Here is a 72,089-nt window from a genome sequence, read left to right on the forward strand (position 1 = left end):
TGAAATTAACTCTCCTGGGAGTACATGTGAGACCACACTCAAGAGTGTGAAAGCGTTAAATTCTGAGTGTTAAATTAACACTGAAGCAGAGTTAAAGTTATTGAGGTAATTAAGTAATTAATTGAGTGATGATTGATCATTATTGGAGACACCTGATGTTAATGAGCAGAATCACCAAAGACGAAAATCACAATCTTTATGTCACCATTATAGTGGCCAGCGTTTACTTTAGTTGGGCTCTTGACTCTTACCTTTTTAAATGTTATATTTTGCTTGGCTGATGTAACTGGGTTATATTATATTATATATAAGAACAAAATAGATCTATATCTGAAACTCAAGACTTACTTGAGTTGGATCTATGTTGTTGATTATAGCTGCTTTATAATATTTAAGCATACTATTTCAATACGAAGATATTTACTAAAAGTTGTTTGATTTAAAAAGAAAAAAAAAAAAAAGCCGAAATATTGTCATTTCATTTGAGAAGCCCCTGTCTGCAGCCTGCTGAATCTGAAACGTGTCGCCCCGCCCACACGCCTTCTCATTGGTTGTAGGTAAATTAATAATGTCGAGATAACATAACTCCCACAACTCATCTCATTGGTGGCAAAGTAATGACGTTGAAAACATTATGGAGTTAAGGGAAATGAAATAGCAGATAAAATATCATATACAAACACATTGGCTGCATCCGAAATCGCATACTTCATGAGTAGGTACTTAATTTCAATAAGTAGGTACTTAACAAGCGCTAAAAGAGTACCTACTCTACAGCCAAATCTCGTTGAGTATGAATGCGATCCGCCATGATGACGTTATCATGTGATCTACGACGTTAAGACAAGAGCAACAATTTAAAAGATATGAGCGACAGGTTTAATTAATCTATTTGTATATATTATCTATTTGTATATATTATGATGTTGATCAAATTTCTCATTTTGTGGTCTTCCAGAAGAAACAGATACCTTTATGTTTTTAGTACGTTTTTAGGCTATAACCCAGTTTAATCCTTAAAGATGTTATTTTTTATTACGAAAACCTAAAATCGTAACTTTAATATGTTTTTAATTTATTTATGTGCAAAATTGTTTATCCACACCTAAAACTGGCTTAAAATCTCCTTTGTTTTCCTCTTTTTATTGTGGGACTTCTCTTATTTCATCCCCGAGGATTATAAATAACAAAAAACAACACATGCAATTTTAATGCATTATGATTAAATGAATATTACGATAATTTAAAGATATTTAATCTTTTTTTTTCACGTGTAGAGAATCACATGTACGCAAACCCTTTACAGTTTTTTTCTGTCATTATTTTTTACTGATAAAACAGCCTTTTCCTGCGGTTGTATGTACTTATAAGTTCTGCAGTGATAATAAAATAAAATAAAGGCGACGGATGCACAGAACACCCAATGGCATCACGACAACCCTACCTAGTACGTTGCCCTCCTTGTTTGCAATGTTTGTAATATCTGCACAAAGGAGACGTCAATCAGCTGCTGGAAGATCACGTCTTTGGAGAAGACTTTTGATTTTACACTCGAAAGAATTAAGTATTACTTAGAAATTAAAGATGACCTCGGAATGCATTGCTAGACAACACCAACCCTTATGAACAATAATACTGATAAATGCTAACCACTAATTAATTATATTTTTAGTAAAATTAACTACATGCATTTTTTAATACGCCATATGCATGACATATTCATGACTATGCAGTCAATGTGAATACCTCTCAATTCTCAGTCAAGTAATGAATTAATGCTATATTTTATTAACTGACAACAAGAAACACAAATAAATTTGTAAAAGAATAAATAAAAGTAACCTTGATGTTAAATAAGTACAAGTCAAAGACACATAAAACAAAGCTTTATTCAAAGTAATTGTTCTAACAATCATGTATTCACAGCCTGTAAATAACAACTGCCATCAACAGCTGTGCCAATTCTGCAGCTTTATTCTGATGAAGCAGCTGACCAGCGTGTCCACCTTCACCTGTCTCTGTCGTCCATCACGTCCCTGTCCCTGTAACATCCAGAAAAGTTTCAAGTCACCTCTGTGATTCATGTGCTCAACACTGCATTTACACTCGCATTTTATCCAACACAAATGCTCCTCTATTTATTTATATTAATAAAAAAGATCAGTTATGTTTAGTTACTATGTAAATGCGTTTATTTACATTCCATATAAAGTAAACAGTGTTGACAACAGTGAATTCTACTGTAACAGCACACAACACTCAGATGTCTATTACGTGCTCATATGCAATTGTTTGCGAACTTTTTCCTGTCACATATTAAATACTGTAGACATTTAACAATGGTCTTTAAGATGTATATGGTTTATGTACATTCACTTTGGAGATATACGTGTGTTTACTGGATCTCCCCTGTTTGCTATACATAAAACATGTTTTTTACAGAACAGTCACAAATATACTATACTGTTACACCTTAAGCGATTTAACAGTTTGTTCTGCGCGATTGTGACACAAGGAACAGCGTAAGGTTACTCACTTTTGAAAACACCCTTGTTGCTGTTCTCCATCACGTTCGATGATGACGTAGGCTATTGATCTCCCGTGGGCTTCTGGGATAGAAAAGTAGAAAAGTATCCCTCGATCGGCACTTCGAAATCTGGGCGGGACGCAGTAGGCATCCGGGGATCTCTCGCTTACTCTTTTGTGGTTACTCTTCTCACGTACCCATTTCGCCTACTAAATAGTAGATAAGTAGGCATATTGAACGATACTTAGGTATACGTACACCTGAATCTCGCGAGAAATAGTGCTTCATCCTGGTAAATCTCGCCTACTCTTTTGTGGTGTTTGAGATTTCATGCATACTTTTTCTTCGCCTACTGCTTTTTGCCTACTAAATAGTATGGAAGTATGCGATTTCGGATGCAGCCAATTTTTCTCCCCATAGACAGATAATATGGAATAATAAATATGTTAAATGTAAGAACAAAACGATTTTTTATAATAATTGGATTGAAAATGGTATTATGTTGGTTTCACAGCTGATTAATAATGAAGGATATCTTCTTACATATAGCGAATTTTAAAAGAAATTTGGTATTCCACTTCCTCCTTGTGAATATATTATTGTAATTGATGCAATACCAGCGGGATTTGTGAGACTTTTACAAGGCCTTAATGAATCCAAGCAATCAACATTTAAAAAAAGAGATTTTACTAAATGGTATTAATATAAAAGATAAAAAAAAATGCAATAATACTCTTTTAAGATATTTGATTTATTGTCCTGCAACATTTCGATTTAAGTTCTTTTGGAATAACCATTTTGAGAATATCAATTGGAAATTGATTTGGACCTATCATAACAAATTTTGCGTCACCAACAAAGTCAATGGAACCTACTTTAAAATTATACACATGATTTATCCAACTAACCTGTTTCTCAAGAGATACAAAAATGATTTAGATGAATTTTGTGTTTTTGTGGAATGATTGCTGAGTGTATTTTGCACCTTTTTTAATGGGATATCCCCTTGATGTTCTTATTACTGTTAATTTTTTTCACATTTATGTTTATTTTATTATTTTTGTTAAAATGAGTAATTGTTTATGATTGTAATGCATCGTGAATTGAATGTTAATTGTTCAAATAATGCCAAAAAAAAAAAATGAAATGGCAGATAAAATAGCAAAGGAAGTTACTAAAAATAATCAAATTGATTTTACAGTTAGTATTAGTAGAACAGAAATTAAGAGTATTTTTTAAAATAAATTAAAGAAACAATGGCAACAACAATGGGAAGAAAATAGGAAAGGACGATGGTTTCATAAGATTCAAAGCAGAGTGGGAGAAATAAGGTGTACAGGGAGGAATAGGCGAGAAGAGACAATAATATCAAGGCTTCGGTTTGGACACACGGGATTAAATGGAACATTACTGAAAATAGGTAAACATGGTACAGGGAAATGTGAATATTGCGGGCATGAAGAAACAGTGGAATACGTCAAATTAAAGTGCAGGAAACATGAAACTGAAAGAAGACAATAGCGAAATTAGAAGAAATGAAAATATGTTTCAATTTAGTAGATATACTTCGGGAAGGGTCAATAGATTGTTATAGGGTGTTATTTCAATTTCTTAGAGAAATTAATGTATTTCAAATATAAAATATTCTCGAAATTACTGCATTATTAGTATTATTAATTTTATGTATCTTATTAACAATTAAGGCAATAATCAAAAAAACTGTAATAAACACCACTGGTTAACATTTTTTATTAAAGTCACGGATTGCCAGAAATGGGATAACTAAACAGCGGAAAGATGTCTTGCTTGTAAATGTATGTAACCTTGGACCACAAACCAGTCATAAGCGCACGTTTTTAAAAAACTTAATTGAGATTTGTACATATCGAAAAGCTGAATAAACAAGCAAAGGATTCAGCGTTTATATTAAATGTATAATTCATAAGTATAGCTTCCAACTGCATTACCTGTTTATCGTGGCAGAGACGTCAATCCATTTCACTAACCAATGAGATGAGTTGTGGGAGGGATCATTTTAGATAGTTTTATTTAGATACAGACATCAAGAATCAAGCTGTGAATCTCAACAACAGTGACAATCAAAAAAGCATGTTGCAGTGCATTCTGGGTGCCAGCAATCAAAATCTGTTTTCTAAATATATGCTGTTTGTCACCGTTGCTGAGATTCCTACACTGATTCTTGATATATGTGTGTCCCTCAAAAAAGTAGCTTATGTTATTTTAATTATCCCAACAACTTTTAAGAAAAATTTCAATTAGTGATCAAATACTTCAGAATCACTGGGCTGTCATGACCAACACACACACACAAATTTATCTCGATTAGGTTTAGGCTGTAAATGATAATTTTGCATGTCTGTCTGTTGTAACTTAGTTACAACATCCAAACAAAATCTAGCTTTAAAAATGTAAGGATCAAGAGCCCAACTAAAGCAAATGCTGGCCACTATAATGGTGACATACAAATTGTGATTTTTTTCTTTGGTAATTCTGTTTGTTAACATCAGGTGTCTTCAATAATGATCAATCATCACTCAATTAATTACTTAATTACCTCAATAACTTTAACTCTGCTTCAGTGTTAATTTAACACTCAGATTTTAACACTTTCACATTCTTGAGTGTGGTCTCACATGTACTTCCAGGAGAGTTCATTTCATACTGTTTTTTTTGCTGTGCAGAAAACAACTGCTAAAGAAAAATAACAAGCTCATCCGAGTCACTGCCTGCATTTGGTGCTGTTCACTTGCTGGGAACATATTTTCTGTGTGGAAACTTTGGCTGGCTAATGAAATATTAACTTAATAAAAAAAATATTAAAAACTAAATATTATGAGTACAATTATTTAATTAATTATGTCATACTGGTGTCTCTTTTCATACAAACCCAGCTGCTGCCATTTTGCGACGACTGTTTTGTACACTTTAATGGATTATAAGATAACTAACGAACTGGTACGATTTGGAAACCTTTTCATCTTAAATCAATATCTTTTATTGCCATAATTATTTTATGTGGTGAAATTATGTGTCTCCCTTAAATACCTGTCTAGTTTGGACAACACTTCCTTGTAATGATTTTTTTTTCACAGCTCAGATCAATGTTTTATGTCTATTTATTTACGTTTGTGGCAAGAAGCCATGTACTGTAATAAGTGGGTTAATGTACATCCAGCCTGCTGCTATCGCAGAATAAAGCCCTTCAGTCTTATACAACAGCCCGACGCAAATAAACCTGCCGAGCTTTAAGCGGAGGACTCTTGTACTGCAGTTTGATTATAACAGTTATAAATATGTTCAACATGATCTATGCTAACTACATGAAAGTTTCAGTCATTTCAGTAGAAAAAAGCTTCTTTTATTCATAATGTTGGTCCCTTCTTATAGTGGCCACCATCTTGAGATCACATGACCAGATGAAAACTACTCACTTTATCTTGGTAACGTTCTTTAACTTAATAAATAAATGCATCATGCATGACTGTGAATAGGTTGTTTCTACAGATAATGCTGCATCTACATTGATAAATGTTAATATAAAATCATATCATATCAGCCAGCAAAATATAAACAAAAATATATTTTACAATGAATCAACATGTAATTATCACTAAATGGTTCAAAACATTATTCTGAAAGTAAAATATTATATATGAAGAATGTATGAGTTTGTTTGCATATCCTGCCCACTTGTTCCTGCTCGTGTCAGTGCTCTGAGAGTGTTTATAGTGCTGTGAGTTTAACACTTCATGACTGACAGCAGAACAGAACAGACTCTTCATCATCACACAAGACAAAACAACAATGAACAACATCATCATCCTCATCTGGACCACTGCAGCTTTTATTCAAGGTTGGATGTTTATTTTTTATATTGCTAATATGTATTGTTTTTATCATTTAAATATTCTGCTTTAAGAAGATTTACAAACTAATTTATTTTATGTTCTCTTCTTCAGAATCCAGAGGATACACTGTGACTCAGCCTAAACTTAAAACTGTCCAACAGGGTCAACGAGTTACAATAGAGTGTAGTACAGATGAGGGAATAGACTATGACAACTTAGCCTGGTATCAGCAGAAACCTGGAGAAACTCCTAAACTTCTGATTCATGACATAAACAGCCTTTACTCAGGAACTCCATCTAGATTCAGTGGCAGTGGATCAAACTATGGAAAAGATTTCACTCTGGCCATCAGTGCTGTCCAGACTGAAGATACAGGAGATTATTACTGTCAGAGTTTACACTATCCAAACAGTAAATATGTGTTCACACAGTGATAAAGAGTCGTACAAAAACCTCCATCAGTCAGAGTCACAGTGACTGCACTGATACAGCTGAGAGATACTGCAGCTGCTGATGAATATTGCAATGCATAAAACTTGGCATATATAAAAATTAAAAAGACTTTAAATTTCCAAATTGATTGATTAACATAATAAAGTATACAATTAAATTAAAATAAAAAAATATATATACAATTAAAATAATATTAATGATTTTTACATTGTTTAATCATTAATGTTATTCATTATTACAGAAGTCTTTTTTTTAGCTGCACTAAGTGTAAATAGCGATAGATGCTATTTACATTAAGTGAAAGTAGCAGTATTTTCTTAGCAATGTGCTATTCACACTAAGTGCAAATAGCTATAGACTCTATTTACACTATGTACAAATAGCAGGATATAACATTATACAATAAATAATGGTATACAATAATAACACATTGAGTGTAGATTATAATTTTAGTTCAAATTATTAAATGGATGCCACCTTATTGGAACAATATAAGTCTCCCCTACACCTGCCCTAACCCGACCTGATCCTTTATTTTCAACTTTTTTATTATTTTCCTTCATTATTATTGAAAATAAATGCCTTTCCAATGTGATGTGGTATTTAAAAAAGTAGAAAAAAAAGTTCTACTTTGTGTTCAAGCTGTGATCATAGATTTTTGTGATTTTATTGACATGTTTATATGCATTATTCTTTTGAAATGAAGTGGGTTTGTCTGCGTGCTTCCAGGTGGAAAAAAAACATACTATTAAATGTATTTATGTATTTAATTATATATTCAAACATGGATGCATAACATGTTCAAACATGGATTTTTTTTCTCTCTCTCTTTCACAGGCCCTGTGTTAAAGCAGTATTTAAATACTACAGTGTCTGAATTGCAAGCCTTCATTTCTTGAAAATACAAGTCATACACAATGAAGTGACAAGCGTTTGTGGCAATAAACTCTTCTGTTTCTTTGTTTTGTTCAGCCATTTACAAGATTAAGTTTGCAAAAAAAAGTGCTATTCACTTTTGCAATTAGTTTTTTAGTAATCAAATCAACGTATTTAAATATTATTTTATATGTATTGTAAAGTAAATACACTTAAATTGCACTAAATGTACTTGAAGTTGTTCCAATTTAACACAATTTAATATTTTTAAATATAGTCCAAATATCTAAGTCCATAACTTTATCTTAAGCATATCTTGAAATATGCTTATAGTTACTGTTTCAAAATAATACATTTCATAAGCATTTATTATGGTATAATTTAAATATATGTATGTCCAAAAAGCACTATTTAAATACATTTCCTTTTCACCTGGGCTTCTTGATTATAGCAGAAGTGAAACTGGTCTGTTTCAGTCCAGATCATGTAACCAATCAAACAGTGACACTGGGAGTGTGGACTGAAAATCCCATTTGCATTGTCAGGGTGGAGTGACTCTGATCCTCTCAGAATAGAGCAGCTCTGTCTCCAGAGACCATGTTCAAACCCCAAGAGCTTTATTTGACTAGATTTACTGCTACTGATCAAGCTTCTGGAAAACACCTGAACAAACACTACATGCATCTTCATCTGTTAGTTGAATGATGTTGTCAGACACAAATGGAGCTTGTTGAGAAGCTTTATTGAATGTTACAGCAAACACAGCAGATTGAAAGATCAGCCAGTGCTTTGACACTAGAGCTCTCTTTCAGTATTGAGTTGTAAATGACTACAGTTGCAGCACTAGACTCATGTGAATCCTGCCTGACACAGGACACTCAGATACGGCTCATCTTCAGGACACAAACATCAGCCTCTGAGCGACTAACAGTGACTCTTGGTGAACGAGACCTCTTGAGAAGATCCATCATGTGTTACTCTGCAGACGTACAGCTCTCCCGCTTCCCAGCTTGCTTTGCTGAGGGTCAGGACGCTACTGCGGCTGAAGCTGCCGTCCTGCTCGCTCTCTGCGCTGGTCACGACCCCCTCTCTGACCTCTGAGCCGTCCAGTGTCCAGCTCACCTGCGCCCCCTGTGGAGAGTAAGAGCTGAGCAGGCAGAGCAGTGCGGCTGAGTTTCCAGAGATCTGCAGAGAAGAGGGCGGCAGCAGAGACAACGAGGGCTTCACTGTGGGACCAGCTGCAGGAGACAAACACAACACTTTCACAAACACTAAGAAAAAACACAAACACTACATACATTTTAATGAAAGTTCCTAAATTAAACCATATTAAGATAAGTATAACCACAGTAATTTTTTGGCAGAGGCTATTTACACTAACTCCACCCAGCAATGTGTGATTGGAATAGTCAACATTACAAAAGATGGCTATAAATAGTCAGCTCCTGTGGTGCAGGGGCTAAAGTGTGTATGTCACTCTTTTCAATGCGAACGATGCGTGTTCAAATCCCCCTTTTGATGAACTTTTTTTTTCTCCCTTTTCAAATCTCATATCATATCAGAAAGGCATTTATTATCAGTAAAAATGAAGGACATTATTGAAAAGTTGAGAATAAAGTATCAATTAGGTTTAGGGAGGGCTTTTTGTCGCAATAAGGCAGTACCATTTAATACACTGAATTCAAACTATAATTTACACTCAGTACGTAAATACTGCATACTGTTTTAATTTACTACAATACTTTGCAGATAATTGCATCTGTTTAAGTATTATAAATATCAGAAAATCCTGCTATATCAACATCGTGTAAATATAATCTATAGTTATTTGCACTTAGTGTAAATAGCCGCTGTGAATTTTTATATCCCTAAATATTGTCTTTGCATTTTAGTTAGGTGAGATATTTAACTTAAAACTCAATTTTTAAATACTGAACTTTTAGCAAAACATGAGCAAAAGAGATTCAAAATTATTGATCTACAGAAAGTACCACCATTTACATTTTAACATGTATTTTACCATTTTTCATTTCATGTCTTTTTTCCATGTGTAATATGCATGTGATAAACTAATAAATATTGATGAAATATCAATCAGATTAAATATTTACTGTGAAACCATATTTAAAAAGTGTCTCCTTGGAATTATAAGGTTCTATCTGACATCTTATGACAGTTATTCACATATTTACAATAAGGTTAATTAATTAATGTTAATTTATGCGTTAACTAATATTAACTGACAATGAGCAATACATTACAGTATGTATTAATTTTTGTTAACATTCATTAATAAAGGTACAACTGGTTATTTTTTTCTTCATTTTAACTCAGGTCCATTAATTAATATTAACAGAAGAAACTTTGGATTTTAATACTGTATTAGTAAATGCTGCAGTCAAAATGAACTGAGATTAATAACTGCTTTGCAATAATTTTTCACTGTTAGTTCATGTTATTTAATGCAGTGAACTAATATTAACAAATTAAACATTACTGTAAAGTGTTACTAAAAATATTATTGTTAGAATAATAAAAATTTCCTGTTTCAAATTAAAAATAATATTGTACACAATCTAAATTGTATGTTTGCAGTGGAGAATTAAAATAGACAGACTTACCGAGCACCAGTTTAGTTCCTCCACCGAATGTGTACCACAGTGATACAATCTAATGAAACGCTCGTACAAAAACCTCTATTCCACTCGAGTGAACACAAACTCCAGCAGAGAGAGAGCAAACAACACTTCAACACACTGATAGTAACACCTCAGTTGTTGTCGGTCATGTAGATTTGGTTAAATATTCCTTAAAAAGTATGAACACAAGTTCTTGTTATTTGTTCAAATAAAAAATGTTTGTTATGTCTTGAAGAACAATGTAATTATTTTAATTTACGTTGAAGTTGAAGAGTACATTCATCTCATTGACAGTAGACATGATTCAGTTCGACTTTATAATACGCTACATTTCTCATTCAGTCTTTTGTTATGTGCTGACTAACACTTTTTTGAGGAAATGTATTGAATAAGATTTGATGTGACCTTTGACCTCTTTTATCATTGGTCATCAGGACTCATGATGAATGATGCTTCTGTTCTTTATATGCAGCTCAATCATCATGATTCACAGAAAAGCCTGCAGCTTCAGACAAAGTAATCAGCTATTCTGAAGTTCTCCGATTGACTTTCTTCAGTCTAGACTCTTTTGAAAAAATTATGAGTCCTGATGACCTTTACACAAGTGGGAAAATAGGCTACATGAAAAGACTTCCCATATAGCCACATTTCAACATTGATTCAACATTAAAGGACTGCCTGAAATTAGTTCCCAGCTGGGTAAATTCCAACTAAGGAACGCTCCCTGTGCATGCAGTTGGTCACGTTGTGCTGTGTGATATTACTGCGCCTGCTGTGTCCATATTACAGCAGAAAACTTCCTTGACTATTACGCCGTAATGGGAGTGTAGTTTCTTATCAGCCTAGAAAATCACAGCTTTACATCTTCCGCCGTCTTAGTACACGATATAACTACAGAAGAGTCAAGTTTTAAATAGGACAAATATCGAAACTCGTTGGTCATTTTTGAACGTAATGCTATTGGTCTAATAGGATTCAATGATCTATGCTAAGCTATGCTAAAAGTGATATCGCCAGAACAGGAGAACGGCTGAATGGATTTCAAAACGGTAAAACTCAACTTATTAACTCGGGGGGAGTTGGAGAATGAGCTTATTTCCAAAAAAAAGTGGAGTGTTCCTTTAAAAAGACCATAATGGGCATAAAATCAATATTTTGATTTTATTTTACATTAATCAATATGCAATTATCACTAAATGGTTTAAAACTATTGCTCTACAAGTAAAATTTTCTTCATACAGACAGTTGATTAGTTGGTTAGTAGCTCAAGTTGTAAATCCTGCCCACTTGTTTGCATTGTCAGCACATGCGTCAGTGCTCTGAGAGTGTTTATAGTGCTGTGAGTTTAACACTTCATGACTGACAGCAGAACAGAACAGACTCTTCATCATCACACAAGACAAAACAACAACAATGAACAACATCATCATCCTCATCTGGACACTCACACTGTTTGCTCAAGGTTTGTGTAGTAAAATCGAATTACAATTGTTTATTTCTTGAAGTGTAAAATATGAATCATTTACAGTTTTCATAATTTTATTCTAATTGTTTCTTTCAGAGTGTAGAGGACAGTACACTGTAACTCAGAGTCCATCATTAATAACAGCAGCTCCAGGACAAGAAGTCAGAATAAACTGTAAAACCAGCAGCAGCGTGTGTGGTAGTAATTACTTACACTGGTACTTACAGAAACCTGCAGAAGCTCCTAAACTCCTCATATATGCTGCAACAACCCGTTACACTGGAGCTTCATCTAGATTCAGTGGCAGTGGATCTGACAGTGATTTCACTCTGACCATCAGTGGAGTCCAGACTGAAGATACAGGAGATTATTACTGTCAGAGTGTACACTGTCCTAGTAGTGCTGTGTTCACACAGTGATAAAGAGTCGTACAAAAACCTCCGTCAGTCAAGAGTCACAGTGACTGCACTGATACAGCTGAGAGATACTGCAGCTGCTGATAGATGACAGACAACACAAAGATTATAGCAAAATTTAGATTGAGACATTAATACTATAAGTATTTATTTATTTATTCATTCATTTACTTACTTACTATTCTTATTTATTAGACATATACAGTACATCATATCATTCATTCACTCTGTGATCATTGTAAAGTGTAGCTAGTATTTCTTTGTCCTGTGTATCTAAATCAACAAATGCAAGAACTATCAAATAAAGCACACACCGAGGCCTGATATGTGACTCACATGACACTTTGCACTTCAAAAACTATTAATAATTTCTAAAAAACTAAAATAATAATAATTTGTGCAGGTTACCGTATGTGCATAACCTGTTTCTGCATTTGTTGGTTTGATTGATGTGTGTCTATAAAATTTTAGCTGAAGCTCTGATCATTTCAATCAACAAAATCTTCATGTTGCATGATGGGTGCAGGTGGAAAATCCATGTTCCATGAGTAAAAGTCCTCCCCAGTATTTTGTTCCAATCACCTGGATTTGCTAATTAGCACAGTTTTTCAGCCAGTAGGTCAGAGATCATTCCTTTTGAGTCACAAGCAACTCTTGAGTCAAATCTCAAGTCCCCAAAGATTTAAAGTTAATGAGATAACTAATTCACTAATTAAAGGATGTTTGTGCCTTAGTGATGAAGACATGCTGTTAACAAGCAGCATCACTGAAGAAAAGAGAAACACAAAAACTACAACTGACTTGAATCAGCTGAAAAGGTCAGATTAAACATCTCCACAAACAAGCATCACCAGCTTCACCCATTACTAATTAGATTGATGTTATTTCATGTCTGCAGAATCTCTTATTGAGCATTAACAGAGGTTTAGATGTTGATGTTTTATTGGTCAAGAAAAGAAAAGAAAGAAAAAAAAACACAATGCCACCATAATTGTGGGCAAGGTTTGCTTTAGATTGTCTCTTGGAGTAATTAAAAGTAATTTGTTTTTGAGAAATTGCAATACTGTTTTACGGAAAACATTTGTGCATTGCTGAATCAAAAGCTTGCAACAACAGATGAGTTTAGAATGCCTGCGTGTGACTAATGTGGATGAGCATCATGAAGTTGTCACCATTGTTGAGATTCATATGGTTTTTCTTTATGTCTGTGAGTGACCAAGTATAACAGAATATTATAATAAGAATAATAATAAGAATAGTAAAATATTCATATGCATTGTACAAGCCTTAAATTAATTTACTGTAACTAATTGAAGAACTCCATGCTTGCATGCTGTAGTTCTGCAGATTTAAACATGCAACAAGAAAATAAAGTTAGTTTGGGTGCATTCAGGTAAACTCATATTGAATGTTCCTCAATATAAAAAGAGCTATTAACTTACTGCACAAATCCGATCTCACTGCTTTACAACAACATATGCATCTTAACAAAGAGATAGTCAACCCAAGGGTCAAGAGCCCAACTAAAGCAAATACTGATCTCCACGATGGTGGCACCATTTTAACCAATAAACCATCAACATCTGATTCTCTGTAATTCTCAATAACAGCAGGTGTTCATCACTAATGCACAATCATCATTCAATTAATCACTTAATTATTTTACTAACTTGAACCTCCTAACCTCCTGGTTAAAAAAACAAATCCAGGTGATTGGAACAAAATACTGGGGAGGACTTTTACTCACGGAACATGGATTTTCCCCCTCTGGACATCAGTGAGAATCCAGAAGAGAGAATGGATGCATTTGAAATTGCATACTTCCATACTATTTAGCAGGCAAAAAGCAGTAGGGCAAAGAAAAAGTATTCATGAGATCTCAAAATCCACAAAAGAGTAGGTGAGATTTACCTGGATGAAGCACTATTTCTTGCGAGATTCAGGTGTACGTATACCTAAGTATTGTTAGAATATGCCTACTTACCTACTATATAGTAGGCGAAATGGGTAGGTGAGAAGAGTAATCACAAAAGAGTACACAGAGAGATCCCTGGATGCCTACTGCGTCCCACCCAGATTTCGAAGTACCTATCGAGGGATACTTTTCTATCCCAGAAGCCCATGGGAGATCAATACGTCATCATCGAACGTGATGGAGAACAGCAACGAGGGTGTTTTCAAATGTGAGTAACGTTGCACTGTTCCTTGTGTTACAATCGTGTAGTGCAAACCGTTAAATCATATTTGTGATTGTTCTGTAAAAACATGTTTTATTGTGTATAGCAAACAGGGGAGATCCAGTAAACACATATCTCCAAAGGGAATGTACATAAACCATATACATCTTAAAGACGATTGCTGCATAGCAATGCATTCTGAGGTAATCTTAATTTCTAAGTAATACTTAAATTTTTCAGATCTTCCAGCAACTGATTGTCGTCTCCTTTGTGCAGATATTGCAAACATTGCAAACAAGGAGGGCAACTGCTGGGTAGGGTTATAATGATGCCATTATGTGTTCTATGCACCTGTCGCCTTTATTTTATTTTTTTATTATTACTGCAGAACTTATAAGTACATACAACAGCAGGAAAGGGTAGTAGGTTATTCTATCAGTGAACAATCATAATGACTGTGGGTTTGCGTACATGAGATTATCTACACGTGAAAAAAAAAAATATCTATAACTTTAAATTATCATAATATTCATATAATCATAATGCATCAAAATTGCATGTGTTATTTTTTGTTATTTATAAGACTCTGGGATAAAACAAGAGAAATCCAACAAGAAAAAGAGGAAAACAAAAGAGATTTACGTTTTGCGTGTGGATAAACAATTTTGCACATAAAATAAATAAATTAAAAACATATTCAAGAGGTTGCGATTTTATGTTTTCGTAATAAAAATATCTGTAAGGATTAAACTGTGGGTTATAGCCTAAAAACCTAAAACAATCATGAAGGCATCTGTTTCTTATAGAAGACCACAAAATGAGAAATTTTATCAACATCAAAATATATGCAGATAGATGAATTAAACCTGTTGCTCATATCTTTTAAATTGTTGCTCTTGTTTTAACGTCGTAGATACTGTAGCATGATAACGTCATCATGGCGGATGAAGTCCGGATCACATTCATACTCAACGAGATTTGGCTGTTGAGTACTCTTTTAGCGCTCGTTATGTACGTACTTATTGAAATTAAGTACCTACTCATTAAGTATGCGATTTTGAATGCAGCCAGTGAGTGGATCTCTAAACACTGATCTCTCCTCACTTCTCCTCACAGTTTACTGAGAGCCTCATGAGAGAGTCAGGCTGCTGCTCCAGATGTTCAGACCGTCCTTCTGCTGGACTCCAGCACTGCTGTCCTGAGACCTGATGCTCCTGAACACCTTCAGCTCCGGCTTCGGTCTGAGTCAATGCTGCTGATCTTTGTGGACATCTCTTTACACTGACTGTAGGAGAGATGATGCCATTTATGGAGTAATTTTTATTAACACAGAAAACAGTATGAACAGTATGAATAAAATATGAGGAAAAAATAAAATAAGTGAATAAAACAAATATGAATACAAACCTAATGGAATAGTTTTGGGTTCATTTATTTGTTAAAGCAACAACAAACACTCATTATTGTCTGTCTGTTTTCTATAGTTTATATTTATATTATTACTATTGAACCTTATTTTGTAGAACATGAACATGCATGAAATAATTAATCTGAGACTGACGGCTGTCTGTTCTGTGTGTGAAGAGCATTTACATAGAGAGACACTTTGCATGAGAGTGTTTATAGTGCTGTGAGTTTAACACTTCATGACTGACAGCAGAACAGAACAGACTCTTCATCATCACACAAGACAAAACAACAACAATGAACAACATCCTCATCCTCATCTGGACACTCACACTGTTTGCTCAAGGTTTGTAGTAAAACTTTCATGACAACAATTACAGAATAAGTTTTAAAATGTGAAATATACATCATTTTAATTCTTGTCCTTTTTTCTTTCAGAGTGTAGAGGACAGTACACTGTAACTCAGAGTCCATTAATAACAGTAGCTCAAGGACAAGACGTCAGAATAAACTGTAAAATCAGCAGTAGTGTGTGGAGTGGTAATTGTTTAGCCTGGTACTTACAGAAACCTGGAGAAGCTCCTAAACTCCTCATATATTATGCATCAAGCCGTTACACTGGAACTCCATCTAGATTCAGTGGCAGCGGATCTAATAGTGATTTCACTCTGACCATCAGTGGAGTCCAGACTGAAGATACAGGAGATTATTACTGTCAGAGTGCACACAGTGGTGCTGTGTTCACACAGTGATAATGAGTCGTACAAAAACCTCCGTCAGTCAGAGTCACAGTGACTGCACTGATACAGCTGAGAGATACTGCAGCTGCTGATGAGAGAATGACAAACAACATAAAGATTATAGCAAAATTTAGACTGAGACATTAATACAGTATTTATTTATTCATTCATTAATTTACTTACTTACTATACTTATTTATTAGGCATATACAGTACATCATATCATTCATTCACTCTGTGATCATTGTAAAGTGTAGCTAGTATTTCTTTGTCCTGTGTATCTAAATCAACAAATGCACGAACTATCAAATAAAGCACACACTGAGGCCTGATATGTGACTCACATGTGACACTTTGCACTTCAAAAACTATTAATAATATGAAACATTTCTCCAGGTCACCATATGTTCATAATCTGACTACAGTCATGTTTCTGCATTTGTTGGCTTGGTTAATGTGTATCTATAAAATATTAGTTGAAGCTCTGATCATTTCAATCAACAAAAAGCTTCATGTTGCAGTGCATGATGGGTGCCACCATAGTACAAAACTCATCCATGTTTGGGGCATGAATAAATTATGCAGCTAAAGTGTTTTTAAGTAAAGTCTTTAAAGTGTGTTTTTTTTTTTTTTTTTTTACTTTTCAGTAGCTTGTTATGTGATGTTTACAGTTGAAAAAAAGAAAAGAAAAATAAGATTAAAGCTGCAAGCAGCGATGAACGGGCCCTCGCACCTGGGCTCACCGCCGACCGGTGGCTTTAGGAAAACAGCAAACGGTGGGCAGTATGCTTTTAATACAGTAAATATACGAGAAATATGTCATAAGTCATTTAAATGTGCCAAACTTCCCGCTGGCAGCTGGTGGTGCTATGCCTATAACTGATTATTGGCATGTTGATGTGTTCAGGCCAGCACTATTATCAAACATATGAAGTTTGGTGCAGATTGACCTTGGTATGTTTGAGTTAGTGAAAGATATGATATATCCTGGTGTCAACAGGTGGCGCTATGATAATATCTGAATATTGGCCTTTAGGTGTCTTCAGGCCAGGACTCTTACCAAACCTCTGAAGTTTGAGGCAGATCAGACATTTTATGGCTGAGTTATAACACCTATGTCCATGGCAAAACAACAAACTTTGTCAGGCCGCCACGGACACACCCTTTAATGAAAACTCAAGATCTTCACAATTTAACATCTCTAAGGCCTCTAGATCAGACTGACCAAATATAATGTTGATTTCATTAAATCTCTAGAAGGAGTTTGCTATAAACCTAACCACCTGCAAGGACTTCAGATAATGCCAACTGTGAACCAATATGCTACATTTTCCCTATATTCTGATGATGATGATAAGAACATGTAATTCATGATGATAACAAAATGTTATTATTGCTTGCATTACATCCACCACTTCTGCTTAAATGTCATCGTTACCTATCTGTACAATTTGTATGTGGATATTGCTTTGCTGGTGACTCCTGTTATAAGACATCACTTTTAAGCGCTACATAACTAAGAATCAATAAGGAAAACGGTGCCCAGTTGGCACATGCATTCACAGTAACCCTCAGCCAGTTTGGATTTTAAGTTTACTGAATTGTCTGTTACACTTTAAAATCAACACACAGACGCATACACACAATATATAAAATGTTGCCAACCAGTTTCATTTGTTAACATTAACTATATAAGTTAACATGAACATTAATTAAATAGCATTTATTAATGTTAATTAATATTAAGCTAAAAAAAGTATTCATATATTGTTTAAAGGTAAATTAGTATCTTTTAACATTAGTTTATGTACTGTGAATTAACATGAACATGAACACAGTTCATGTGGGTGTACAGCAATACACAATAAAGTGCTCTATAAACGCTTCATTCTTTGAAAATATCTTTAAAAAATCAAGTTGAGTATTGTAATGGGGCGATATAAATATAACTGATCTTAAAATGGTAAAATTTTCAGAATATTTTGAACAGATAACAGCAAAGTTTGTTTTGTTGACAAAGTTTTTCTTGAAACTGTTAATTAAAATTGTTATATTCAATAAATAACACTATGAAAATAAATGTCTATCAATGAAGATAAACCGCTCATGCTAAAAAGTTGTATTTTTCTTAATCTTTTTCTATGTGACTGAATAGGACAAGTTCATGGTACAGTTCAGTAAAAAATAAATAAAAAACAACAACTGCAAAATACAAACAATGAAAGACTTAGTGATCCTTTATATTTTCTCAAAATATCAGACTCTCAAAGATCAGACATATTTATGTAGATTAAACATCATTGTGCATTTTTTCCTCAAAGATGGTCTTAAGCAAAACAGCATGTTTCACCCTCTCTCCCTCTCTCCCTTTCACCCCTCCCCCCTTCAGTCTCTCTTCAGACACTCAATGGTGACTGGCAGAGTGACTCAGGCAGACTCAGGCAGAGTGACACCAGGTTTCTGATTTCTTTTTTTAATTTTCTTTAATTCATAGAAGCTTGTATAAAATTTATATTTACAGCACTTGCTCAGAATGATAAGATCTCTGTGTGAAAAAAGTTTTAAATAGTTTAGATGCTGCACTTTAAAGATATAAATAAATTACGGTTATCTTTTTTACTATATCTTTAAAAAATCACCACGTCAACACTGTTCAAGATATCCCAAATCCGCTCGCAATTTAAAATCTTCAGAATCTTCTCTTCATGTTAAAAAAGTTTGGTGTGAACAGCTTGTTGTTTTTAGAAGAAGTGTGAATTTGTTTACAGCCTGATTTTTCCAAAAATCCACATTCAAATCAAAATAGCCGGCTTCCTGTTGGTCTTAGCTAATGAGTTTGATTTAGAAAGTTGTCCAGATTGATGAGAACAATATATGTACAGAGTTTGGTGACTGTAGGAAAAACTAACCCCCCAACTTTTGTCAAAAGATGGCGCTATAGAGTGCCTGCTCCACGCCCATTTATGACCTTTTGCCAGTGTCTAACTATCATTAATATTGATGTGTGTGTTGAGTTTCATGAAATTCTAAGCATGTTATCTGCCTCGAAAAGACAGGAATCTAATTTTAAAGTTTGACATGTTGCCATGGCAACAGCATTTGATTTATCATCGACCCCTTTACATATTCTCATCGGCCGTGTTTTGACATTATTTTGATGAAGTTTGAAGATAATCAAGTAAAATTAAGAGGCTGATTTCAAAGGATTTTGAAAATGACACGCTTCCTGCCGCCAGTTGGTGGCGCTATAACTTTGACTCATAATAGTCATATTTATGGAATCGGCATCATACAACGAACAAACTGGTGAAGTTTCATAAGAATCAGGCAATGTGTGCAACAGTAATTAGACACTTCCTGTTTCTCATTTCTCGCCATAACTTTGTCGCCTTGCCACGGCCAAACCGTTCGAGATATCAAAAATCCCCTCGCAATTTAGCGTCCCCAATGTCTTGAGATCATGCTGACCGAGTTTGGTGACAATCCTATGGAAACCCTGGGAGGAGTACGTTAAATTCCAGAGCATGCGCTTTTTAAACAGCCCTAAATATCTCACTTCCTGTTGCGTGGAGCCTATGACATAGAGTACAAAAGTTGTTTGGCTCAGTGAGATCTATATGTGTACCGAGTTTCATATCAGTACGTGCAAGTATGTGTGCGCAGTACATCAAGTTTTCAAACTGTGTTCCAGGGGGCGCTGTAGAGGCCCTGAACCACGCCCGGGTCCCAGCCTCTGTGGCGTCCTGATGGCCGCAGATTCCGACGTGTGTGCAAATTTTCAAGAGTTTTTGAGTATGTTAAGGCCCCCAAAAGTGCCCGGAAGGTGTAAAAAAAAAAAAAATAAAAAATAAAGCTGCGAGCAGCGATGAACGGGCCCTCGCACCCGGGCTCACCGCCGACCGGTGGCTTCAGGAAAACAGCAAACGGTGGGCAGTATGCTTTTAATACAGTAAATGTAGGAGAAATATGTCAAAGTCACTTAAATGTGCCAAACTTGCCGCTGCCAGCTGGTGGCGCTATGCCTATAACTGATTATTGGCATGTAGATGTGTTCAGGCCAGCACTATTATCAAACATATGAAGTTTGGTGCAGATTGACCTTGGTATGTTTGAGTTAGTGAAATATATGAGATATCCTGCTGCCAACAGGTGGCGCTATGATAATATCTGAATATTGGTCTTTAGGTGTCTTCAGGCCAGGACTCTTACCAAACCTGTGAATTTTGTGGCAGATCAGACATTTTCAGGCTAAGTTATAACCACTTCTATGTCTATGCAGAAACATCAAACTTTGTCAGGCCACCACGGACATGCCCTTTAATGAAAACTCAAGATCTTCACAATTTAACATCTCTAAGGCCTCAAGATCAGACTGACCAAATATAATGTTGATTTAACTAAATGCAATCAATGCAAGGACTTCAGATAATGCCAACTGTGAACCAGTATGCTACAAATTCCCTATTTTCTGATGAAGATGATAAGAACATGATTCATGATGATAGCAAAATGTTATTATTGCTTCCTTTACATCCACCACTTCTGCTTAAATGTCATTGTTACCTATCTGTACAATTTTTGTGTGGATATTGCTTTGCTGGTGACTCCTGTTATAAGACATCACTCTTAAGTGCTACATAACTAAGAATCAATAAGGAAGACGGTGCCCAGTTGGCACATGCATTCACAGTAACCCTCTGCTAGTTTGGATTTTAAGTTTACAGAATTGAAAGGGTTACACTTTAAAATCAACACACAGACACATACACACAAAATATAAAATGTTGGCATCCAGTTTCATTTGTTAAAATTAACTATATTAGTTAACATGACCAATAAATAAATAGCATTTATTAATGTTAATTAATATTAAGCTAAAAAAAAGTATTCATATAAAGTTTATGTACTGTGAATTAACATGAACATGAACACAGTTCATGTGGGTGTACAGCAATACACAATAAAGTGCTCTATAAACGCTTCATTCTTTCAAAATATCTTTAAAAATCAAGTTGAGTATTTTAACGGGGTGATACATATATATAACTGATCTTAAAATTATGGTTTTCAGATGTTTTGAAGAGATAACAGTAACGTTTGTTTTGTTGTCAAAGTTTGTCTTAATTTTTTATTATTATTATTTTATATTCAATAAATAACACTATGTAAATATTGTCTATCAATGAAGATAAATTGATCATGCTAAAAAGTTGTATTTTTTTTAAATCTTTTGCTATGTGACTGAATAGGACAAGTTCATGGTACAGTTAAGTAAAAAATAAATAAAAAACAACAACTGCAAAATACGAACAATGAAAGACTTAGTGACCCTTTATATTTTCTCAAAATATCAGACTCTCAAAGATCAGACATATTTATGTAATTACACTACATACAGTAGTACTACATACGTGCATTTTTTGTTCAAAGATGGTCTGTAGGATGGATCTCTACTCTGTCACCCTCTCTGCCTCTCACCCCTCCCCCCTGCAATAATGAGCTTCTCTGTGCCTGACTGAACGCACACACATACTGTAGAGACATTCACCAGAGTGACAGCAGGTTTCTGAGTTATTTTTTTAATTTTCTTTAATTCATTGAAGCTTGTATAAAATTTATATTTGCAGCACTTGCTCAGAATTATTAGATCTCTGTGTGAAAAAAAGTTTTAAAGAGTTTGGATGCTGCACTTTAAAGATATAAAAAATTAGGGTTATGTTTTTTACTACATCTTTAAAAAATCACCACGTCAACACCTTTCGAGATATCCAAAATCCGCTCGCAATTTAACATCTTCAGAATCTTCTCTTCATGTTAAAAAAGTTTGGTGTGAACAGCTGGTTGTTCTTAGGAGTAGTGTGAATTTGTTTACTACCTGATTTTTCAAAAAATCCACCTTCAAATCAAAACAGCCGGCTTTCTGTTGGTCTTAGCTAATGAGTTTGATTTAGAAAGTTGTCCAAATTGATGAGATTAATATATGTACAGAGTTTGGTGACTGTAGGAAAAACTAACCCCCCAACTTTTGTCAAAAGATGGCGCTATAGAGTGCCTGCTCCACGCCCATTTATGACCTTTTGCCAGTGTCTAACTATCATTAATATTGATGTGTGTGTTGAGTTTCATGAAATTCTAAGCATGTTAACTGCCTCGAAAAGACAGGAATCTAATTTTAAAGTTTGACATGTTGCCATGGCAACAGCATTCGATTTATCATCGACCCCTTTACATATTCTTATCGGCCGTGTTTTGACATGATTTTGATGAAGTTTAAAGAAAATCGAGTAAAATTAAGAGGCTGATTTCAAAGCATTTTGAAAATGACACACTTCCTGCTGCCAGTTGGTGGCGCTATAACTTTGACTCATAATAGTCACATTTATGGAATCGGCATCATACAACAAACAAACTGGTGAAGTTTCATCAGAATCAGGCAATGTGGTCAACAGTTATTAGACACTTCCTGTTTCTCATTTCTCGCCATAACTTTGTCGCCTTGCCACGGCCAAACCGTTCGAGATATCAAAAATCTCCTCGCAATTTAGCGTCCCCAATGTCTTGAGATCATGCTGACCGAGTTTGGTGACAATCCCATGGAATTCCTGGGAGGAGTACGTTAAATTCCAGAGCATGCGCTTTTTAAACAGCCCTAAATATCTCACTTCCTGTCAGGTGGAGCCTATGACATAGAGTACAAAAGTTGTTTGGCTCAGTGAGATCTATATGTGTACCGAGTTTCATATCAATACATGCAAGTATGTGTGCGCAGTACATCAAGTTTTCAAACTGTGTTCCAGGGGGCGCTGTAGAGGCCCTGAACCACGCCCGGGTCCCAGCCTCTTTGGCGTCCTGATGGCCACAGATTCCGACGTGTGTGCAAATTTTCAAGAGTTTTTGAGTATGTTAAGGCCCCCAAAAGTGCCCGGAAGGTTGAAAAAAAATAAAATAAAAAAATAAAAAAAAATAATAACCCTTAGAAGAACAATAGGGCCTTCGCCCTTTTGGGCTCGGGCCCTAAAAATAAGAACCCTTAGAAGAACAATAGGGCCTTCGCCCTTTTGGGCTCGGGCCCTAATAAGTAAAACACATAAGTAAGTAAATAAACAAGCAACATACAAAGCTCTGATTTTTTGCAACATCGTTATATATTTGTGAGACAATTTCTGTTTATCTGGTCACAGTATAAAGCATTGCAAATAATTGCAGCTGCTGTTGTTTAAAAAAATACTATTGTAGTTTTGTGATGTCTCAATCTCTTCATTGTTTACTTTGAGTCACTCATCAAACTTCTGTAGGATATCAAAGTGAATCAGACAATTCAAGATTCGATCAGAACAGTTTTGAAACAACACATACAGACAAATTCCACAAAGAGGCAGAACAACGATGTGGATGACGATAAATCAGAGGTCCAGCAAGCCTGGGGTTATAATGAGTCTGAAGCAAGTCTAGCTAACACTTCTTTAACTCTATAACAGAGGATGCATTTGACTTGAGTAAATCAGGTCTGTTTTCAGTCATAGAAAAACAATCTGTATTACTGTGTTTTGTAAGCAAGTATAGATCAGCTTTTTTTCATAATGTTTACACATTCATCAATATGTCAGTCCATGTTTAACCCTCTGGGGTCTGAGGGTGTTTTGGGGCCCTGAAGAAGTTTTGACATGCCCTGACATTTGTGCTTTTTTCAGTATCTTAAAAACATATGAATGGTTAAAGTCAGATTACATTGTAATCAGCAGTTTCTATTGTAGTGTATTACTAATACGTTGTTTAAGGAATAAGAAAGGAATCTGTTTTTTTTTATTTTTTAATAACAAAAAGATTGACAGCCAGACATTAAGGCTGCAATATATTTACCCAAGGGTACTGCACACAAAATAATTTATTATAAAATAGGAATACTACTTCAGATTTTAGTATTGTGTCAAACTGGTTTATATGTATTACTCTATATCATTTTAGAAAACATATGCTCTTTAATATTATTAGATTTATTAGTAGTACACTGTAAAAAACAACCTATAGAATCTACTCAATAAAATGAGGTAAACTGATGTAACAATTTGCACTCAGTTTGTTTGGGTAGATTCTATCCTATATATCTGAGTAAAGAATACCTGAATTTAAGAATCTACTCAATAAAATGGGGTAAACTGAGGAAACAATTTACACAGTTTGTTTGGGTAGATTCTATCCTATATATCTGAGTAAAGAATACCTGAATTTATCAGCTAAGAAAAACAAAAAAAATAGTAGGTAAAGTCTACACAGCAAAAAGTGCAGTATTAAATGAACTCTCCCGGGAGTTTATTTGAGTCCATACTCAGAGTGTTAAAATCAACACTGAAGCAGTGTCAAAGCTAATCAGGTAATTAAGTGATTCATTGAGTGGTGATTGAAAATGATTGAAGACACCAACATTTTTATGTCACCATTATAGTGGTCAGTGTTAGCATTAGTTGGGCTCTTGACCTGTAACTTTTTAGCATTAAGTTTTGTTTAGCTGTTTAGCTAAACCAGCCAGACAAGCTAAAGAGCAAAAGTCATGCAGTGGTGATAATTCTGGTTTAAAATAAGCTTAATTTGAGCCACTGGTATCGTTTAGAGTGTATTCTTTCAGTTCTATATTCTTTATTTATTACAACTGCATTGGGGTTTCACAGCAGGAAAAAATAATAAAGCTTTTTTTTTTTTTATTGGCCTTTTTACAAGCTCCACTGATCAAATTTTTTTAAAAGTAGCTCTTTTAGGCACACACAGACATCAGGAATCAGCATATGAATCTCAACAATGGTGACAAACAGCATATTCAAAAACAGATCAACTCTAAACATCACGGAAATAATCAGCTCATAATTTATTCATGCCGCAATGCATGATGGGAGACACGGATGAGTTTTGATTGGCTACAACATACGTTTTTGATGGTCACCATTGTTGTGATTCTCATGCTGATTGTTGATGTCTGTGTGTCTATATCTAAAATATGTGTATATTTTTGTCAAAATAAGCTTCAAAATTAATACTCTGATTAATCCAGCGTAATTAACATAAAATATAACTCAGTTATTCTGGTCATTACAGTATGACTTTGTCAAAGTATGTTCAACACCACATAATCTAATTTCTCCTGGTTTGGCTGACCGTTATAACTCAATTAGAGCACCCAAACAAAACCTAATGTTAAGAAGTTAATGGTAAAGAGCTAAACTAATGCTAACACTGACCACTATAATGGTGACTTACAAAATTAGATTTTCTCCATTTGGCGATTCTGCTTTTTAACATCACACAGGTCTTTAATAATGGTCAATCACCACTCAATGAATAACTTAATTACCTCAATAACTCTAACACTGCTTCAGTGTTCATTTTAATACTCTTGAGTATGGACTCAAACTATTGGGAGAGTTCATTTAATACTGGGCTTTTTGCTGTGTAGACTTTACCTACTTTTTTTAGTTTGTCTTAGCTGATCAATTCAGGTATTCTTTACTCAGATATATAGGATAGAATCTACCCAAACAAACTGTGCAAATTGTTACATCAGTTTACCCCATTTTATTGAGTAGATTCTATAGGTTGTTTTTTACAGTGTAGTAGTAGTAGTATCAACCCAGTAAAACAAACACTCAGTGTTGATATTATGTATCTGTTTCACATTCATCACTAATTAAAGCTTCTAATATTTTCTAAAACATGAACAAAATGAAAAAAATTATCTGCAGTATGACAGAGGTGGGACTTTCAAGTCACAAGCAAGTCTCCCAAGTCATCAAAACCCAAGTCATCAAAGAGTTAAATTTAATGAGATTAATGACTAATTAAATGATGACTGAGCATTAGTAATGAACACCTGCTGTTATTGAGAATTACAGAGGATCAGATGTTTATGTTTTATTGGTTAAAATTATGCCACCATCATGAAGATCAGTGTTGCATTTGGTTGGGCTCTTGCCCTTTGATTGCTTTGTTTGATTGCTGACTGTAACAATACATGTGCTGTTGTGAAGCAATAAGCTGAATACTTTGCAGTGAGGAGATATTAGCTGTGATTGTTTGATGAAATAGTCTTGAGTTGGATTGGTTAGAATCTAAATAAATAACTGTTTTTTGTTGTTTGTATGTTTAAATTTAGTAAAATTAAATGTGAGACTATTGCACATAAAGTGATATTTTTTAATGTATTTACAATGCAAATAAAAAGAAAGTAACCCCCCTAAATCTTTAGACAAATGGGAACATCAATAACCAGCATATGAATCTCAACAATGGTCACAATCAACAAAACGCTTAATTCTGCAATGCATGCTGGGTAAAAAACATTACTCATTAAAAACTCCTACCATACACTGTAGTATGAGTAATTATTGTCACCACTGTTGAGGATCATATGACAAGTGTTCATGTCTAAAAGCCTGAACAATAGTGAGTTTTTTTTTTAATTTAAAGCATTACAGTGGCAGTTGCTCAATAGAATTTTTTTTTTTTAAATAGCAGTTCAGTAATGGCTAAACATCAGTCAATAAACCATAAAAATAGACAACTTCATGAATTACAAACAAAAAGCGTGAAAAAAATTGTTATGCAAAGATTTGATTCAGCAGAGCATAAATGCGTGCTATCAAACAATATCACAATTGCTTAAAAGCGAATTATTTTGAACCAGCAAAAGGGTCAAGAGACCAACTAAAGCAAACCTTGACCACAATTATGGTGACATTGTTTGTGTGTTTTTTCAGTTGATTCCATCTAAGGCTGTGGCTTTACTCAGTTGTAGATCTCCTGTTTCTCTTTTCCTCACTGATGCTGATTGTTAACAACAGATGTTCATCACTAATGCCCAATCAGCACTTGATTAGTCAATTATCCCATTAAATTTAACTCTTTGATGACTTGGGATTTATGACTTGGGAGACTTGCTTGTGACTTGAAAGTCCCACCTCTGCTGAAAGATTAAGTGTGACAAACATGCAAAAAAAAAAAAAAAAAAAAATCAGGAAGGGGTCCAACACTTTTTCTCACCACTGTAGAACAATACATTTCATCTGAATTTAATGAGTAAGTAAATTAATATAGTATTTCTAGAACAATGTTGAGTTGTTTCCTGTCTATACACACAGTAAGGGACGCCACTAGAATGAACACTTATCTGAGCTTCAGCAGACATGAGCATTTGGTGAATATCTGATGATTAATTATCTTTAACGCGTCACTTTGGATTGCATTCATACCAATAATAAAGAACTAAGCACAATATTTATACAATGATACAGCAAATCTTAAGATTGCTGAAGTTTCACGAATGTTTATATTTGTGGAATCTAAATTAGAATCTTGATGAAACAGTGACAGAAAGACAGTAATTGGATGGAGGAATATAGCTTACTGTTTTGTCCATACTGGGTCAAGCTGTTGTAAGGATCATTTGTGAAGATTTATTGACTCATCAGTAAGATTGTAAGATGGTGACATTGTCAGCCGTCTGCAGTGCATTAACATTAAAACAGTCCCGTCAGTAACTCAGTAACCGTCAGTAACAGTTGATTATGGAACTGATTTCAGTTTGACTATCAGTGGAGTCCAGACTGAAGATCTGCAGTGTCTCAGTAAAATGAAATGATGAAACATTGTGGGAGATTGAGCTGCAGTCTTCAGATAAATGCTTTAAATAGCAAGAGTCACTTTGCATTGTCAGCACATGCGTCAGTGCTCTGAGAGTGTTTATAGTGCTGTGAGTTTAACACTTCATGACTGACACTGTTTATCATCATAACAGACACAACATCTACAATGACATTCATCATCTTCTTGATCATAGGAGTGTGTTTTCAAGGTAAGGCATTCTTTTAACTAGATTCTTTGAGGGTTTTTTTTTGTAAAAACAAAAATAAACAAATAAAACAAACATCTTTTTTCGGAAGCTTAAAATCTTTTAATTGTTCTTCAGATTCTACAGGACAGGTGACTGTAACTCAGACTCCAACAGAGAAACATGTTCAGAACGGACAAACAGTCACTCTGACCTGTAAAACCAGCAGCTCCATTGGACGCCAATCAGACGGTGTCTGTAAGAATTGTGTCTCCTGGTTCCTACTAAAACCTGGAGAAACTCCTAAACTTTTAGTGCGCAGCATCAAAACACTTCATACTGGAACTCCATCTAGATTCAGTGGAAATGGAGCCGATTATGGAACTGATTTCACTCTGAGCATCAGTGAAGTCCAGACTGACGATACAGGAGATTATTACTGTCAGAGTGAACACTATATCAGTGGTAGCTGGGTGTTCACACAGTGATAAAGAGTTGTACAAAAACCTCCGTCAGTCAGAGTCACAGTGACTGCACTGATACAGCTGAGAGATACTGCAGCTGCTCTACAACACAATCACACACAACACTGATCAATACAACACAACATCATTGCTATTAACAGAAATATTGTATTTCTGTAAAGAATGAGTAAATGTTTTAATATGATCATCACACAGCAAAATCCCCAGTGTTAATTTAACACTGAGTGTGGACACATATAAACACTGAAGCAGTGTTAAAGTTAACGAGATTATTAGGTGATTAACGAAGACACCTGATGTTAATAAGCTGAACCAACAAAGGAGAAAACCACATTATAGTGGTCAGTATTTGTACTAGTTGGGCTCTTGACCCTTAAATAAAGTATCGATATATCGATACTGATGCCAGTATCGAAAGTATCGATACTCAAATTAAAAATGTCGATACTATAGGTGTTTTATTTACCAGTGATTTTGTTTATTTAACAAAAAGCAAGGCGTACATTGTGCATTGAATTGGACGTGTTAGGGAATAACTGTTTACGATATAACAATTTTCTTATACTCATCTAAATGCACGCAAATGTTGCAAGACAGAACCAATCAATCACAGAGAGCATTCACTCACTCCAGACAGTGCATTCAAACAGGGCTGCGTTTACCAAAAGTCTCATAAGCATTGATGCTTTTGGTAACGGCAGCCCAGAACAATGCTTATCAGAAAACAGAAAATAAAAACATGTTTGAGCTATTTTAAAATAAACAAACTGAAATTATAGCCTACATAATTTGAGCAATTACATTTCCTTAAATTAACACTTAAAGTTCATTGATCATGTTTTGTAGTAATGTTAATATAAATTACACACTGTCAGAATAAAAAAGTTGTATTTTATGTGTCCAACAGCCTGTCACTGGCAGCCACTTATGAAACTTTGTATTTTATAGGTTTTGTAGTTACCAATACAGTAAACATATTTTAACCACGTGAAAAAAATAAATGTTAATTAGTTGCAATTAGAGCATATTAAATATTAAAATGCATTACAAATGTAAAGTTAAGGGTATAATTACGTTTACTCTAATACATTTAATAAATGTAAAAATTTAATAGCTAAGTTTGGAAGTAGCGTATCGATGAAACTGGCCTTAAATGTAATGCATCATATCGAAAAAATATAATAAGTAGTTTCACCCATCACTATCAAGCGCGCATAGACATCAAGAACCAGCCAACAGATCAACTCTGAACATTTTTTTACTATTTACATTTACAAAGACAATTCAGATCATCATTTATTCATGCTGCAATGCATGATGGGAGTCATGGATGAGTTCTGATTGGCTACAACACGCTTTTTGATGGTCACCGTTGTTGTGATTCTCACGCTAATTCTTCATGTCTGTGTATCTATGTTAAAAGACAGTTTTATAACAGTTTTATTGTAATCTATAAAGAAAACTCAAGTCACTATATAATGATTATGTCAAACACAGTCAATGCCACCTGATGACTCTTGGTTTAGATATAACTCAGTAATAACAGCCAAACAAAATGTTAATATTAAAGATTTAAGGGTCAAGAGCCCAACTAATGCAAACACTGCCCACTATAATGGTTTTCTCTTTTGGTGATTCTGCTTATTAACATCAGGTGTCTTCAATAATGATCAATCATCAATTTATTAATCACCTAATTATCTCATTAACTTTAACACTGCTTCAGTGTTTATATGTGTCCACACTCAGAGCGTTAAATTAACATTGGGGATTTTGCTGTTTAGGTATAATTTTTGATCTCTGTCAATCAAACTGAACAGACTGCATTCAATCCCTTCTGCAGCTGGATGTGATGCTTTCATTTGACCCACAGAAAGATTTACATATATTTTCACCCTCTCCTACATATGTAATGATTAGTTTGTGTGCTGCTTGACTACAGCAGAAGTGAAACTGGTCTGTTTCAGTCCAGATCATGTAACCAATCAAACAGTGACACTGGGAGTGTGGGCTGAAAATCCCATTTGCATTGTCAGGGTGGAGTGACTCTGATCCTCTCAGAATAGAGCAGCTCTGTCTCCAGAGACCATGTTCAAACCCCAAGAGCTTTATTTGACTAGATTTACTGCTACTGATCAAGCTTCTGGAAAACACCTGAACAAACACTACATGCATCTTCATCTGTTAGTTGAATGATGTTGTCAGACACAAATGGAGCTTGTTGAGAAGCTTTATTGAATGTTACAGCAAACACAGCAGATTGAAAGATCAGCCAGTGCTTTGACACTAGAGCTCTCTTTCAGTATTGAGTTGTAAATGACTACAGCTGCAGCACTAGACTCATGTGAATCCTGCCTGACACAGGACACTCAGATACGGCTCATCTTCAGGACTCTGAGCGACTAACAGTGACTCTTGGTGAACGAGATCTCATGAGGAGATCCATCATGTGTTACTCTGCAGACGTACAGCTCTCCCGCTTCCCAGCTTGCTTTGCTGAGGGTCAGGACACTACTGCGGCTGAAGCTGCCGTCCTGCTCGCTCTCTGCGCTGGTCACGACCCCCTCTCTGACCTCTGCGCCGTCCAGTGTCCAGCTCACCTGCGCCCCCTGTGGAGAGTAAGAGCTGAGCAGGCAGAGCAGTGCGGCTGAGTTTCCAGAGATCTGCAGAGAAGAGGGCGGCAGCAGAGACAACGAGGGCTTCACTGTGGGACCAGCTGCAGGAGACAAACACAACACATGTTCCTGTTATTATATAATCTAAAACTGCACATAGTTTGTATATTATATAATATACAATGTACACATACAGTAACAAAGTTCTTACATTTTTTAAATATGAAATATAGAACTTTTTTATAACTATATATATATATATATATTAATTATTATGATCATTTTTCAATTATCATACTAATTTAAAAGACAGGAAATAACACAACATAGCAAACTGTAGCCATAAAATAACTGCTATTTTGTGACTACAGCTCAGACCACATGGAAATTACATCATAATTCAAAAACAACAAAATCATTGTTTCTAAAATTTATATCGATTTTGCACTTTTTTTTCTGATATTATAAAACAGAATTATACGCACAAAATTAGCAAAAAAGATTGAAAATCATTCCTTTTATCTGTCTCACTTTACATTAGGTGGCCTACACTACTATGCACTTACATTTTAATTGATCATTTGGTACAAGGTACTTATTGTGTACATACATGTTTTTACATTGTACTTATATATTTTTTAAAACATATATGTAATTACATTTGTAATTAATTTCTGTAATTACCACTGTTGACATACACTCCAACCCACCCTTAAACCCATACCCATACCACCAAACCTGTCTCTAACGTTACCCATATCCCGCCTTAATAGAAGCAAAAGTGTTTTGCAATGGAAAATGACCACATTAATACATTGTACTTATTTTTTGATGTAAGTACATAATAGTTAAGGCCACCTAATATAAAGTGTGACCCTTTTTTCTATGAAAATGAACTATGGACTCTATAATATGAACTATAATATAATATGAACAACATATAATGAATAAAGGAAAAATAAATACACCTGTGATAACTCATAAAACTCAAAGTGGTCCACATTATGGAAATTCGTCGTAATAATTGTTTGTTCAGAATGAATAATTCAGTTCTTCTGAAGGTCTTATTTAGACAATAACAATTTTAATTACATTTTTTATTATAGAGCTGTAGCTATTTTAACATTTTCTAAAACCAATAAATATCAATATATATATACAAGGGAAATAAATAAACTTACCGAGCACCAGTTTAGTTCCTCCACCGAAAGTCCACCACAGTGATACAATCTCATGAAACGCTCGTACAAAAACCTCTATTCCACTCGAGTGAACACAAACTCCAGCAGAGAGAGAGAGTATTTCTCATTCTTTCTCTTGTCGTTTGCTGATTTAACACATTTGAAAGAAATATATTTCATGAGCTGTGTCCTCTGAGGTGACCTTTGACCTCTTTTATCATGGATGATGTTGTGGAGTTTTTCATAATGATGCTTCTGTTCTTCATCTTGATTCAGAGAAAAACCTGCAGTTTTAGAGAAATTAATCAAAATTGCTCACATTGTTCAGTCTAGACTCAAATGAGTTGGTAAAAAAATTTAATTGAACAATCATAACATAAAATAACTTTTTTTTTTTTTGTTAAATTCTTAACACTGTAATACTATTTCTGGGTTTTCTCACCTCTCTCACACACACAAACGCACTCATGATATAAGACACAATTCAGTTCAGTTAGAAGAGTTGATCTTTTTACAGATGTATTCAAAATTATTGTTAACTATATTAAGTTATGTATTCTTATTCTTATAATTTACATGACAGTGACATACATTAATGATATCTATACGACAGTCAAGTAAAAATTTCAGAAACAGCTGTTTGATTAGCCCTTCCTCATTTGGGTTGCCATGCTAAAATCACATGACTAGTGGAATACTGTTAATTTTTATCTATGTATTATCATATTAGACACTGCTGATTATAGAATAAATAAATCACTGGTGAAATATGGCCGTGTGGAGGATATTTACACAACAGCTTTTGAGTGATGCTTCATTCAAGACTATATGCATCAGTATAGAGTCCAAAAACACTCATATCAGTCAACAAAAATGATAAATATCTCACAAAACTACTGTTTTTACTAAACAGATATATCAGGCATGGTAAAATTATATACTGTATTCTATATTGTTATTGTATATGATTTTGTTACCAACTCAAGCTGTTGTAAATCCTGCCCACTTGTTTGCATTGTCAGCACATGCGTCAGTGCTCTGAGAGTGTTTATAGTGCTGTGAGTTTAACACTGTAGGTATGTAGGTGCACAATCCTGACTGCAATCTGAGCCAAGTACCTCCTCTCCTAAATTGGTTTTTCTTCCTTTTGTTATTGTCAGTCCCATTCATTGAACAATGGAGAACAAAATCACCCAAACCACTCACACTGGTCCTCGTCCAACAACAACAGGCAGTCTGCAGAGAAACTTGGGCACCAGTGGACATTTCAGCACGACAACGACCCAAAACACACAGCAAAAGTGGTGAAGAAATGGTCAGAAGACAAAAGCATTAACGTTTTGCAGTGGCCCAGCCAGAGTCCTGACTTAAATCCAATTGAGAATTTGTGGAGGGAGCTAAAGATCAGGGTGATGGCAAGGAGACCCTCCAACCTGAAAGAGTTGGAGCTCATCGCTAAAGATGAATGAGCAAAAATACCAGTGGAGACATGCACAAAGCTGGTCAGCAATAAAAGGAAGCATTTGATTGCTGTAATAGCCAATAAAGGCTTTTCTATTGATTATTGAGAAGGGCATGAATAATTTTGGACATGCCACTTTTTGTTCAAATGTAAGTAAAAGATAAGTAATATTTTTTTTCCCACAATGATGCCTCTTGAACATACAGAAATTGCTAGGTGTATGAATAATTCGGGCTTGACTGTAAATTTGGGATGTATAAGTTTGGAAATTCTTTCTTGAAACGTTTCTACTGATCAATTGTTTTTCAAATGTATCAGGTTCTTGTTATAGAAACCATTGTATAAATTTTACTCTGCAAGAGTGGGAAAATCCAGACCATTTAACTAATAAGATAGCATGTTGAGTTATGATTGTGAGGAGAAATGTAGTCCAACAGCCGAGTTTAAAAACTTGCTTTTGCCACTGCTTTTTGCCTGTAAGTTTTTGTGTTTTTCTAGCACTCTTTTTCTTTTCTGTTTTGTGATCTGAGTTCATTTTTGCCACAAAGCCATGTCTCTGAGTGCGATCTCATCTGTACTCACTGCCAAAACAGACTCCACACTTCAGCCAACAACCAACGTTTGGCTCCCCAAGACATAACTCCAGACTACTACTAGACCTCCAACAACATGGGAAACCCACTTCAAGTCGACGACGCTTTCTGTGAGTCTTAACACAGGCAGCACGAGTAAACCTTCAGATTCTGTCTGAAGTAGTACATTTAATAGATGTATGTTTAATAGCCCCACTAAAAAACGTAATTAATCACTGATGGTTGTTCAGGTCTAAGTAATTGCATATATTGCTAAAAACGGGGGATTCCACATTTCCACTCTCTTAAAATCATTTATTTCACTTTCTGCAACTTATATGAATGTGTGAGTGCATGTGTTTATGTGCTAGATTAGTTTATATGTCTTGGATTTGTCCAATAAAGTTTTTTTTTTTTTTTTTTTTGTATCATTTTGTACTATTGTTGTCTCGTTTCAAATGTTTTTCTACAGGACTCCCACAGAGAAACATGTTTGACCATAAGACAACAATGGTACATTATACATGTAGTACAAAGGAGTTTAAATGTTCATGTCATATTTGTAATTGTTTTAGAAATTTATTTGTGATTGATCTACAGTTTTCAGCTAGATGTTTTTAATAGCGAAAGCCACTTTGCATTGTCAGCACATGCTTCAGTGCTCTGGGAGTGTTTATAGTGCTGTGAGTTTAACACTTCATGACTGACACTGTTTATCATAATAACATAAACATGACTACAATGACATTCATCATCTTCTTCTTGATCTTAGTGATGTATTTTGAAGGTAAGACCAAGTTCTTTAACACACAGATTTTTTTGCAGTTAAAATATCAAGATTTTTGAAAAAAGTTTAAAGTCTTCAAATTGTTCTTCAGGCTCTACAGGACAGGTGACTGTTACTCAGACTCCAACAGAGAAACATGTTCAGAACGGACAAACAGTCACTCTGACCTGTAAAACCAGCAGCTCCATTGGACGCCAATCAGATGGTGACTGTAAGTCTTGTGTCTCCTGGTTCCTACAAAAACCTGGAGAACCTCCTAAACTTGTAGTGCGCAGCATCAAAACACTTCATACTGGAACTCCACCTAGATTCAGTGGAAATGGAGCAGATTATGGAACTGATTTCTCTTTGACCATCAGTGGAGTCCAGACTGAAGATTCGGGAGATTATTACTGTCAGAGTTACCACTGGATCAACAGTAAAGCTGTGTTCACACAGTGTTAAAGAGTTGTACAAAAACCTCTGTTAGTTAGAGTCACAATGCACTGACACAGCTGAGAGCTACCGCAGCAGCTGCACAACACAATCACACACAACACTGATCTCATTACTAACACGCATAACACAACATTATTAAAATAAACAGAAATCGTACTTAAGCTCACCAGTTTGAATGTCTACATGTTTAACTCATTCAAGTTTTAGCTCAAAATATAACCAGCTCATAACCAAAAAAGGAGCAGCTTAAAACAACTCAAACAATCTACCATGCAAGCATACCTAACCAGCATATGTTGGTTTTTTAACAAGGATATTGTTGATCCACTTGTTGAAATGATGTAGATTCTGTACACAGTCGACCGTGTTTTGGGAAACGCTTATGATATTTTGGTTAGTTTCTCCAATTATGCATCATATTATGATACTCCCTTTGCCTGGCCTCAACTAAAGAATTGTTCCAGGACATATTGACAGAACACTCCTTTTGTGATAAAATCTACTCCTAGGGATGACCTGGCGGACACAGAAATGGTAGAGGAAGGAGCCTGGATGTAGTGCAGTCAGGACAGGTTTGCACAGAGCATTGAACCTCTTTGGAAAAGCGTCCCTTATCCAGCAGCTCTTGTAAGAAGGACAAGATCAACAATGTGTCACAGGAGGTTGGGTCTTTGCTGAGGGCTGAGCACCAGGTGGAGAAAACAGGCCACTTAAGCCTGAAGAGATGTCTTGTAGACAGGGCTCTAGCCTGAGAGATCGTATTCAGACTGCTCTCGGGAAGGTCTGTCGGCTCCAATGGAGACTCATCTTTTGAGGTGAAGAGATTGATCTCTGTCTTGCTATAGATCTCCCAGGTTCTCTGAATCGTTCATCTGAGGTAACGTTGCTCCAGGACGGCATGTTCACTCTTTGGTTCAATCTGACAGGTGACACACTCTCTGCCCCTCTGCATTGTACAGTCTTCTCACTTCTGCTGATTCTACGGTGGCGAGCTGCGCTTGTTTTTTCTTCGGCTTTTTGATCGTAGAGTAAGCGAAGACATGATACTTTTCACTGAAGGAGAAGAAATCTGAGGATCTTATGGTGAGATGCCTGTTTATATAGCAAATTGGCCCCGCCCATTATAGCAGGCTTCAGTCAGATCTGCTGCCGAGCCATTGTTTCATTTTTATTTCACTGCACGAACAAACGGCTGTGCAGTTACACTGTTATTGAAAATGGTTTCAGTAATTGGAAAGATTTTTTTTTTTCATAGCATCTTAGCAGATGCAATACGAGTGAAGTATTGGTTGGAAACTAGTGCCTTTTACAAATATTTTTAAAATGGTCGACACTCATGATATGAAAAATCCAGTAATTTTAGTGGCCAAGGGAAAAAAAGGAAAATCTTATTTATGCATAATTTCCCTCCTTGAGGTGGATGCTTTCAATTAATAGATAAATGAATCATGCCTGACTAGAATATGTGAATACATTATTTGTTCAGCTGCACTGGAAACTGAAAAAGCTCCATCCACACTGATAGATGTCAATATAAATATTAGTGTCACATAATCCAGCCAAACAGCAAACAAAACAAAAACAAATATTTTACAATTAATCAATATGTCATTATCAGTAAATTGTTGAAAAACATTACATTACTCATTATATATGAGAGTTTATTAGTTTGCTATCAGGACAAGCTGTTGCAAATCCTGCCCACTTGTTTGCATTATCAGCACATGCGTCAGTGCTCTGAGAGTGTTTATAGTGCTGTGAGTTTAACACTTCATGACTGACAGCAGAACAGAACACAATCTTCATCATCACACAAGACAAAACAACAACAATGAACAACATCCTCATCCTCATCTAGACTCTCACACTGTTTGCTCAAGGTTTGTGTACTATTTTTTTCTCAATGATTATTCATTCTCTGATCTGATAAACTAATAATTTACAGTTGTTTTTAATGTTATCCTTGTTTTTCAGAGTGTAGAGGACAGTACACTGTAACTCAGAGTGCAACAGTAACAGCAACTCAAGGACAAGACGTCAGAATAAACTGTAAAACCAGCAGTAGAGTGTGTGGTGGTGATGACTTAGCCTGGTACTTACAGAAACCTGGAGAAGCTCCTAAACTCCTCATATATGATGCAACAACCCGTAACACTGGAACATCTAGATTCAGTGGCAGTGGATCTGGCAGTGATTTTACTCTGACCATCAGTGGAGTCCAGACTGAAGATACAGGAGATTATTACTGTCTGAGTTTCCACTGTGCTAGTGGCTGGGTGTTCACACAGTGATAAAGAGTCGTACAAAAACCTCCGTCAGTAAGAGTCAGTGACTGCACTGATACAGCTGAGAGATACTGCAGCTGCTGATGAGAGAATGACAAACAACACAATGACAATGCTTAGCAAAGTTTTAAAAAATAATAATGAAGTGTGCATTGAGTAAATGTAGACACACACACACACACACACACACACACACACACACACACACACACACACACACACACACACTGTTTGCTCTATTTATAAAGAAATATAATGTATACAGTGTTACGTCCCAGGTCTAGGGTCTAGGAGTAACATAAATAATAGCCTTCACACCGACCTTTTTGATCTTTCGTTCTTTTTTTATTTTTACCAAATTAGGAAGCTAGTAAACTTCAGGGTTGGGCCAAGGCCAAAATAACAAACAAAAGAATGAAACTAACTTTTCCCAAAGAAACTTAATACCCTAAAAGAAAAAGTCAAACAAAAATACAGGGACTGAATTAACTCCCTGACTAGTTGAAAAACAGGAGAAAACGAATTTCACAAAAGAAAAAGGCACCCAACCCCTACAGCTTCCGTGCGAGAAAAAGGTGTATTTACAATATTTACAATAACGGGCAAAAACACACATCCACGTTAAAAGAAAGAAAAACAATCGGAGGGAAACTTTACAATGAAAACACTAGGTGGGTAAAGTGACAAAAGCTATACAACGGTATTCACAATATTTACACAAATGTAATTATACAACGTTTTATCTTTTTCGTTACACACAATCTTCCAAATAGCAACACCAACAACAGCCCACACTCCAGCTCGGCGTCGCCTCATTTTTAAAAGACGCACAGATCCTGGTTCACCCAACCACGGGGCACGTACCGGCACGTTCAATCAGGGCGGGGCCACCTGGGAGAAGGACAGAGAGAGAGAGAGAAAGAGAGCGCAAGAGAGAGAGAGCATGCATGCATGCAAGAACCAGAGCTATGCATAGAGCACTTACGTCTCAACGTAACAACAGTTATTTATTTTTTCTTTAAAGAGAAGTTAGTGCTGGTGCAGAGGTTTTGATGTGTTTTTAGAGTGATTGTCCAGAGTAGTTTCATTTTAATTTTGTTCATGGGAAAAAAGTAATACAGATGCTATTTATACTCGCTGTAAATAATAGCAGATACTATATGCTCATCAGTGCATTTTACTACATAATAAAACAGGGTGGGCCTTATTATATAATTCAGTGTACATGTTTAGCACTATTAAAGACAACTCAAAGTTCATGTTCATTTGTTATAAGGAAGGTTGCAGTACAAAGGATGTTGTGGCAGCTTCAGTGTGTATTGATTCTAAATGTTTAGATAACCCTAATGCCAATGTAAAATCCCTCTTTTTGAGCATCCATCATTACAGTACCTTCCACAACACTCTCTCTTATTTTCCTTTTTCTCTTACCCATGACAGGGGAAGGTTTATGATCTCAACCCTATGTTACACCCCTCATTCACTATGGAGGAGGCCTGTGTGACCTAATAGAAGCCGAGTCTGGGCAAGGATGGAGTCGGCATTCGAGAAAAGTTCCAAGTGTTCAAGATTGAGCACAGCAGTGTTTAAATAGTTCAAACTGAATCCAACTGTACACTGTTAAAAATTTCTGTAAAAACGGCCAAATTTTGACAGTAACATGCTGTTTTCCATTAAAACAGTGCATTCTGGGTATTATTTGTCAATTTCGAAAAAGTAGCCTGCTGCTATGTATCGTGAATTAACAGCGTTCAAAATCGACACTCAGAGACTGTGTTTAAAATCAAACTCTACACCCTCATTCACTATTCCCTACATGAGTTTACTAATATAGTCAAGCACTGAGGTTTTGCTGCTTTATTTAAAGACAGTAATTGTGGAATTGCTGATATAGTGAATAATATATCTCTTTACTAAGCACTTTGTTACACAAATTTGTGCTTTTGTTAGCTAATGACAATCTATAAAGAGTAAAAGTCGATTGCTTCTTTATTACACTTTAAGTGTTTGTGGGTTTATATTAAGAAATATTTCTTCTTAGTGGACTCAAATTAAATGCGTTCACTGTACCAACACCATATAAACAATAGTTTTTTTGTTTTTTTTTTTAACTCAAATGGTTTGAAGCAATTGGTTTCCAAAATAAAATGAGTTACCACATGGTATAATAACGGTAACATACTGTAAAAATGAAGAGCTGTAAATTAACGGTAGAGAGCTATAAAATAACAGTATAATGCTGGCAACCACAGCTGCCAGTAGATTACTGTTATTTTACAGTGTGATTTTTTAGAGTGTAAGTATTTGTACGTTTAGATGCTGTAAATATGTCAGTATTGTATGTTTTAGTGTCTGGAAAAACATAAGTAAATGTACGTTTTGTAGAACCACATTTTACGTAAAATACTTACGAATTATCATGAGGTCACATTGGAATGTTTGAATCAACTGTTGACTCTGTGATGAGACACAGTCAATGATTCATTCAGATGTGTGTCCTTCAGTATCTGTGTCACTCACAGCTGTTACTCAATCACTCTGACTGCTGTTTTTTATTTTTTGGTTGTTTTCTTTAAAAACCCTCCTGTTACCCTAAAATCAGCTAACACCTTTTTCCCCAAATTTAAAACCTCTAGAATATGATATTTTTTTTGCTAAAAGGTTAGTGTCAGGTAATTGATGTCTTTGTTGACTACTTAACAACACTCTGAAACACCCCCAAACTTTCACTGTCAAACACCTGTGACAAAATCTCACTGACAGAAAACCTTTGCGTAGAGGCCATTTTCGATTGAGAGAGCAATTCAATTGACAGTGGTTCTCGCAATACTACAGGTATGGTTGTGTTAGTTTTTTTATTTTTTTTTTATTTTTTATACTTAACATATAAAATTATAGTGCATATTATAAAATCATAGCATGTTATAGTGACCTCAATATCACCCAAAACAAATGTGTGTAAATTTTTTATATTTCTTATGTTTTATACAGCTAAAAGAACCTGGGGTCAAATTGACCCCAAAGAACACTGATGTGACAAAATGTGTACAGGGCATTGAACAAATAATATCATGTTAATTTTATGTTTACCAAGTTTTCCCCATTAAATTAGGAAAAGTCATTCAATCTGAAGCAAAAAAAAAAAAAAAAGTCAATTATATATGTGCATACGTTAAACATTGAATGGGGTCAAATTGACCCCAAGGATAACAGGAGGGTTAAATGATGAACTAAACCAGGGTACCTAAAATCCGGTCCTGGAGAACCAATGCCCTGCAGTTATCAATCCTTAGTCAAACTAAAGCTAAGAGGCTAAGTGTTTCCCATCATGCATCATGTTCTAGAAATAAGATCTCACAAGAGGTCACAGAAACCTTTCCAGTGTAAATTAAGTATTAATAATAATGAGATATTACAAGCAAAGCAAATATAAGTATATTTATATTGTACAGCATTTGCAACTGCTTTTTATCACTTAATTAGAAGCACCACAAGTTAAATTGTGACTACTGAACAGACATTTAAAAGTTTATTTTAAAATGCAAAGTTTTGAAAATAAAAATATCAGTGCAGAGACTGCAGTATGGGTAATTGGACAGTGCATCACTTACCAGTGATTTTATAGGGATCCTGAAGATCTTGATGAGCTTTCTTAAGTGTGTTTGATTAGGCTAAAGCTAAACTCAGCAGGAACCCTGAACTAAACCCATCCATGCTAATGTTGTGTGTGAAAATCATATAAAAGAATCAGATTATCCAGATGAAAAAATACTGATGAGACATGATAATGAGTCAATAAGTCTATTATAATAATGTGCTTGTTTAGGACTGATGATTTACCTGCTCAACAAAAACTTACACAGAATTCCTTTAGAGCTCCAGTCAAATGTAGACATCATAATGTTATAAAGACAAGGGCAATCTTGGAAAATTGTTAACATTGAGGCAGCAAGTTTGAATGTGATGAACAAGCACCACACAGGTATTTATTTATAGACAATGTGAAATCTAGTAAGTGATATATTGTATTATATTTTCTTGGTAGTATCACACCCTCAGCCACTTCTCACCCAGTCGTTACATTCACCTGAACTCTGATTGGACTGTATTTAAAACCCTGACTGTTTGTTCACTCAGTGTGAAGTACTGTTTGTATCACACTGCAATTCTGAGTTGTCTATTGTGGATTATTCACTTGGTTTTATGACTCCAGACATTATAACATTTGCATTCTGATCTTGCATGGTCTGTGAATGTTGTTTGCCTCTCTGCCTGTGTTTGCCTATGTGACCATTACCTGCTTTTGAACACTCACTGGATTCTCCTTGTTGTTTCTCCTAATGAATTTCTGCACATGGATTCAGACCCTCAGTCTCTGCCTGATGCTTCACAGCTATATCAAATAAATAAATTGTCTCTGAAAAGTTTGATACGCTGTGACATTGTGTTGTTTCTCATTCTCTCATCAGCAGCTGCAGTATCTCTCAGCTGTATCAGTGCAGTCACTGTGACTCTGACTGATGGAGGTTTTTGTACGACTCTTTATCACTGTGTGAACACATATTTACTGTTGATGTAGTGATAACTCTGACAGTAATAATCTCCTGTATCTTCAGTCTGGACTCCATTGATGGTCAGAGAGAAATCTTTTCCATAAATAGATCCACTACCACTGAATCTAGATGGAGTTCCTGAATAAAGGTTTTTTGTGTCATGAATGAGAAGTTTAGGAGTTTCTCCAGGTTTCTGCTGATACCAGATTAAGTCATCATATGTTAGTCCTACATCCATACTACACTCTATTGTAGCTGTTTGACCCTGTTGGACAGATTTAACTTTAGGCTGAGTCACAGTGACTTCTGTGGATCCTGAAAAAGAGAAAATAAAAATAATGAATGTGTAAATCTGCATGATGTTGGTAATATTAAAAGGACAAAAAAACAACAATATCATAATATTATTGACAAAAAAAAAAATATCATCCCACCTGGAATAAACATTGAAACGGTCCAGATGAAGATGATGATGTTGTTCATTGCTGTTGTTTTGTCTTGTGTGATGATGAAGATTCTGATCTGTTCTGCTGTCAGTCATGAAGTGTTAAACTCACAGCACTATAAACACTCTCAGAGCACTGACGCACGTGCTGACAATGCAAACAAGTGGGCAGGATTTACAACAGCTTTACAGCAACTCTTTATGTATAATATTTTACTTTCAGAGTATTGATTTTAAACCATTTACTGATGAGCCTAATTAAATGTTAATTGTAAAATAATTGTTTATTTGTTGTTTGCCTGGCTGATTTGACTATCAGTGTGGATGAAACTTCTTCAGCTTCCAGTGAAAATAAATAAATAAATCATATATTCTAATCATGCATGATTTATTTTGTGGGCAAGACCATCTTGTAAATTTATTGCGGTTTTAATGCTTGGCTGTCAATAATCACTTGTTATTTTGAGACTTAAACTTCTTCTTTGCCTTTCTTAAAAAATGCTTTAACAATAGAGTAGAACAAAAGAACAAGCAGTGTTGAACAGACACAAATTCATCTTTAAGACACTGTTATAGCAAACAAAAGAAAACGTGTTTAAAGGTCAAGGGTCAGGAGCTCAACTAAAGCAAACACTGATCTCCACAATGGTAACATCAAATGAAAATAAAACATCAACATCTAAACCTCTGTTAATTCTCAATAAAAAACTTTTGTTAAGTTGTTTAATCATCTGCTGCTGAGAATAACAGTCACCTGTTCTGTAGAGTCTGAAGAACAAATAAAAAATAGAATTGAAAAAGGAATTGTTTTTAATTACAAAAAAAAAAAAATGTATTGCAAAAAAGCAACTACAAACTACGATTTCTTGCAATGAAAATACATTCCCAAGATCAAGAAGATAATGAATATCATTTTGTTCATTGTGACTTTTATTATCACAGCACTATAATCACTCTGTTATAATGGTGCACGTGCTGGACGGAACGAGACGAGATAAACAATCAACACTATTTTAATATACTCTTAGAACAAACACTCAGGAACGATCAGGAACAGGCAGGATAATCCACACACGTAACATAAACCATAAATGTCAACATTAAAGACCGACAGGGAACTAAACTCACAGACAGACTTTTAAAGACAGACTAATCATAAGACACAGGTGATACAGATGACGATCAAATCTAACACAGGTGACGGTGATATACAAACGAGGACTAAACCAAATGATAACAAAATGACAGGGGGAAGACAAATGGGAGAAACCAATGACAAGACAGACAAAACTGTGACATTACGCCCCCCTCCAGAAAGGCGCGTCCTCGCGCCGTGGAAAAAACGAAAAAACGAGAGGGGCGGAAAACCAGAGTCAATGAAGGAGGGGGCTCCGGCGGAGGACGCAACCCCGGAAGGGGGACAAAAACAAGAGTCCATGTGACAAAAAAAGACAGTCCAAGGGGGCGACGACGGTGGGAGGAGCCAGGGAGGAGCCATGGTGGAGGGAGGACCGCCGACTCCAGGGGTCCGACCGACAGAGGCAGAGCAGCTGGCAGAGGAACCCGAGGCGGAGATGGAGAGCCTACGGACCAGGGCGACACCGCGGAACCGGAGGGCCAAGGTGGAACAGGAGGCTCTGGCGGCCGAGGCCGAGGCGGAGATCCGGAGGTCCGCGGCGGAGCCGGAGCGACAGAGGACGAAGGCGACGCTGACGGGAAGGAGGAGCCTGACAGAGCCGGAGGGACAGAGGGACGAGGCGAAGCCAGAGGAGTGGAGTCCCGAGGCGGCGGATGGTCGACGACTGACCAAGGCGGAGCCGGAGGGACGATGGAGCCCGGTGGAGCTGGTGGGCCGACGGGCGACGGTGGAGCTGAGGGCGTTGAGAGCCGTGGTGGAGCCGCAGGGTCGGAGGGCCGAGGTGGAGATCTGGGCTGTGAGGCTGGAGGCGGAGCTGAGGGATCCTCCAGCCATGCCACCGATGTTGATTGGCATCCCTGCGGCGAGCCCACTGCATGGATGGTGGGCTGAGGGTGAGCTAGGGGACTGACCGATGGCCTGGGAAACTTTGGACGGCTGGGCGGAACCAGCGGGGACTCAGGACGGCTGGGCGGAACCAGCGGGGACTCAGGACGGCTGGGCGGAACCAGCGGGGACTCAGGACGGCTGGGCGGAACCAGCGGGGACCAGGCAGATTCAGACAGAAGAGGGCGGGTGGGAGGGAAGCTTAGGCAGGTCAGTGGCTCAGAGAAAAAGTCTATTAAGTCAAATTTTTTATAATCCATAACTTCGGCAAAGAAGTCAATAAGGTCCCCAGAGTTGTCTATCTCACCCCCAGCGGAGTTGCAGTGGGCAGGGCTCTCCATTTCCCTCATCTGCGCCACGTCGCAATCCACCGTCGCAGATGTAGAATCCAGCTCACGCACCTGGTCAGCCGGAGAGGGCTCTGGCTCTGTCGCTCGCGGCTCTAGTCCCTCATCCGCGGTGCGCTCGGGTTCATACTCTGCGTGTCGGGGTGATGGTAGGCTGCTCTCTGGGTCATAAGTGGGGCTGACGTCCTCCTCGACGCTGCCGACAGTCCAGGAAGATCCACAGGACGCCAGCACCCACTCGATGTATCCGGCAAGGCTCTCTCGAGGACCCTCCCCGGACAGCTGCGTCTTGATGTTGTCATTTAATCCGTTGCGGAAGAACGTGCACAAGCAGCTGTCCGGGTAGTGTGTTGATGGCACGAGGAACAGAAAGTCTCTGATGTGGTCCTCGAGAGAGCGGTTCCCCTGCTTCAGGAGGATGATGATAACGGCAGGGTCCATAATAAGTCAAAAAACAAAACACTGAGAAAAACAAAGACGGAAAAATAAACGCAGGGGAAGGTGCCGGGTAAAACTGTTTTTGGTCTGTCTTTCTGTTATAATGGTGCACGTGCTGGACGGAACGAGACGAGATAAACAATCAACACTATTTTAATATACTCTTAGAACAAACACTCAGGAACGATCAGGAACAGGCAGGATAATCCACACACGTAACATAAACCATAAATGTCAACATTAAAGACCGACAGGGAACTAAACTCACAGACAGACTTTTAAAGACAGACTAATCATAAGACACAGGTGATACAGATGACGATCAAATCTAACACAGGTGACGGTGATATACAAACGAGGACTAAACCAAATGATAACAAAATGACAGGGGGAAGACAAATGGGAGAAACCAATGACAAGACAGACAAAACTGTGACATTACGCCCCCCTCCAGAAAGGCGCGTCCTCGCGCCGTGGAAAAAACGAAAAAACGAGAGGGGCGGAAAACCAGAGTCAATGAAGGAGGGGGCTCCGGCGGAGGACGCAACCCCGGAAGGGGGACAAAAACAAGAGTCCATGTGACAAAAAAAGACAGTCCAAGGGGGCGACGACGGTGGGAGGAGCCAGGGAGGAGCCATGGTGGAGGGAGGACCGCCGACTCCAGGGGTCCGACCGACAGAGGCAGAGCAGCTGGCAGAGGAACCCGAGGCGGAGATGGAGAGCCTACGGACCAGGGCGACACCGCGGAACCGGAGGGCCAAGGTGGAACAGGAGGCTCTGGCGGCCGAGGCGGAGGCGGAGATCCGGAGGTCCGCGGCGGAGCCGGAGCGACAGAGGACGAAGGCGACGCTGACGGGAAGGAGGAGCCTGACAGAGCCGGAGGGACAGAGGGACGAGGCGAAGCCAGAGGAGTGGAGTCCCGAGGCGGCGGATGGTCGACGACTGACCAAGGCGGAGCCGGAGGGACGATGGAGCCCGGTGGAGCTGGTGGGCCGACGGGCGACGGTGGAGCTGAGGGCGTTGAGAGCCGTGGTGGAGCCGCAGGGTCGGAGGGCCGAGGTGGAGATCTGGGCTGTGAGGCTGGAGGCGGAGCTGAGGGATCCTCCAGCCATGCCACCGATGTTGATTGGCATCCCTGCGGCGAGCCCACTGCATGGATGGTGGGCTGAGGGTGAGCTAGGGGACTGACCGATGGCCTGGGAAACTTTGGACGGCTGGGCGGAACCAGTGGGGACTCAGGACGGCTGGGCGGAACCAGCGGGGACTCAGGACGGCTGGGCGGAACCAGCGGGGACTCAGGACGGCTGGGCGGAACCAGCGGGGACCAGGCAGATTCAGACAGAAGAGGGCGGGTGGGAGGGAAGCTTAGGCAGGTCAGTGGCTCAGAGAAAAAGTCTATTAAGTCAAATTTTTTATAATCCATAACTTCGGCAAAGAAGTCAATAAGGTCCCCAGAGTTGTCTATCTCACCCCCAGCGGAGTTGCAGTGGGCAGGGCTCTCCATTTCCCTCATCTGCGCCACGTCGCAATCCACCGTCGCAGATGTAGAATCCAGCTCACGCACCTGGTCAGCCGGAGAGGGCTCTGGCTCTGTCGCTCGCGGCTCTAGTCCCTCATCCGCGGTGCGCTCGGGTTCATACTCTGCGTGTCGGGGTGATGGTAGGCTGCTCTCTGGGTCATAAGTGGGGCTGACGTCCTCCTCGACGCTGCCGACAGTCCAGGAAGATCCACAGGACGCCAGCACCCACTCGATGTATCCGGCAAGGCTCTCTCGAGGACCCTCCCCGGACAGCTGCGTCTTGATGTTGTCATTTAATCCGTTGCGGAAGAACGTGCACAAGCAGCTGTCCGGGTAGTGTGTTGATGGCACGAGGAACAGAAAGTCTCTGATGTGGTCCTCGAGAGAGCGGTTCCCCTGCTTCAGGAGGATGATGATAACGGCAGGGTCCATAATAAGTCAAAAAACAAAACACTGAGAAAAACAAAGACGGAAAAATAAACGCAGGGGAAGGTGCCGGGTAAAACTGTTTTTGGTCTGTCTTTCTGTTATAATGGTGCACGTGCTGGACGGAACGAGACGAGATAAACAATCAACACTATTTTAATATACTCTTAGAACAAACACTCAGGAACGATCAGGAACAGGCAGGATAATCCACACACGTAACATAAACCATAAATGTCAACATTAAAGACCGACAGGGAACTAAACTCACAGACAGACTTTTAAAGACAGACTAATCATAAGACACAGGTGATACAGATGACGATCAAATCTAACACAGGTGACGGTGATATACAAACGAGGACTAAACCAAATGATAACAAAATGACAGGGGGAAGACAAATGGGAGAAACCAATGACAAGACAGACAAAACTGTGACACACTCAGAGCACTGAAGCATGTGCAGACAATGCAAAGTGACTCACTATATTTTAATAATTTACCTGAACCTTGAAGCTCATCATTAAACATGGACTGACATATTCATGAATGTATAAACATTATGAAAAAGTTGATCAACAATTGGTTACAAAACACAGTAATACAGAATTTTTTTCTATGACTAAAGAAAAACAGAACTGATTTAGTCAAAAAGCAAAAAAGTCAAAAGCATCCTCTGTTATAAAGTGAAAGAAGTGTTAGTTAGACTTGCTTCATACTCATTGGAGCCTCAGGCTTGCTGGACTCTGATTTATTGTCATCCACATTGTTGTTCGGCCCCTTTGTGGAATTTGTCTGTCTGTGTTGTTTCAACACTGTTCTGATCGAATCTTGAATTGTCTGATTCACTCTGATATCCTACAGTAGTTTGACCATTGAATCAAAGTGTTTTCTGTGTTAATAAATAATGACTCCATAAATGGCATCAACTGTCCTACAGTAAACCTGAAGAGATGTCAACAAAGATCAGCACACTGTAAAAAATTATTTGTTGACTCAACTTGACTTAGTCAAGTCATCTTTTTGCAATGACTCTGAGTTAAGTTTAGCAAACACTAGGTGTCAAGTTCACTCAACTTGAACATAGCTGTTGAAATAACTATCAGCAAGTTGAGCTAACGTACTATATCAATTAAAGAACACTTGAAGTTTTTTTTAGTTAAGTCAACTTATTTTTTTATGTTTTCTCAACCATGAACCAAGTCTAACTGACATAACATTTTTATTTTTCCTCAATATCATAACTTAACTATTTGAGTTTACTAGACTTAATTGCTTTGACAATAAGTTTTAGATATCTATCTGGAATCAGTTTTTTTTTTATGAAATCAACAACAGCAAAATTGAAACTCTCAGCATTTTATTTTTTAAACAGATACATCACATTCAAAAACCTTCACATATACACAGCTCACACAAACAAGTGTAAACTTCTCTATGCACACACCTTCTGCACTCTATGCACCACAGTGCCAAAATAGTACAAATAACTCTCCTGGTCATAATCAGATATTTTCATTGCAGAAACAAGTGTACATGAAGAATTCACAATAGTGTTAAAAAAACTTCACATTACAGTGTTCAAAAATGGTCAATTATTACCAATTGTAGAAACATGACAAGGAAAGAGGAAGCAGTACAAAGCAACAATAAAACCAGTCTTTGAAAAAAATTAAAAAATGAAATACCAATGTTCCACTTAAACAATGAGATCTAAAACAATGATGCTCTTAAAGGAGAAGTTCATTTTCAAATCAAAAAATTACAGATCATGTACTCGCCCCCTTCTCATCCAAGATGTTTGTGTCTTTCTTTATTCAGTCGATAAAAAATTATGTTTTTTGAGGAAATCATTTCAGGAATTATCTCCATGTAATGGATTTCAATGGTGCCCCAGGTTTGAACTTCCAAAATGCAGTTTAAATGCAGCTTCAACGGGCTCTAAACGATTACAGCAGGCGGAGTAATATCATACAGCGCCTAAAATTAGTTAACAGCTAGGTTAGCATTTGCACATGTGCTCAACATTATCAAGCTGCAGACTCGGAGCCTGCTGCATCGACAGTCCCGCACCCAGAGTCCCGCATTCTCAGACCCCTCGTTTTTCGAGACAGCGCCTCCTGCTGTTCGGAAGATCATATAACACCCTTATCCAAATGCCATTGAAAACATTAGAATGCAATATTACGGTCTTTTTTTTATTTAAAGTTATCCAAATAAATATTTGCGTTCCCTGCTTAATGCATGTGCCAAAAAAAAAAAAAAAACATTGTGTTCTTAAACTAACTAATTACCCAGTATTTATTTTTTGAGCGTGGGTGTAATTGAAAGGAAATTACTGATGCAACCGATACAAATACAAATTGGACTATCATCTGAAAAATATTATGTGACATTATATTGCTACAATGTTTTAGTTTGTTTTTGTACAATGTTTCAAATTCCATTTTTTTCTTTCAGCTCAACATATAATGGTCTAATTAACATTATACCATGCTAACATTACAAAACCTGTTTTTTGTTATTTTGAATGTGAAGCAAAACTCAAATAATAGACAAAACACCAATAATGAACAATTCTGTACTTTATTTAACGATCACCTTAATCACTGTCATCTTGCTGTAAACAGGACAAAGCAAAGAAAAAAGGAAGAAAGAATTGTGTTAGTGACTTTATTTTCGTCTTCAATTGCATTAAAAAAAACTCCTCATTTATAAGTTGCTTTGGATAAAAGTGTCTGCTAAATGAATAAATGTAAAATGTAATGTAAATGCATAAGGTAAAATAATTACTTTCTGGGAGGCAAATGTTGCTTCTTTTCTCATTCTTTTTGCAATCACCCGGTCAAATTCCTCAACTTCACTAAAATAAAAAATGAATGCCATTGTCAAAAATATTAAATCTGATTAAATAATTAATGATGACATTCTTTGATATTAACACACTTAATGTATTTAATTGGTCTACTTTAATGTCAACTAAATTTAATCAATTTTTTTTACAATGGCTTGTCTACAAAAAGTCCAAGGTTAAAGGCTAACGTTAGCTATCAAAATATTTTCGGGGGAAAAAGGCGAAAAAACATACATTAACGGCTCAAATTTTGTTACAAACTATCATTACAAATATTAAATAGACTGTTCATATGTTGGTGTATCGATGAGCTATAAAGTAGTTTGATTAAAAAAGAAATCATTGAATAAAATTGACGATAATCACCGTGTTTCGGTTCTTCACGTGTTTATCCATGTGTTTATCCGATCCAATTTGAAAGGTGGCGCTGTCTCGAAAAACGAGGGGTCTGAGAATGCTGTACTTTGGGTGCGGGACTGTAGATGCAGCAGGCTCCGAGTCAGCTTCGGTCATATTACGGCAGCAAAATTCCTTGACTACGGAATGGGAGTGTAGATCCTAATCTTATCGGCCTAGAAAACCGCAGCTTTACATTTCCGCCGGTTTTAGTACACGATATAACTACAGAAGAGCCAAGTTTTAAATAGGACAAATATCGAAACTCGTTGGTCATTTTTGAACGCGATAATACTGGTCTAATAGGATTCAATGATTTATGCTAAGCTATGCTAAAAAAAAAAAAACTCATGCCATTAAAATCAGGGGTGTCTAATCTGCTTCTGGAGGGCCAATCATTTATTGCAGAGTTTAACTCCAATCTGGTTCAACATAGCTGTCTGGAAGTTTGAAGTGATCCTGAACACCTTGATTAGCTGGTTAAGGTTTGTTTAACTGGGGTAAAAGCTAAACTCTGCTGGATCTGGGCTCCCCAGTAGCAGAATTGGGCCCCCCTGCCTTACATTCATTGGGGTTGTAACAACACTTTAAAGTCATTTACTCACTAACATGCCACACCAATAAAAAAACAAAACAAAAACAAATTAATTCCATTTGATACAATGAAAATTATCAGTGTTAAACCGTCAAAAGTCAGCATGAAATTATAATTTACAATATGAAGGTGAACAATTAATCCATGCACGTTAATCCTCTGAAAAAAAAAAAAACATTTTTGGTAATCTTAATCAAAATCTGATCATCTACTTCTGCTTTAGAATGGCATTCCTTCTCTTTCATTGTATGAAAATATGTCACTAACACTAGTTTAATTATCTTTAGAAGAAAAAAGGTCATAGAGGTTTGGACAAACATGAAGGTGAGTAAATGATCACAGATTTGTCAGTTTGGGCAGAGAAAGACTGCCTTAAAATAATTATCAAGGCTCTCCAGTACTGAAGTCATATCTGGAATGTCCTCATGACGCTTTGACTTGACTTGAAAAACTGTATCAGCTTTGAGAGAGGATCATCTAGCCCTTGAAACAAAAAAAAAGACTTGCTCAGGTCCTTTGACACAAGCCTGGTGACCTCATTGCTGATCTTGAAAAACAAATTCATTTACAAATTTAATAAATTTCATTTGAAAGAACCAGTTAAAAAATGAAAAATACGCTCCTACACATTCAAATAAAGTAATTTGCGATCATAACATCAGTTAAATCATCATCATCAACATAATCTTGAAAAAGTTTCTTACATTAACGTTTTGCAAAAGTAACCAAGGCTGTGATGTACAAACAGATGTTTACAGAACTAATCATCTTTAGCTTTTTACAGAAAGGAGGATTCATCTCATAAAGCTTAACAACGTGCATACAAAAGTAAATATCAAATTTCATTTACGTTTTCAAAGAACAGTTGTTGCATGTTCGTCATGCTAAAAGTGCTGTTTGATATAACTGATAGCATCTTTATCTTCCAGTGGGCGCACGTTTCATTTGTTATTAACTTACATTTTGCCATATTCGCAGTGCTTTTACCGGAGATCCGAGAACCACGGCTGTAACAGTTCGGTAGTAACACTCATGCTCCATTTCAGCTGTTAATTCGTATTCGTCGGTTCTCTCAGCAATGCACGTCTCACAGCATGTCGGCGAGTTAATGACGTAATATATACTCCAAAATATTGGTTTATTGTGAGTCTGAGAACTGCCAGGAACGTCTGAAAAAGTGAATAACTACGAATTCGCCGGGCAATGTGCGTCTCCTGGCTTGTTAGTTAGTTAGCAAAATGTGATAGCCTGAAATCAAAACGCCGACGTTGAACAAAACAAGCCTAAATTAACGTTAAAGAAAGAACTAAGCAGGGGATACTTACTCATTTTGTTATTTGCAGTCCATAAAGTCCATCTGTTTTCGTTCAAACGCAGGCTTCGTAGATTTTTTTTTTCTGGCATGATCAGCAACTTCTCGTGCAGAAAATGGCGGATAGCCCGTCTTTCTCAACTTGGTTAAAATAGTACGTCATCATGACGTAGAGTTCCTTGCACATGCGCAGTACGCATAAAATTGAGAGAAGGTATGCTTTGTTGTTATGTGAGCATGTTATTTAAAGTTTAAAATTTCTCTTTAAGTTGAGGTTGGTATAACTGTTGTGTAGTGAGACACTGCAAGTTGACAGGACATGGTTTCAATTGTCCACCTGACTAAAACTCAGAATAATTTTTTACAGTGCAGCTGTACTGACTCAGACTGGAGCCGGAGCTGAAGGTGTTCAGGATCATCAGGTCTCAGGACAGCAGTGCTGGAGTCCAGCAGAAGGACGGTCTGAACATCTGGAGCAGCAGCCTGACTCTCTCATGAGGCTCTCAGTAAACTCTGAGGAGAAGTGAGGAGAGATCAGTGTTTTGAGTAGATCCACTCACTCTCTCCTCTGGATTGTCACTGATGTCTCAAATGGAGACCAACATCACATGAGACTCCATTCATTCTCCACTCTGAGTTTTACTCTCTCATCTGACATCTGCTCTGCTTTTCACCAGCAACATCAAATATGACTGCATGAATGCTTTTACACAGCATATATACTTTAAAATGAGTATTTAAAGAAGTTGTATATTCATGTCTTAATTGTTCTTTTAAGTATTTAGCATTTTACTGTAACATGTGAGGACGCTGAACATCTGCTGATAGAGCTGCTCTATTCTGAGAGGAACAGAATCACTCAAATATGAGTTTGACTGTTAGACACTTTATTCTCTGAAATGAGTCAGTTGAGTTGGACTAATGGAGAGATGAGGTTCATATTCATCAGTTCACACTGAGACTTTCAGCTGTCATACTGACCTCTGAATGTTTGAATCAACTGTTGACTCTGTGATGAGACACAGTCAGTGATTCACTCTGAAGAGTGTCCTTCAGTATCTGTGTCACTCACAGCTGTTACTCAATCACTCTGACTGCTGTTTTTTTTTTTTTTTTTTTTTTTTTGAATGATGAACTAAACCAGGGTTCCTCAAATCTGGTTCTGGAGAGCCACTGTTTAGCTATCAATCCTTGGTTAAACTAAGCCTAAGAGGCTAAGTGTATCCCATCATGCATCATGTTCTGGAAATAAATCATGAGACCTTTTGCTGAGATCTCACGAGAGGTCACAGAAATCTTTCCAATGTAAGTTAAATATTAATAATAATTAGATATTACATATAATTTTTAGTAAAACAAATTGTTGCTCCTTTTATTGGAGCAAAGATGAGTATATTTATATTGTACAGCATTTGCAACTGCTTTTATCACTTAATTAGAAACACCACAAGTTAAATTGTGACTACTGAACAGACATTTAGAAGTTCATTTTAAAATGTGAAGTTATGCAAATAAAAATAAAGCTCTGTAAACTCTTGCATTTTTACAACACTGTAAAAAAAATTTCACCTGTTTCAACTTCGGAATGTAAGTTTTGTGGCTGCCTTAAGATTTTAAGTTTTTTCAGCTTAAAAGCACAAGTCATTTCAACTCATGACTTTAAATCTTGTCTAGTGTTGAATTGCTTTATTTAAGTTCATTTGATTTTACAATATTTTGTTTCAACTCATTAAAGTAAGTTGAAATCAGTTTTAACATGCAAACAACCATTGAATCAATGTCAAAAATAGTTGATTTGTCAATGTTAATGAAATTGAATTAATATCACCCGCTATTAATGCTGAAAAAAATGTTGAAATTTCAACAAGCCACCATTATTGTGATCAATGATTGCTTAAGTAGGCAATTCAGTATACTGTATCAACTCAAAAAGGTTTATCTTATGCTCCTGGCCAAGATCACAAATAAACCAAAATATTACGTTAGGAAATTTTAAAGCTGAGGCAGCTTGGATCTAAATACAGATAGAACTTTTGTGAACATAAAATTCAAGACACTTCTTTTAATGAAACACTTTCTGGGTTACTTTATGGTAACCTTGTTCCCTGAGAGAGCGGAACGAGATGCTGTGCTGCTAAGCGCATTGGGAACGTCTTTATTCGTGACCAGCTGTGAATAATGTGTGTAACACGTCAACAGAATTGACCCGGAGGTAATATATCCTCGGTTGGTGACGTCATCGGAGCGCACCCGCGACACGAGGCTATAAAATAGATGAGGCACAGGTGCATCATCAGGATATTTTGTCTGGAGAGCAGTCCCGGGACATCTTTAAGTACGGCACGGTAGCGCAGCATCTCGTTCCGCTCTCTCAGGGAACAAGGTTACTGAAAAGTAACCCAGAAAGTTCCCTTTTGAGAGCTACAATCGATGCTGCGCTGCTAAGCGCATTGGGAACGAGAATACCCACGCCGCCGTGCTTGAACATGTCCGGACCCCTACGACTGTGCAGGTGTGTTTCACAAGAACGCAAGGAGGCCTAGACATTAGCTTGTGATGTTGACTCAAGGACGTGAGAGCCCGGAGTGGCATGAACATCCAAACTATAAAATCTTATGAATGTGTGCGGAGAGGACCAGCCTGCCGCATCACAAACTTGTTGTAGGGGAGCACCCCTTGCCAAAGCATTGGACGAGGCGAACCCCCTGGTGGAGTGAGCCCTCAGACCTATAGGCGAAGCTTGACTGCGCGCCTCATAGGCAAGAGCAATAGCATCCCTGACCCAGTGAGACATGGTCTGCTTGGAGGCAGCTGCCCCTCTGTTATGAACACCATAACAGACAAAAAGTTGCTCTGATTTACGCCACTGGCTAGTGCGGTGGACGTAAGTCTGCAGAGCACGTACTGGACACAGTCTATGAGATACCTCCTGCTCCGGCATTACAAACGGTGGAGGACAGAAGGCTTCAAGAATGACCAGGTGTACAGCCGAGAATGGAACCTTGGGCAGGTAATCAGGATGAGGATGCAAAATCACTTTCACCATTCCTGGGGCAAAGTCTAAGCAGGATGACGAGATAGACAGAGCCTGCATATCCCCAATTCTCTTCATAGAAGTTATTGCCATTAGAAAAACCATTTTAAAAGTCAGACGTTTATCAGACGCTGACTCTAAAGGTTCAAAGGGGGCTCCAACCAGACCCTCAAGGACTGTAGATAAGTCCCAAGAAGGGATCTTGGTCTTCACTGGAGGCCTCAGTCGTCTGGCTCCACAGAGGAAGTGAGAGAGCAGAGAGTGTCTCCCAAGTGGTGCACCATCAATTAAGGCGTGGCAAGCCGAAAGAGCGGCCACATAAACCCTAAGAGTAGCAGGACATGTATCTGTTGATAATTTATCTTGCATAAAGTCCAGTACTGAAGCAATCTGGCAGTTAACTGGATCTACATTGTGCTCTGCACACCATCTTTCAAAAACTCCCCATTTAATGGCATAATTTCTCCTAGTGGAGGGAGCCCTAGCACTTAGGATGGTCTCAATAACGGCAGGTGAAAGCCCAGTGTCCCTCAGTTGGTTCCCCTCAGGGGCCAAACATGAAGATTCCACAGGTCGGGCCTGGGATGGAATATCGTTCCCCCCGCCTGAGATAGAAGGTCCCTCATTATCTCCGAGAGCCATACTCTGTTCGGCCAACGTGGTGCTACCAACAGGAAGCAAATCCCTTGTTGGCGAACCCTGGCTAGAACCCCTGGGAGCAGAGAAACTGGAGGAAACGCATACAGGCGCATTTTGGGCCATGTGTGCGACATCGCATCCAGACCCAACGGAGCTGGGTGACTCAGAGAGAAGTAGAGGGGACATTGCGCTGTCTGAAAAGAGGCGAAGAGGTCCACTTTTGCCTGGTAGAATCTGTTCCAGATCTGATTCACTATCTCTGGGTGAAGTTTCCACTCCCCTGATGGTAGTGTCTGTCTGGACAGTAAATCTGCTCCCACGTTCAGGTGCCCTGGAATGTATACTGCCTTGAGTGACAGGAACTTGTCCTGGGCCCAGAGAAAAATCTGTCTCGCTATCCTGTTCAGGTTGCGAGAACGCAGACCTCCCTGGTGATTTATGTAAGAGACTGCCGCTGTGTTGTCCACCCGCACTAGGACATGACAGCCCCTTAATTGGGGGATAAAATATTTCAGAGCCAGAAATATAGCCATCAACTCGAGGCAGTTGATGTGCCAATCGAACTGATGGCCCTCCCATGCCCCTTGAGCTGGACGACCATTTAAGACCGCTCCCCAGCCCGTCAGGGAGGCATCCGTCGTTAGCATTTCGCGACGACAAGGAGCCCCTAGAGTGGGACCCAAGGTAAGGAACCGGGGTCTGAACCACAGAGTTAGTGTACGAAGCCCGCGGCGCGTCACTTTTATTCGCCTTAGAGGATTGGCTCTTGGATGAAATCCTCTGGCTTTTAGCCACAACTGAAACGGTCTCATGTGTAACAGCCCCAGAGGAATTACCGTGGATGCTGACGCCATGAAACCTAACATTTTTTGGTACTGTCGAACAGTACGCTCTTGGCCTAGCCTGACTTTGCTCATGGTCTGCCGAATGGTCTCGATTCGAGCGGGAGACAATTGTGCCCGCATCGTGATCGAATCCCAAACGACCGCTAGATGAGTCGTTTTCTGGGCAGGAGAAAGAACACTCTTGCTGGTGTTGATTCTCAGCCCTAGAGACAACAGATGAGCTAACACGATGTTTCTGTGTTGGAGCACCATCTGTTGTGATTGTGCCAGAATCAGCCAATCGTCGATGTAGTTAAAAATGCGGATACCCTGGAGTCGTAAAGGAGCCAGTGCTGCATCCATGCATTTTGTGAATGTGCGGGGTGACAAGGCTAGGCCGAATGGAAGAACCCGAAATTGGTACGCTTCGCCCCCGAAAGCGAACCTCAGGAATTTCCTGTGTTGTGGCAATATTTCTATGTGGAAATATGCGTCCTTCACATCGATCGTGACGAACCAATCGCAATGTTGAATTTGCGTCACGACCATCTTGATAGTTAACATTAGGGATGCACCGATCCTTATCGGTCGATAACTTGCGCGTTTTGTCAGTAAAGCCGGTTCTGTAATCAGCGGTAAATGCCATCAGGTGCGTGATTTCACGTTGAGCCGTATATACTACACACAGCCGTTGTTTACAGACGAGCTGCGCACTTTCACACTGATAATGAACATTGCTATGCGCAGCTCGTCAGTGAACAACGGCTGTGTGTAGTATATACGGCTCAACGTGAAATCACGCACCTGATGGCATTTACCGCTGATTACAGAACCGGCTTTACTGACAAAACGCGCAAGCTTTATCGACCGATTGGTATCGGTGCATCCCTAGTTAACATCTTGAACTTGAGTGCTTTGACTGAATGGTTTAAGCCTTGAAGATCTAAGATAGGACGCAGTCCCCCATCTTTTTTGGGAACCAGGAAGTATCTGCTGTAATAGCCTGACTCTCTTTCTGGCAGAGGAACATGTTCTATGGCCTCTTTGCTCAGAAGAGATTATAGCTCTTGTGACAGTACGTGCATCAGCTCCGGCTTCACGGAAGTGAAAACCACGCCGTTGAAACGCGGAGGATGACGACAGAACTGGATTCTGTATCCTAACTGAACTGTCTTTAGCACCCAAGGGGAGATGCCTGACAGAGATTTCCATGCTGTCAGACTCTCTGAGAGTGGTATTAATTTTGATACTTCCTTTTGAGGGGATGTTAGATGTTCCGCGTCCAGGATGACAGCTGGAAGCAACGGAACATCTAATATTTCTCTGGAAACTGCTGCCCCCTGAAACACGAGAAGTGGCGGGGAAGGAGAGCTTCTGTGAGGGTATCGGGAAGGGGCGAAAAGATCTAGGCTGCGCCCCATCCCGCAGGGGGCTACCCCCACCAGATTGGGCGCCGGACCATCAGGACTTCCTCTTTCAATTAATGATAGTCCTGAGGTCCGGCTTGGAAGGTTGCTGAGCGTGGCGAACCCTCCAGTCTCTACGAGGGGGAGCGCGCTCAGCCACGCTCAGCTTTTGAACCTCCCTAGGTTTTGAAGGACCGAGGCGAGGCTGGGTGGCAGACAGCCCCTCCCCTTGAGTGCGGCGAGGAAGGAATTGGCCGAAGGCTTCCTCGTGTTTCTTCACCTCCTTATATCTGGCGACTACTGAGTTAACAGAGTCGCCAAATAAGCCAGAGGGAGAAACGGGGGAATCTAACAGGAATACACAATCTTTTTCTTTTATTCCTGTTAGATTCAACCACAGGTGCCTCTCCATGCTGACTAAAGCACTCATTGAACGGCCGATAGCACGGGCCGTCTGCTTGGTCGCACGGAGAGACAGGTCTGTGGCTCGACGGAGCTCCGAGAAAGCTTCCTCGTCGATGGTACTGCCCACACTCAAGTCCTTCAATAGGTCAGCCTGGTACGCCTGCAACACAGCCATTGTGTGCAGCGCAGCACCAGCCTGAACTGCAGCTTGATAAGCTTTTCCCACCAAAGTTGATGTAATTCGGCATGGTTTAGTGGGGAGGGTAGGTTTCTTCATAGAAGATGAGAGAGATAGCTCGCGGGAGAGAGATAGCTCGCAAGCGTCTCTTCAACCCGGGGAATCTCCTTATACCCGCGTGCATTCGCACCCACGATAGTCGAAAAAGTTGACGTCGAGGGCACAAACACACGAGAAATGAAAGCTCTAGCATTAAGTTCTGCCAGGAAGACTTAATTGTCACGTCACTAAATTTTCATCTATCCAATCACATTCCAACACTTGTGGTATATAAGATCGGCACTTACCCATGTTTGAATTCGCAGATGCTGACGCTTCAATTCACCACCATCCTCCCCACCTCCTCCAAATTGAATCATTCCCTCCATCTTCCTCACCACCACCACCAGGAGGGTCCCTTACATACCTCACGGGGGTCGGCTGCGCCCCTGCCTTGATCTTCAGGCAGGATATGCAGAGTCCGGACCCTCAGATTGCGAGTTACGGACGGGGCCTACGCCAAAGAACGTTATTGCTTGCTGGGTTGCTAATAAATGGATAATTGTCACAGTATTCATTCTCCTGAGTCTTTCTGGTAGAAGTATATGGTTTACTCCATGACTTAGACAGCTCGTCATGGAGGTCCTCGAAAAAGGGGAGAAACTGATATTGAACTTTCTCCCCTTTGCCACCGGACAGAAACCTATCCTCAAGCTTACTGCGTTTGGGGGTCTCTTGTTCGCGTGGCCAGTCAAGCTGCAACCTGGCCACAGCACGAGTAATCACCTCAATCAATTCCTCAGCGGATTTACCTCCGCGAGAGGAAAGCTCAGAAGGTGGCTGCTCGTGCTCTGACAAACCAAGAGAAATTTCATCCCCCTCGTGAACCGAAGAAGCACCGGAGCGCGCTTCGAGATCGCGAGGAGGGATGTCAGGATCTGGCAACACGGCTAGCGAAAGGGATTGACCCGTCTCTTGCTCGTGAACCAGATCCATGTGAGAGCCCCACGATGTTAATGTGGGTGCGGACTGGAAATAATTCAGACGGGCACGCAGCATTTTGACTGTGAGAAGATCACAGTGCTCGCACCCGCCTTTCTCTATCGCCAGAACTGCATGCTCTTCCCCCAAACAAACAAAACAGTAGTCGTGTGTGTCCAACTCACTCATAGGGCGAGAGCAAGGAGGAACACACCGCTTACTGCTTTGTTGACTCATGCTCACTTTCAAACTCTAATATTTTTTGAATGAGAGAGAGAAAAGAGAGAATGAGAAATTTCTGCACACTGCCTGCTGAAAACTAACTCCTAACAAGATCAAAAAGATGTTGATAGAGAGAGAGAGAGTTCTTGCCACACACACACGCACAGAATGATCTGAAGACAAAAGACCTGATGATGCACCTGTGGCTCATCTATTTTATAGCCTCGTGTCGCGGGTGCGCTCCGATGACGTCACCAACCGAGGCTATATTACCTCCGGGTCAATTCTGTTGACGTGTTACACACATTATTCACAGCTGGTCACGAATAAAGACGTTCCCAATGTGCTTAGCAGCGCAGCATCGATTGTAGCTCTCAAAAGGGAACTGATTTATTGACTACTCTAAGACACAAAACTAATCTACTAAAACACAAACACACACACATTCACACTTACATTCATACAGTTCCGGAGATGAGAAATTACTGAATTGAAGAGAACCCCAAATGTTCTAGTATCTGCTACTAGTTCTTAAATCGCAACCTTAGAAAACCACAAAAGCAGAGATATAACTTAAATGATATCACACCAGACTTCAGCAAGAATGTGAGACCTTGTTTACTTGCGCTTGTGCCGGGAACGGGGATTGCGGGGGCTCGTCTGAGCGAAAGTTATGGTTGGTTGCTGGTCGATGACGTCTTTGGGAGATCCTTCGAAGCCGGTCTTCGGTTGCCTGGTTACGCGGTTTGACGCGCTCAGAGCTCTTCTGCGTTGCGAGACTTTGAAGAGTTTGGCAGTCGCAAAGTTTTCAGTTTGTTCTGTAGAGTTTTGATGGCACAATCGCGTGCTTGGTCAAGCGGGCGAGCACAGGTGAAAAGCACTCAAACCACGGCAGGCGGAAGACCAAAAGCGACGGTGAAAGGCAATGGCGAAAAGCAATGGCACAAGCCAATAGCAAAAAGCAACGAACTGTTAGAGTCCTGGGACTTTAAACAGGCCGCCTGAGCACGCCTCATGGTGCTGTGGTCCAATCGAACACAGAATGCGGGGCGGAGCTACGCTCCCTGGGCTGTACCTTCTGGTGCGTAACTTAAGATAATAAAATCTCTGCACGTTCGTTATTAACCTCACTAAACTGTTGCAATGCATAAAATATACACAATATCAACTTCTCGTTCATTTTGCGGTGTATCATTCATCCTGACAATTCATTACATATCAAATAAGGCTATACTGCTCGCATGCTAATGCATTTGATGACTTCCTTTCCCAAAGGCATATAATGCATAGATCAAACTTCCAATGATCACATAAAATACATCAAGCATATAAAAGAAAACATGAAAACATGATACTGTTGCTTCTAATAGCAATACTAATAAGCTGATCGTTTCTTAAAGATTGTCTCTGCAGTGTGCTCTTCAATTGAGGAACGTCTCGCTGCAGCCTGCGGTGGACATCCAACTCCGCCCACATCCAAGTGTAACGTCACAAGCCACGCCTACGTCCAAATACGTCACATTCTAATTTATTTTGAAACAGGAAGAAGCATCCATAAGAAGATTGTTCATATTGTTTGCCAACCGCTAAAAAGTTGTTGTTTGCCGCGTCGGTAAGTAAAAACAAGATTAGCCTGTCTTAAAACGTTGACAACTTTAGGAATGTGAGTCATGTGTGCATGTTCATAAACAACAGTTCATGTGTGTATTACTCAGATAGCAACAAATATATCAGAAGAATCAGTGCACTCTGTGTGTTTGTTTGTGTGTGTGTCTGTGTGTGTGTACATACGTACCTGTGTGTACACAAACACAAATACATATATGCATACATGTATGTATAGATAGATAGATAGATAGATAGATAGACAGTGCAGTCTTATGACATAACATGAATGTTGAATGAATGTGCAGATAGAAAACACTCACATACTGTACATATGACATCATTGACCACAGTACAGTACCCAAACCCAGTAACTCAGCTGAGCAACATTCACTACATCATCATTTCGCTACATCTTGCTAGATAACTCTGTGTATGTCACAAATTATCATTGTATTCTTCTGTATTAATGACAAGCATAATGTTTTACAGCATTCAGTCCGAGCCTGATGCAGGGCAGTTCTCGTGGGTTGAGGGGTCCCTCCCTGCTGCAGTTTCACCAGTAAAGAAAATGACTCAATACAATTCACTTGGAGGACCACATAAGCCATGCAGTGGTGCATGGAGGTATTGTGAGAGCATTTCTCTATATATTATTGTGGTTTTTCATAAATAAATATATTTGTATGTGGAATTATGAGGTAAATGATGAGTTAATACTTTTTTCGTGGACAAATACACCCCCAACATGTATGTATTCTCTATTTTTAACAGGAGCACCAACAAGACGTGGACGTTTGCAAGGGACAGTGGTCCAGGGTCGTAAAGAGTCACCATGAGTTATTCTGTGGGGAGGTGAAAGGGCCTGCCTTTCTCCAAATAGACAGTAAAAATCAACAGAATGCCATCAACGACTACCTGGATAGAGAATTGGATGAAGCAAGAGATGTCTTTTTATTTATCTTTGAGTATCTGGAGGATATGGACACATTCATATCAATAAACAATCTTGATGAACAAGGCCTGAAGGTCCATGCCATGTTCCGTGAATAATCTATCAGAGCAAGAAATCTCTCATTGTAGCCTATATGTGTATGTATGTATGTATGTGTACTGCATATCAGGAACTGTCTATCTGATCATTCAACTGTTCGTTCAACTGTACAGACTTTATGATAGTTGAAACATATCTTTTGTTAAACACTACCAGTCAAATATTCTTTTTTTTTCTTTTTTTTTTTTAAAGAAGTCTGTTCTGCTCACCAAGTTTGCATTTATTTGATCCAGTGTACAGCAAAAACAGTACAATTTTAAAAGTATGATGAATAGAAAGATCAGAAGAACAGCATTTATCTGAAATTTAAATCTTTTGTAACATAAATGTCAATTTAAAGCATTGCTAAATAAACATTAATTTCTATAATTTCTTTCTATGGTATAGTGTATAATGTTACAAAAGCTCATTTTTATTTCAGATAAATGCAGATCTCTGGATCTTTCTATTCATCAAAGAATCCTGAAAAACATGCACTTCTTTAAATATTGATAATATTATGAATAATAACAATTAAATTTCTTGAGCAGCAAATCATCATATTAGAATGATTTCTGAAGGATCACGTAACATTTAAGACTGCTGAAAATTCAGCTTTGCATCACACAAATAAATTACATTTTAAAATATATTAAAATACGAAATCAGCTCCGTATATTAGACACATTAAATATATTAGATTTAAATTGTGCCATTTTAGCCTAGACATGCTTTACAAAAACAAGAAAACGTGTATTAGTAAAATGAAGGACAATAACTACAGATCCCCGAAACTGCCATAAATTGCTTCGACATACTTCCGGGTTTCCCCGGTACAAGGGATTGGGGAATCATGTATTTTTCAGTGGGCGTGGCTTTCGACGTCACGCTCGGACGTGGGCGGGGGTGTATCGGGGATGGGTGTGACTTCTGACATCACCCGTGGATGTGGGCGGGGTTGGATGTCCACCGCAGGCTGAGCCCTACTTGCCTGGATTTTACACCTCTGTAAACTAGTAATGTAATGCTAATGCATTTCTAATGAGCTGAAATGCTATTGACATGTTATTGAATCACATTAAAATGAAGTATTTAAATAATATTTTAAATGTATTGTAAAGTAAATACACTTAAATTGCACTAAATGTACTTAAAGTTGTTCCAATTTAACAGAATTTAATATTTTAAAATATAGCCCAAATAGCTAAACATTTATCTTAAGCATATTTTGAAATTTGCTTATTGTTATTGTTTCAAAATAATACATTCAATATGCATTTATTATGGTATAATTTAAATATATGTATGTCCAAAAAGCACTATTTAAATACATTTCCTTTTCACCTGGGCTGCTTGACTACAGCAGAAGTGAAACTGGTGTGTTTCAGTCCAGATCATGTAACCAATCAAACAGTGACACTGGGAGTGTGGGCTGAAAATCCCATTTGCATTGTCAGGGTGGAGTGACTCTGATCCTCTCAGAATAGAGCAGCTCTGTCTCCAGAGACCATGTTCAAACCCCAAGAGCTTTATTTGACTAGATTTACTGCTACTGATCAAGCTTCTGGGAAACACCTGAACAAACACTACATGCATCTTCATCTGTTAGTTGAATGATGTTGTCAGACACAAATGGAGCTTGTTAAGAAGCTTTATTGAATGTTACAGCAAACACAGCAGATTGAAAGATCAGCCAGTGCTTTGACACTAGAGCTCTCTTTCAGTATTGAGTTGTAAATGACTACAGCTGCAGCACTAGACTCATGTGAATCCTGCCTGACACAGGACACTCAGATACGGCTCATCTTCAGCACACAAACATCAGCCTCTGAGCGACTAACAGTGACTCTTGGTGAACGAGGCCTCTTGAGAAGATCCATCATGTGTTACTCTGCAGACGTACAGCTCTGCCGCATCCCAGCGTGCTTTGCTGAGGGTCAGGACACTACTGCGGCTGAAGCGGCCGTCCTGCTCGCTCTCTGCGCTGGTCACGACCCCCTCTCTGACCTCTGAGCCGTCCAGTGTCCAGCTCACCTGCGCCCCCTGTGGAGAGTAAGAGCTGAGCAGGCAGAGCAGTGCGGCTGAGTTTCCAGAGATCTGCAGAGAAGAGGGCGGCAGCAGAGACAACGAGGGCTTCACTGTGGGACCAGCTGCAGGAGACAAACACAACACTTTTACAAACACAAAGAAAAAGCACAAACACTACATGCATTTTAATGAAAGCTCCTAAATTAAACAAACCATATTAAGATAAGTATAACCCCAGTAATTTTTTGGCAGAGGCTATTTACACTAACTCCACCCAACAATGTGTGATTGGAATAGTCAACATTACAAAAGATGGTTATAAATTGTCATCTCCTGTGGTGCAGGGGGTAAAGTGTATATGTCACTCTTTTCGATGCGACCGATGCATGTTCAAATCCCCCTTTTGACGAACTTTTTTTTTTCTCCCTTTTCAAATCTCATATCATATCAGAAAGGCATTTATTATCAGTAAAAATGAAGGACATTATTGAAAAGTTGAGAATAAAGTATCGGTTAGGTTTAGGGTTGGTGTAGGGAGGGCTTTTTGTCGCAATAAGGCAGTACCATTTAATACACTGAATCAAAACTATAATTTACACTCAGTACGTAAATACTGCATACTGTTTTAATTTACTACAATACTGAGGTGCCGATAATTGCATCTATATAAATATTTTAAATATCAAAAAATCCTGCTATTTCAACATCGTGTAAATAGAATCTATAGTTATTTTCACTTAGTGTAAATAGCCGCTGTCAATTTTTATATCCCTAAATATTGTCTTTGCATTTTAGTTAGGTGAGATATTTAACTCAAAACTTTTCAAATATCAAATACTGAATTTTTAGCAAAACATGAGCAAAAGAGGTTCAAAATTATTGATCAGTCTACAGAAAGTACCTCCATTTACATTTTAACATGTATTTTAACATTTTTCATTGCATGTCTTTTTTTCCATGTATAATATGTATAATATGTATGTGATAAACGAATAAATATTGATGAAATATCAATCAGATTAAATATTTACTGTGAACATTTAAAAATGGTCTCCTTGGAATTATAAGGTTCTGTCTGACATTTTTGTCAAAACTGAGTTATTCACATATTCTTATTCTGTGGCAACTTATTTACATTATGTGAAGTTTCTTTTGTAAGCTGTGCGCATTTTTGGCCTTTTTTTAGAAAACATAAAGGGTTCTATCTACAGAAGTCTATGGAACAGAAAGAACCTTATAATTCCAAGGTGACAAAATAGGTACCACTTTGCAATAAGGTTCATTAATGAATGCGTTAACTAATATTAACTAACAACGAGCAATACATTGCAGTATGTATTAATTTTTGTTAACATTGATTAATAAAGGTACAACTGGTTATTTTATTTTATTTTTCTTCATTTTAACTCAGGTCCATTAATTCATATTAAAAGAATAAACTTTGGATTATAATACTATATTAGTAAATGCTGCAGTCAATATGAACTGAGATTAATAAATGTTTTACAATAACTTTTCACTGTTAGTTCATGTTATTTAATGCAGTGAACTAATATTAACAAATGAAACATTACTGTAAAGTGTTACTAAAAATATTATTGTTAGAATAATAAAAATGTTCTGTTTCAATTTTAAAATAATATTGTACACAATCTAAAGTATATGTTTGCAGTGGAGAATTAAAATAGACAGACTTACCGAGCACCAGTTTAGTTCCTCCACCGAAAGTCCACCACAGTGATACAATCTCATGAAACGCTCGTACAAAAACCTCTATTCCACTCGAGTGAACACAAACTCCAGCAGAGAGAGAGCAAACAACACTTCAACACACTGATAGTACAAACACCTCAGCTGTTGACCACACTCAGTCATTTAGTTTTAGTTAAATTATTATTATTATTATTATTATTATTATTATTATTATTATTTTATGCTTGAAATTTACTTTTGTGTACTTTTTTCAAAACCAGGTGAAAAGTTTAGTTGTCTCATTTTCTCACTTTTCATTTATTTATCTTTTATTCTCTTGTCACGTGCTGATATAACACTTTTTAAGGAAATATATTTGATGACCTTTGACCTCTTCAGTTCTTCATATGCAGTTCAATCATCACAAATCACAAAAAAATGCAGATGAATCAAACATTTATTGTGCACACTAATTATTCTTTAGTAAAATTGTCTTTTGTTAAATTAGTTGATTATTGTGATCAACAATAATACAAAGCAGCTGCATGATGGTCACTGGCTTGAGTCAAATACAGAAAATTAGATATTTCAAAAGGTTTTCAACCTTTTTAAAAAAAAGGTTGTTCAAAATCAATTGTCATTGATTTCATTAATTTCTAAAAGACATTTTCAATGAATATTCAATTGCATGTTTTTAATATAATTTATAATGTACCTATAGAGTTATTTTTTAACACAGAAAACAATTGTGAATAAATTATGAGGGAACAAATAGAATATGTGAATAATATACGTATACTACACCGATACAGCTGAGAGATACTGCAGCTGCTGATTGAAAATTATGACTAAATTTCGTCGTCAACGAACCTTTATCACATGACGAAAACGAGACGAGACGAAACGAAAACGCTGGTCATGTGACGATGACTATGATAAAATGTATAATGCAATATCGTTGACGAATAAAAACGAGACTAAATATGGTTAACAAAATATAAACTATGCTAAAATGTCACTTCATTTTCGGCGACAAAAATGAGACGAAACGAAATGTTATAACGTTAGATTGATGTGCGCATGCCCAGTAGCCAGAGCTGTATCCCTTCTAGACTAAACCTCAGATGACGTCACTTTCTCAAGCCCCACTCGCGGAATTATCTAGATAGAAGACGACTACAGACAAAGTTAAGTCTGACACAGAGAAAGGGGTCGATGGCCGGTCAGCTGTGGTTCGTCTTTGGGAGAAAAAGAAGAAACGCTGCTTACATTTTTTCTACTTTTTAGTACTGATGGGAAAATGAAGCTTTTCGAAGCACCAAAGCATTCCCCTCAACTGTATCGTAAAAAGCTTCATTACTCGAAGCTTTTCAACACATTGTACACTAATGATATCTTGTGGTCAAAGGTGAAAAACGTTTCTTTTGCATCCCAGATGTCAAAGCGATTTTTGGACAGTTTCATAAAACGAATCAATTTGTGCTATGAAAATCATAAGAAATATTTTACTTACACAAATTAATTAATCTGTAAATAAACTTATAAAAGTACAAGCATGTTTTGTGAAGCCATAGATGATCAAAGTAAATTAAGAATATTGTTAAATTGACTAATATTATTATTAATTAGATATGCTTTTTAAGCGGGAATTACTACAAAATGAACATGCACAAAACTACACGTACATATTTATTTGTATTATGATTTATTCTCAATAAAGAAGTGAATGACACTTGAAACCTGAGCAAGGGGTTTGTGTTGTTTGAATCAGAATGCGAAGCAGTCACGTTGTGTTAAACTTGAATGTATTTTTTTTTTGCTGGCATTGTCATGTGATGCTATTTTTTATTTATTTTTATTTATTGTTTTTATTTATTTTATTTCAATATATGTGTGTGTGTACTTCTAACATGTTTGGTAGGTAAAATAAATGTTGTAATTTCAAATTAGAGCATTTTCCATGTCTGGAATGGATGTATTCTTGAGCTTATAAGGTAACAATAATATAACAAGATAACCTTGTTTGAAATGGGTTTGGCTAAAAGAAAACTTTGGTTTCGTCTATACTACTAGGTACTTATTCTATATTGACTGGGTTAAATAAAATTGCATAGCTAAAAATAGACTAAAATACAATTTTCATTGACTAAAACTAGACTAAAACGTCATCAGTTTTCGTCGACTAAAACTAGACGAAAATAGTCATGGGTAATTCTGACTAAAATAAGACTAAAATGCTCAGACTTTTAGTCGACAAAAACTTCACTAGACTAAAAAGAGTGTGAACGTGACTAAAACTAATAAAAACTAAAATGAACGCTTCAAACAAAGACTAGACTAAAACTAAAATTAAAATTGGCCGCCAAAAACAACACTACTGCTGATGGGAGGATGACAGACAACACAAAGATTTGTTGTAGCAATTTAAACATTAAACACTACAGGTCTTCCCTTCTTTCGTCTTGATCAAAAATACACAAAAAAATAATCCACCTCAAAATTTGACTATGTAACTCTCAAAATCACATTAGAGTACTGCAAAACTGTCTAACATTAAGAATGTATATGAAACAAAGAGCAGACTGATGTACTCGGCGTTTTGCTAAAAGGTACTTATGCAGACGCCATTGTTGTTTTACGTTATTTGCGACGTTCGCAATCAAATTACTGACTTACTGCTTGTTCTCCCTCTTCTTTTTTAACTTTCAATGCTGGTTATTTCAGTGACTGACTTGTTGCACGCCAGTCTGTTGTTGTGGGGGCATTTCCACGCACCGAAACGTCACACTGAATGAAACGAACTGTGATTGGTTTTGACATGTCTGTCAAACGGCCTTATGGGCGGGCCTTGGCCAATGAAAGCTGCCATGAATTCCAGACCTTCAGCCGTCAGTCTGAAGGTCTGGCTATGCGAGACTAGAGTCACAGTGACTGCACTGATACAGCTGAGAGATGCTGCAGCTGCTGATAGGAGGATGTGATTAAACACATTTACTTTATTTATTATTTACTTACTTTTGGTTGGTTGAAAAAAAAATTATGTGTCATTATAGGTTCTTCAATTCAGTCCTGGAAAAGTATGCACTGTTAGACCTTACTAGGCATTTTTAGAGTAGTATACTGGCAATACTTTTGCCAAGTAGTTGTTGTAGGTAATACATTTACAAAAGCTTGTTTTAAAATTTAGTTTTTGTAAATCACCATTAGGGTGGTTAGTGTTACTTATAGTTATACTGTTAGTTAGTCAGTTCTATTCAGTTATTTATTTTTCTGAATAAGTGCTATCATCATGTCTGAACCAAACTGTGATCTCATGGTTGGGAAAACTATCATAAAACGTCTCGGGTTACGTATGTAACCTTAGTTCCCTGAGGACAGGGAACGAGACGCTGCGTCCTGGTTCAGGACACTATGGGAACTGCCTTCAGCATGACCGGTTCTGAAACAAGGTATAGAACAACGACAGTGAACTTGACACTGTCCGGCGCCAGCCTATGACATCATCAACAGGCGCCTGCTAGTATAAAAGCAGGTGCCTGAGAGCACAACACCATCTTTTTGTCTGACGGAGGTCTGTGCAGGGCCCGAGGCATGGCCCTGAGACGCAGCGTCTCGTTCCCTGTCCTCAGGGAACTAAGGTTACATACGTAACCCGAGACGTTCCCTTCCGGAGGGAACTCTACGCTGCGTCCTGGTTCAGGACACTATGGGAACGCTTATACCAACGCCGCCATGACGAGGGATAAGTGATCAAACTGACTGAATGAGGAGTCAAGAAGGAAATCACCCCTGCATCAGCGAGAGTCGCTGGGGCCCAGTGACCTGCCACGGCTAGCTCGGCTACCTGTGCACGCAACTCTCAAGCGTGGAGGCCTAGAGGAAGCCTACTACCCTTAGCTCTCTGAGTGAAGGAGCTCATAAACGCCCTGACCATAAGGGGCGGAGTTTAGGGAATGGAGGTCTCAGCAGAATGAACGTCTGCTCTAGGGACCTGACAACATTCAGTGCTAACAGGTATAGGTGGGGAAGCGGAGCTTCTGGAGAATGGAGGCTTCACAGAAGACTCTCTAAAAAAGAGAGGAAACCTGACCACATTCAATCCACTAGCTCTTTAGGAGTGGAGGTCTCAAATAACCCTCCAGAGAGGGGAGACCTGGCTACACTCGCGCTTGAAAGTACTGAAAGCGGAGCTTCTGGAGAACGGAGGCTTCATAAAAGACTCTCTAAAAAAAGAGGAAACCTGACAACATTCCATCCACTAGCTCTTAGGAGTGGAGGTCTCAAATAACCCTGCAGTGAGGGGAGACCTGGCTACACTCACGCCTAGAAGTACTGGAGGCGGAGCTTCTGGAGAACGGAGGCTTCACAGAAGACTCTCTAAAAAGAGAGGAAACCTGACAACGTTCAGTCCACCAGCTCTTAGGAGTGGAGGTCTCACTAACCCTTCAGTGAGGGGAGACCTGGCTACACTCGCGCCCGGAGGGAAAGACTGGAAGCGGAGCTTCTCGGCCCTATACTCGACACTGGGGGTATTCAGTGAGGCTGAATAGCCTGTGCAACCAGAACTACCCGAGTGGAGCTTCTGCTCAGAGGGAATCTACAGAGTGGAGGTCTCATGACCTAACTACACTTGACACTGACGATGGTCTGTGAGGCTGAATAGCCTGTGCAACAGGCCTGTCTAAGTGGAGATTTTCTGAGGAGTGGAGGCTTTGCCGAAAGGAAGCCTGGCAACACTCTGTGCCTTCCAGAGTGCAACTCTAAGAATGGAGGTGCCGTGGCACCTCTACACTCAAAACCTGGGAGTAGTCAGTGAGGCTGAGTAGCCTGTGCAGCAAAACTACCTACAGGGAGTTCAGAGGAGTGACTGCTCCAAAGGAAGCCA

General features: G+C 38.0%; 1 long non-coding RNA gene and 6 gene segments (V, D, J or C); 4 read left to right on the top strand and 3 right to left on the bottom strand.

Moving 5' to 3' along the window:
* Positions 1–6,352: 6,352 nt before the first annotated feature.
* On the top strand, positions 6,353–6,830 carry LOC141301471 (Ig kappa chain V region 3547-like). The segment is given in 2 exon segments: positions 6,353–6,401; positions 6,508–6,830. Coding segments are annotated over 2 exon segments (372 nt in total).
* Positions 6,831–8,649: 1,819 nt separating this feature from the next.
* On the bottom strand, positions 8,650–10,665 carry LOC141301472 (immunoglobulin lambda constant 7-like). The segment is given in 3 exon segments: positions 8,650–8,963; positions 10,347–10,395; positions 10,624–10,665. Coding segments are annotated over 3 exon segments (405 nt in total).
* A 5,443-nt stretch (positions 10,666–16,108) lies between these two features.
* LOC141302011 (immunoglobulin kappa variable 3-15-like) lies at positions 16,109–16,581 on the top strand. The segment is given in 2 exon segments: positions 16,109–16,175; positions 16,268–16,581. Coding segments are annotated over 2 exon segments (363 nt in total).
* An 11,784-nt stretch (positions 16,582–28,365) lies between these two features.
* LOC141301473 (Ig kappa chain V region K29-213-like) lies at positions 28,366–28,872 on the top strand. The segment is given in 2 exon segments: positions 28,366–28,408; positions 28,523–28,872. Coding segments are annotated over 2 exon segments (393 nt in total).
* A 2,399-nt stretch (positions 28,873–31,271) lies between these two features.
* On the bottom strand, positions 31,272–43,245 carry LOC141301880 (immunoglobulin lambda-1 light chain-like). The segment is given in 4 exon segments: positions 31,272–31,585; positions 32,666–32,696; positions 42,764–43,077; positions 43,197–43,245. Coding segments are annotated over 4 exon segments (708 nt in total).
* Positions 43,246–62,387: 19,142 nt separating this feature from the next.
* Positions 62,388–63,384, top strand: LOC141301183 (uncharacterized). Its single transcript, XR_012342127.1, has 3 exons — positions 62,388–62,458; positions 62,944–63,078; positions 63,226–63,384. It is a non-coding gene; the product is annotated as an uncharacterized lncRNA (long non-coding RNA).
* A 1,936-nt stretch (positions 63,385–65,320) lies between these two features.
* LOC141301474 (immunoglobulin lambda constant 7-like) overlaps positions 65,321–72,089 on the bottom strand; it is a 13,206-nt gene continuing 6,437 nt past the window's right edge. The window contains 2 exon segments of the C gene segment in view: positions 65,321–65,634; positions 67,211–67,293. Of these exon segments, the coding sequence occupies positions 65,321–65,634; positions 67,211–67,293 (397 nt within the window).

This window comes from Garra rufa, chromosome 25, assembly GCF_049309525.1.
Source record: "Garra rufa chromosome 25, GarRuf1.0, whole genome shotgun sequence".
Lineage (NCBI taxonomy): Eukaryota > Metazoa > Chordata > Actinopteri > Cypriniformes > Cyprinidae > Garra > Garra rufa.